Source organism: Amblyomma mixtum, chromosome 9 (genome assembly GCF_055824585.1).
Source record: "Amblyomma mixtum isolate Tamu chromosome 9, ASM5582458v1, whole genome shotgun sequence".
Taxonomy (NCBI): Eukaryota; Metazoa; Arthropoda; class Arachnida; order Ixodida; family Ixodidae; genus Amblyomma; species Amblyomma mixtum.
In genome coordinates this window covers 41,002,260-41,074,348 of record NC_143020.1, presented here as the reverse complement: position 1 = coordinate 41,074,348, position 72,089 = coordinate 41,002,260, and the positions used below count along the sequence as shown (strand labels likewise).

The following is a 72,089-nucleotide window of genomic DNA, read 5'->3' as shown; positions in this document are numbered from 1 at the left end:
TAAATTTTCTGTAAAAAGTGTGTCTCATTCTCAGAGCCATCTACTAAATAATAATGTAAATAAACCGGAGTTAAATGTTTGAGTGCAGTTGTCACTGAAAAAAAACGAGAAATTACAGTATCTACTGACTTGATTTCAACTTCGCGCAAAGTCACATAGGTTCGTTTTGGTATTACATTCTCTTGCTATGCTTAATAATTAGTGTTATCAGTGATTGAAAGACCGTCGACTGGAGCAGGAGCTGAGAAAATTGATTGTAAAGGGAGCCAATAGCAGAGGAGCGAGACACGAAAAAAAAATTCGGTTTGTTCCTTGATAAGATGTGCACCTATTGTAGCCCCGATCTAAACCGGATTCTTTGATGACCAAACCAAATGAGCTATTTTATGCCGAACATCACACAAGAAAAAATTCGGGCTTGTGCACGCTCTTTAGCAGTGGAAGAGGTAGCTATCGCTGAATTTTGTGAATTGATTAGTCCTGACGGAGAACTATGTTTCAAGCACCTGATAATCAAATCAGCTTTTCTTTCTATCGGCCTCACTTTTATTTGCTGAGCTTGAAAAAATTTACTTCAACTATATATTTGTGAATTGCTCTTGTGTTATCGCAATTATCTGCGGATCAGAGTTTTAGACAACAGAATAGCCTAAAATTTCCCTAGTATGCGCATTCTTACGAAGGAGACTATCATGCTAGCGACCAGAATAACAAGATAGTCTGTTGTTGCAATACAGGTTTTTCTACCTAGAGGCAGAAGTAGTGGCAACGTTATACGGACAGAAGGCCAAACTGCTCATTGGCGTGACTAATGGCTTCTGGAAAATACGTGCTATAAGAGTGACTACAGGAGCGCAAAGTTTGTACATTGATAGAAGGTTACTACTGTATTATGCAGTGAGCTGCTCACAATTTCGAAATATTTTCTGTAAATAAATACAGTACAAGTTATTCTACCCAAAACACCGGACGGTTTGTATAAAAATTACTCAAAGTGAAAAAAATTCCTCTTTCTTTGGCGGCTAGAAAAACAAGCATATTTAACATATTACGCTGATCGATGAAAATGTTTTTGTTGTCCATAAAAGAATAGAATGAAAAAAAGTTAAAGAAATTCATTTCCAGAAGATATTGCCTCTGTGGACAGTAGATAATTGATGAGCAGGTGATTAGTTTGGGAAAAACACCGAATTGACATTTAAAAGGTATATAGTGGCATTTTGTTAGAAAGTACTTGATTGCACAAGCGTCCAAACGCTCGAGGCAGCGCTTAACTCACTCATAGTAAAGTTGGTCCTCACCTGTCAAGGGTGCCTTCAACTCCGCTATTGCTGGAACACTAGTGGCGACACGCCCACCGCAAACTTGGACGGTCGATACTGTGACGCAGTAAGAGACGTTGGCGATTAAGTCGACTTCAAGTGACGGCCCTGTTGTCTCGTAGTTTGTGCAGCCGCTCACATAATGCTCTGCGTCGCATGATACGAACATGTCGCAAAGTTTCACTGCATACGAGCCGACGCCTCCGGACACCTTAGCCAGTGGTTTCCATTGAAGTCGAGCTCGTGTTGGCGATATTCTGAGTGTGTTGATATTTGCAGGAGGTTGCGGTCCTGCACCAGTAGGGTAAGGGTATAAAATTTTATTAACAAAAACGCAAAGTTGTCATCTAGAATTAGGCTAAGATAATTTACAGAAGAACTTTGCATATTGTGCACAAAAGACTGCTCCGGAAGTTACAAAGTCTTCCCTGGATTAAGCAAATCTGTCTGTAGAGCGACTATCTAATGTGAACCGGACTATTGTATGCAAAATTTATGCGAATCTTGCTTTCTACTCTCGGGGCTTCTCGCTAATAATTCCATAAAGGCTGGTGGTGATGGCCGAGGACTTTATACCTGAGGATTTTTTTCATTTAGCTAAATTGTGAGACGTAACGCAAGGTGCTTCTCCGAGGCATAGATACAACTTTAAGAAAGCTCAGAAAAAAATCGGTGCTAATGTTAAAACTTTGGTAGACACTAGCGGGAACAATAAATAATGCAATTTTTCATAGGAAAAAGGACACACAACCATAAGTCCAAAAACTGCATGCTAAAACTACAAACGCCTCCAGATAAAAAGAGTCGCCTTGCTGCGAACAAAGCTTTGCGGCTTCACTTCTGACCTCATCGTCAGCATCTGAATACCTCGAAGATAGAAACATCAAAAAGACTCGTTCTCCACAAAGCGCCTCAATGTTACATCTTAGAATTCGGTATTCTGGAAGGTAGCACACGCGAGTATCGCTATCGTTCGAACATTGCGTGTGTGTAGCCTAAGTTGGCAGTGAGCGCCGAGGGGCGCCTGTCATGACTGCGACAGGAAAACCACAGTGAGGGTGCCCGGTCCATGGTTACACCTTAGAATTAGCGTCTAAAACTGTAACCGATGGTACAGTTTTCACATAAGAAGTATTTTGATGCATTGCAAACCTCAGTGTCTCTGTATAGGAAATATTACATGCTTATGGTTTCATCGATGTCATACCTGATCGATTCCCATCCACATCCACTTCCGCTACGTTTTCGTTACTCTAAATAATCAAAACGTATCACTGCTTTGTGCTAGTAGCACGAAAAAAACCTACCTCGGCCTGGTATTAGGATGCCTTGGATTGTGGAACCCGAGGAAGCAAGCTGTGGTGGTCCATTCTTGTAGGTGCGCACTGTGAAGTTGACCGTCATACATGTTTCTATGTGGGTGCAGGTCACTCGTGTCTGGTCGGGATGGAGAATGGTGCCGCTGGCACACGATCCGACGCGGTGCGTTTCATTAGCATCCACGCTTCCAGCTGTGTCAGCAGCGACGTCAATCCAGTAGTGGTCGAAGTCACCTTTGGGCCGCTCCCAAGTTGCGGCAAAGGAGTCGTCTGCAGCAGACACTAACCGCAGGTTTACCACTTCTGGAAGGCCTGTGAAGAGATATGTCCATTTGTTATGTTCATATGATATAGAACTTGGTTTGTTAGGAGTATATAGCTCCGCAATATAATTTATTTTTTCTGAACTTGGAAAAAGATGTACTCTGTGGCACCCTGTGAACTGCAGTGAGCTGTGATTGCCTCGAGTTCGCGTGGTGGTGGGTTCTAATCCGGCTGCTGGCCGCCGGTCATTCATTAGTCTTTCCTGTTGTGTATAGCAGTCGCCTGTCTGGTGCCCGACTTCCCCGGGCGAGTAGCTGGGGTATAGAAATCCCATCACTCTCGACATGAACAGCCACTGCGAAAAAGGTCCCCAGTCAGCTTTGCCGTGCCAAGCGGATTTTGCTGATTCGAGGAAAGATTATCCATTGAGGATGTGGTTGGTAAGTGAAGCTTTTCTATGTATTTCACCGCATAAATGCCGACAGCCGTAAATGAAATCTAAAAAAACAGTGGGTGCCCAGCAGCACAAGGGTTAGAACTAAGCAACTCCCGAACGCGGGGCCGATGGTCTGCTATTTAAGCAATCGTTTCGGTGGCCTAATTGCTCAAGTGTCCAAGAGTTCGAGAGAAGAAAATAATTTGCTATTAGTAAAATTGGACCCTTACCTGTAAAAGGAGCCTTCAGCTCCGCTGCTGCTGGGTGGCTAGTGGTGACACGCTCGCCGCAGACGTGGGCGGTCGTGACTACTACGCAGTAAGAGCTGTTTGAGATGCTGTCAACCTCAAGCGACGTCCCTGTTGTCTCGTAGTTTGTGCAGCTGCTGAGATGTGGCGCTGCGTTGCATGACGCGAACGTACCGCAGACTTTTACCTCATAGAAAGAGAGGCCTCCGTAAACCTCCGCCGGCGGTTCCCACTGAAGTCTAGTCTGTCTGGATGATATCCTGAGCATGTTGATATTCTTCGGAGGATGAGGTGCTGTGCGTATGTTGGAAGTAAAATCAAGTGCTTAATTTTTTATCAATAGAGAATATAGTTATCTTGATAATTTACAGCTGAGGTAATGACTGCAAGAACTTTGCAAAATCGGGCATGAACACCGGCCCGACAATTATGAAAGATTCACTGAAGACAGATACCCTACGGAGACACCGGCATGCTAAAATCACACTACTTGATCAAAATATTTGGTGAAGAGTACCTTTTATTCACGAGCCGTCTTGTTAACATTTTTAGAATCTAGTCGGCTTCACGAAGGCTGACGACATTTACTGCCGAAGCTTTCGCTTGTTTTAACTAGCTTCTGTGACCAGAGCAGGAGCTTTTTTCGAATCACGGGTTCATCTCACGAAAAGCTCCAGCGAGGCTCTATTAAAACGAACCTTTGTTTACGAACTGCAGCGAATATTGAGTACTGAAATCTTTTGACTAAAATTGATATACAACTGTATTTATCTCCTTTCTGCTATACGACTGGAGACAATTCCGGATACAACGAAGCAATTTTTTGTGAACACAATACCAGAGTTTCAATGCTGACTGCGCAGTTTGCATCTGAATGGCTTGAAATAGACGAAATTAAAATTTTCTTGCCCTAAGTCGTACCTCTATATTGCTTCTTGAGAGTTAGAAAAAATAATGTGGCCTATTTTTCTCTTTACAGTGAGGAAGAAACTATTTTTTCTTACACTGGTATCGGACTTTGTGCTGGAAGAAAAAGACGGCTGTTTCTCAAGCGTAATGATGCTTCATCAACTTTTACAATAAACTAATAAATTCTGTGCAGTTCTGGTTTATTCTCGTTACATAAGATATCAAACTGGATTATAGATAGGAGGACGTAGCAAAAAGATAAGCTACCTTGGCCTGGGATTAAGATGCCTTCGAGTGTGGCGCCAGAGGAAGCAAGCGCAGGTGGGCCATTCTTGTAGGTGCGCACTGTGAAGTTGACCGTCGTACATGTTTCTATGTGGCTGCATGTCACTCGTGTCTGGTTGGGATGGAGAATGGTGCCCCTGGCACACGTTCCGACGCGGTGCGTTTCATTAGCATCGAGGCTTCCACCGCTGTCAGCAGCGACGTCAGTCCAGTAGTGATCGAAGTCACCTTCGGGGCGCTCCCAAGTTACGGTGAAGAAGTCGTCTGTAGCAGACACTAACCGCAGGTTTACCACTTCTGGGAGGGCTGCGAAGAGATGTGTTCCATTTTATTATACACCAAACGTTGGCTGAAGAATGGGATAAATGGGATGGATGGGATGGGTGGAATTGATGGAATTGATGGATAAATGGATGGATGGATGGACGGACGGAGGGACGGACGGACGGACGGACAGACGGACGGACGGACGGACGGACGGACAGACGGACGGACGGACGGAAAGACGGATGTTAAAGGTACTGAAATAACTCATCTGTGTTCAATTTTTAAATATTTATTCATTGTCCTTAGAGTAATTGTCTTAGTCCACAATGACTTGTGGTAATGCAGTGCTATGCATGCAATTTCATTTTGCACGTTGCCACATCACTTGTCGGCACGAATGGAACATCGCAGCTGAGAACGACTGCCTTCTTCTCACGGAAGTTACTGCTGATGTGCTCCACTTTCTGGTGTGCTGGTGTGGTTCACGACGTGTACCAGTTCTGAGGCTGGGTAGAAAGAAGACCTTTGCTTTTTTTGGTGAGTTTTTTTCGCCTGCAACTCCTCATACGTGCGACACCCCTTTTGCAACAGTTATTTATATAACCCACCCGCTGCAGTAGCTCTATGCTTCGATGATTCGGGTGGCGCACCCTTGGCTTTATCTTGTTGCACTGTTTCCATAGAGACAAATAGGGAAAGACGCATGTGTGCTGTACGATGTCAGGCCATGCTAATAACCACTGGTGGTACAAACTATAGCCCGCAGCCGTCCACTGAGTGCCCACCCCTTCTACTTTATACTGTCGTCTACCATTCTTATATCGGTGCAGATAAGAAGCCTAGCGGGGAGTTGTTTAAGGCGCGTTTCGTTTCATGAAAAGCAAATCTTTCTTTACTTAAATGGCCTGCTCGGATTTGAGGCCATATTACCGCGTGTGGAAACCTGCGCTGTGTCGATGTGAAATACACGGGGCGGTGATGGAAGGCGAGGCGCGCCCAGCAGGGCTGTTGCGAAGTTTTCACGGCCTTTATTCGTGTCCCCAGCGAAGGCTAATCTGTGAACTAGTCCTGCTGATAAATCGACCTTTTGGGCAGGAAGATTAGTTTAAAAGTGCACCGAAATTCAGCGACAAGGACAAGAAATTGAGAATTTAAAAACTCAGTTTCGATTTTCATTTATGTATTGCATGGCGCCGGCTGCGAATACGAATACCGTTTCACCTGTTTTTCTTGAATTTGCCTGCAATACAACGTCGTTTTGGGCAAGAAGAAACGGAGCATAAGTCGTCCAAAAAAATTCAACGTAAGCCTTCTAATCGCGTGTCTGCAGTTGACAAAAGTTCTTGTGAACTAAAAACTGTGGCGAGTGAAATTTTTTTGTACGCATATATAGAACGCAGGGTAACGCGAGAACACTGGCTCTATTGTTTCGCCAGGCATTAAGTTATCCGTTTCATGTGCTTGTGCTGTTTCCACCGCGTCTTGTTCTAAACGTCTGTACAGGAACCTAAATGCGAAATTATTGTATCTTTTTATAAATACTTAACAGCTTAGAGTGAAAACGACCGCAATAGGAGTTCTTTTTTCTTCAACATGAAGAAGCACATGCTTTCCGAGACTGAGGTAGCATGAAATTGCATTATATTACTTCGCAGTGAGCTTTCAATGGAAAACAAATAGAAAACCGCGAACTCACCGAAATATGCATTCTGCTGTCCGTTAGGCGAAACCTGAAAAATCAATAACGTGTGAATACGTACAGTGTCTACAAACAGTAAAATTTACTCCAAACATAGAAAATGGTTTTTGATTTGTTAGCTTTTGCTTATATACGAAGGCATGAAAAGGAAAAAAATTAAGAGACTTTTACGATCACTTCGGGTATCCGTGGCTCGCATTAGAATGCTATTGGAAGCACTGAAGTCGTCACGATTACCTACAACCCCATTGCGTCTAAAGCAGGGAAAGAAAGCGAGAGATATTGAAGCTTCACTACCGGACCTCGTGCTTCGATCGCCGGGTGCCTAGTTTTGACCTTCAGATAAGTCAGAGGTCAAACCATGAAAAACAGAAAAAGAAATTGAATCTATGTTCATCACTGGGAGTAGAACGCGCGGCTGCGCGTATAGATATCCTTTAAGGGCTCTCAGCGAGATTACTGGGCTTTCGCCGCAGCCAACAGGTCTCGTGTTGTTGTTGTTGGCTTTGTGGCATGGCGCATACCCACGACGGGGAATAGGCAAGGGTTCAATGAAGAGAGCCAACAGATGAAGGTAAATTGGTGCCAAGGTAATGGCTTAACCTTGGGTAAGAATTCTGGATAATCAAGGAGGAAATTACAAATATAAATTAAAAATGAAGTAGAAAAAAAATAAACGGGCGATAAGATTAGAGAATTGAATACATGAAAAATTGCTGAGAGATGTTTTCATTTGCGGAAATTTTGGATACCATTAGCAAAGGAACCTGCCGGTAGCAATTATGTAATTCTGGAGGTATTCGCAAACTCGATGCAATGCAAAACCTCTTGCGCGAACACCGAAGGAGATAAGAAGCGGGACCGACAAAGTGAGCCCGAACCTAGTAATGGGAATTTCTAGATGCGTCCTCTGATGTTCAAACGAGGTAATTCATATTACTTAGTAAAGTTTCGGAGAGCAAGAAACTTAGTTACTGCTGCCATAAGGTCCCGCAAGAAAGAGTATTACTCCCAATTAATTTTGAAAAATGCCCACAGTACGAAAGTCACGTGGCAGATCATTAACTCTGTTATTAAACCCGTAGCAAATCGTTTTATTATGCCTGACATAGAAATCTTGGGGATCTCCATTGAAAATCTAGTTACAACGTTCAATGTATATTTTTCCACTATTGGTGCAAGTATAGGAAATACTTGCCCCTGCACTGAGTACCTCCCTCCTCCGCAAAGCATTGTAGTGACCTTTGCATACCATGATATTACAGTGGATGAGATTTTATATACAGCTAATTATTTTCCATCGAAATTATCTACTGGATGTGATGGCGTTGCCTCTAGTGCGCTGAAGGAATGCATTGATATCTTATGCCAGCCACTTGAAAAAATCTTCAACTTTGCCTTCTATTCCTCCACCTATCCCGATCTGCTTAAGCTAGCTAGAATAGTACCGATTCACAAAAATGGTGACCGTAACCACGTTGAGAATTACCGCCCAATTTCCATTTTAAGCTGCATAAACACACTTTTTGAAAAACTCGTTGCAAAGAGAGTGAAAATATTTCTCGAGAAAGAAACCTTGCTATGCCCGCAACAACACGGCTTTAGACCAAACAGATCAACTGGTACGGCTGTCATATCGCTAACAAACACGATCAACACTTTCCTGAATGATAATAAAATAGTCTTAGGAATTTTTTTGGACATTAAGAAAGCATTTGACACTGTTGATCACGAAATTTTACTGAAAAAGCTGGTGCATTACGGGTTTAGAGGTATTAGTTTAGAATTCTTCAGAAGTTATCTCAATAATCGGCGGCAAATGATCCAACTTAGTGGTGTAAAATCTGACTTTGAAACAGTTACGGTTGGTGTGCCTCAGGGTTCAGTCCTTGGTCCGGAGTTTTTTTACCTTGTATATTAATGACCTGCCGCATTTCACACAACACTTCTCTGTTTTTATGTATGCTGACGACACTGGTCTTCTATGTGCTCATGAATCTACAACGGATCTTATTAGCACCGCAAACCGAGAATTGGAAACTTTGTGCAGCTGGTTTATTTCAAATAAACTTGTTGTAAATGTTAATAAGACAAAATGCATAATATTTAGGGGCTCCAGAAAAACAATACATGAAAACCTGCCTTCCGTGCAATGGCTGGGAACACCTATTGCACTTGTCAATAACATCACTTATCTTGGAATAATTCTAGATGAGAACCTGCACTGGAAGCCATACATTCAGGCGCTTTGTAAAAAGTTAGCTGCAGCATGCTTTGCACTCTACAAATGCCGAGATTATTTTGGTAATGACATACTCAGAACTATTTATTTCTCAATTTTTCAAAGCCAGTTATCATATTGCATTGAATCATGGGGCCACACCTACCAATCTTATTTGGAACCACTTAGGGTCTTGCAAAAAAGGGCAATTCGATTCATTTCACATTCAGGATACAACGCCCACACTGCTCCTCTTTTTAAACAGATGGATATACTGCCACTACAATCATTACTTGAATACAGGACTGTATTGACAATACACACATGCCTTACAGACAATTACCCGTTACACTCATCGCTATTCTGTATCCCACCACTATGCACTCGCAACGCCACTCATAGAAATTTCCTTCTTCCGAAAACAAAAAAATGTCTATGGAGAAAGAAGGATGGCCCATGTTGGTATTAAGCTGTGGAACAAGCTTCCAAGTGAACTCAAACATTGTAAAACTTTTCCTGTGTCACTGAAGAAATATTATAAACAATGAGTGAAGCCACCGTTTTTTTTTGTTTGTTTGTATCTGTTTGTAAAAGAGGCTTGGTGCTCTGAATATTGTTGCTCTATGTACCCATTTATGTCTTTCTAATTTCATGAGCTTTTATATGAATGTAATTAATTTTTGTTATGCCTGCAATTTTCTTTGAAACTGAATTGCATGGATCCCAACTAGCTTCCAGCTAGGGATCCAGATGTTTTAACAAGCATGCCTTGTATGAATGTTGAGAAATAAAAATTCAATCAATCAATCAATCAATCAATCAATCAATCAATCAATCAATCAATCAATCAATCAATCAATCAATCAATCAATCAATCAATCAATCAATCAATCAATCAATCAATCAATCAATCAATCAATCAATCAATCAATCAATCAATCAATCAATCAATCAATCAATCAATCAACCTAAGGCAAGAGAGTTAGAAATGCTTCAGCGTATCTACGTCTCTGCATGACGCGCAAAAGTTTGAGGGACTGAACCACTGATCTCCACTAGGGGAGCTGGATGCCGCATCGGGCGCCCGAAAGTGAAGCCACCGGAAGTAAGTGGCCTTGTCCCGGAAGTCAGCCTTTGGCGTGCATGAAATCGGACCTCCGCACGGTTTTTCAGTTCCAGTTTTGTTTTCCCACTTAGCATTTCGTCTTTTCGTCGTTCTCGTCTTTTTGCATGACAATGCCTACCTGTTGCACCGTCAACTGAGCGAGGAGACCAGCGAAGTCTTCGGGAAAGACGTTTCAAAAATAAGGGACCATTGCATCGCAATGGGACGGCACTAGCAGACGACAGGACGTCGCTACACGCAGCAAGTATGGAGCCTCGTCTACTCGGCTCGGTGTCATCTCGCTTGCCTAGCTTCGCCAACTCTGCTCTTTACTGTGATGCTTGTTCCCACGCTCAAGCCCAAGTTATGCTATCAATGGGGGATAAATATAAGAAAGAATAGGTGGAAACATTCACCAGGCAGCGACCATTTTACCGAATTAAGTTTAGACCGAACCAGAGCGAGGGCTAGGCTACTTGTGAGGTGTCGACGGTGTTCGGTTGGTTCACATTAGCGCCTCCAAAAGGTATGGTACAGCTTTTTTGACGGAGCGTGTCATGTACTGTTTCGCATTGGAGCAAGTTAAGCATGAATGGGCTTGTATTCGTGGTGCTTGGTGCAGTTGACTTCTAACAGCGCTTCTCACGCGCACTGCAGCATTTGTCTTTCTAGTCAGTCGTTCCTCTCGCGCTGCGCCTTTTCTTTGCTGCACGAAAATTTGGTTTTAAGATGACCTAGCCTCATCGTCATTCCACTACTTTTCCTTTACGCTCGGAAGACAAGAACTAGGCAAGAACATAGTGTCTAATGCACGTGCCCCTTTGCCGAGGAAGGGTGAGACCTGCGTGCCTGTTTTCTTCGCTTTCGCAGAAATTACAGGATTCTGCACACAATGCTCACATTTCTCGCGTTCAGCTTGCTTGTTCCTTTCATATAACAGCAGACATTACACGAGAACAATCCAAAAAACTGAGAACGAAAGGGCGAAAGACGCGACTTTTTGCATTGAAATACACAGCAGACACCCGACTTCCGGGACAAGTGCTCCAACTTCCGGTGGCTTCACTCGCTCTCGTCTCGGAAAGCGGGAATGCGGCATCCAGCCACCTAGTGGAGATCAGTGGACTGAACCCGCATCTACATAAGTAAAATTTAAGCGGGTGACCTGCACCTCATGAAAGTCATCGCTACCCCACACTGCCGGCATTTACACACACGAACCTTTCATGAGCACGGGAGATGTTGGTACTCAATGGTAGAGAGCAAGAGATCGTTGCTCATGGCGGTTATATATTGAAAGCGCTGAAAAGGAGGCATTCCGAAAAGGATGAGATTAGAAACTGCACCACAGTCTCGCGCTGTGCATTGGAGAGCGCAGTCTCCATCAACTTCCATCTGCTCCGCGCCGCAATGACTAATGTTTCGAAATCACTGACGAACCTAGTTTGCATGAGATCCGAGTTCGAAGTGAAACCATTAAAAGAAATAAAAAAATGAAAATCAATAGCCATGACTGGGAATCGAACCCGGAGCTTCGCGAACGGATCTCTTTTAAGGGCCGCTCAGCGAAACCACTAGGCTCGCTGGGCCATATTCCCGCATATTACCTAAACCCTTCACGCAACTATGGCAGCGCAAAGGAAGAATGACAAACAAAACCGCTGACTCCATTTTTCATTGTGCAGCCTTCTTCTCCTGTAGGAAATGAACAAATTAGGCCTAATCTGCCTTCTGCACAAATTCCTAATCCTTTAGCGACCCTGACACTGAGAATTCATTGCTGCGCTTTCCTTTCTTGAAATATATAGTTATATTAATGTACCTCCAGTTATCCAGCCTTCGTAATTAAGGCCTTGTACATGCCCCTAATTCTGGATTTCAACTAGGATATTAGCAACTCGTCTTTGTGTCCCGAACCAATCTGTTCCCTTCCGGTCCTTCCATGGCTAGCTGCGATGAGCTTAGTCTGGGTTCAATCATTTTTGTTATCCATCACGATTCTGTCCATAACATGGTATCATTAATCTACAGCTGTTATATGCTTTTAGCTATAGAGATCTTGGAAAACTGCTACCCGCCCCTTCAGAGTTCCTGCAAAATGCTCGTCTTCTAACTGTTTTGGTAAGACGGTTCCGCTCTGCGTGACCATTAGCAATAAGTAGATGTATTCATGTACCATTTCTAATGCGGCTCTGTATATTGCCAACTGTGGTTGCCTTTCGAGACTGGAAAAGTAGTTTTGGCTCCTTCATATTGTTTTTCAGACTCAACCTCCTGCCTTAACCCTTTTGGGCCCTGAACCAAGATTTTCATTTCAGCTCCATGGTCACACTGGAAGGCAGTGTAATCAAGATATAGGAGATTGCAAGGGTATTCTGCATGAGCTTTCATCCCCAACTCTTCCCAATACAGTTATGCGAATACCTTATGTTAACATGCGGTGAATACTCCGGGATTGTCATGCCTTCTTTCCTGACACCAAGTACTGGTATTTCATTACTTTTGCGCTGGAAAGATTACGGTCTGTAGGTGACCGCTATAGATATATCCAACTTCGTTGACGTGTGCTGCTTATATCTCCATCATTGCAGAGGTATCTCTTGAGTTGACTGATTCATTTTAACTTATGAAACTATATATACGGGTTAGTTGTGTTCGCCACATTTCTCTATAACATGATTGGTGGTGCAATACTGCTCAATTATCAGCAAACAAGGGAACAGTGCGGGCTAGTTGTTGGTTCATAGTGAGAATATTGCGCTGATTGAAACATCACGGCACATACACAGAACTGTAGACAGACGAAGCGCGTAAGTTGAAAGTACGCGCTTTTTTCGCTCCTTATGGGTATGTTCCGTGTTTTCTGCAACTGTTAGCTCGGTATCTCCACTACCAAGTAATCCTTTCATTCCCAGAAATAGGTGGCTAATTTTTTTTAGATTAGCGATCACCTTAGTAAACAGCTCTGTAAAGTACCTGTAGTGGGTTTATCGACCTCGAGTATTTAATTAGACCTTCCATTGACAACAAAAGAGCAAGTATAGAAAGCCCTGTACTTCCGCTTAGATCCGACTTGACCGAAGTGTCTGCTCCTTTAGGCTAACTGGAGCACTGCATTTTTCATTTTCCCTTCGCCATTCATTCATTCTGTAACCTAGAAAGTATCTTTGTCTTTTTTCCTGGCAGTGTGGTGTTCCTGGTAATGGACAATGAAGTGATCGTTGTTCGAGAATGTTCCGGCTTGCTACGCACTTAATTTTAAAGCCAAATAATGTTCGCTACTACCACTGCATGAGTAAAAAAAAAACGGAAAGTACCGGTTACGATCAGGTGACTACAGATGTGCTTAAGGACTGTTGGGGCACTGTCATAAAATAACTTACAATCCTGACTACTTAGAAATACCCAAGCCCTCAACAAACACCCAGTTTCTCTCCAGCACTAGACACTTTTTTTTTATTTCAACCAAGAAAGCGCATTCTTGTCGCGGCTAGCTTATTCGTATAGTTTTTTATAAGCAAACATTATGCAAACGCTGGCCAGCTTGCTCGCTATATTCTATATTGCCGCCCAATACGAATAATTAACGAAAGATGGCAATGCTGAAATTTAAATGTAATCGCGAACCAATGCTCCAGCTTTAAACTGAACCAATGTTCTTTTAAATCCTTGGACTTCGACTTGTTGCATTAACCGTAGTTATCACATTTTCGTCGTGCGAACACTATCTCTTGGGGGAGGAGGTTATAATTGTATTTTGTTGTACGATTTGTTTTTGTGGAGCTTAAGATCTCAAAGCGGCTCCGGCTTTGAGGGACGCCGTAGTGAAGGCCTCCGGAAATTTTGATCACCTGGGGTTCTTTATCGTGCACTGACATAGCACAGTACCCGGGCCTCTAGAATTTCGCCTGCATTGAAATTCGACCGCCGTGGCCGGGATCAAACCCGCGCCTTTCGGGTCAGCAGTAGAGCACCATAACCACTGAGCCACCGCGGCGGATTTGGCAATTTTTCAGGGATGAGCGAAGGAACTGCGAGAGCAGACCACGCTAACAGTAGCATTATTTGATGCATTTGTTCATTACCTCATTCTTCATACTTCCGGTCACTGAGCAATACGCCAGTTCTTTTAATGTAGGAGCGAACACAAGTCCACCCATTTTGTTTCAGCGAAATTGATTTTACAGCCCTTTCTTGCACGTTGATGATAAGCTGGAAGCAAAAGCCTACATAGCTACCTAATTGCGTTTAAAAGTTTTCCAGCAGCTACGGTCAGACCCGTGACGTCAGTCCATACCAAAAAGGACTCTGTTAATCCGTTTGAAGTGAATCGCCGTGTAGCTTATATCTGGGATCCGAGCAAGAACGCTTTTGGCGCACCGCAGTTAACTGGCGTATTCAGCCTGCGATCGTTTGTTCTCTTTTTTTTTCTATGGTGATATTTTCAGAAATGTGGATTTTAAGTGATAGTAGTCTCTATGCCATTGATTGCAATTCTTGAATCTACCGACACAGGTAAATTGGAACAGCACTCAGTGCCCATTTAAAGGCAAACTGTAGAAATGTTTGAAAATTTTAGGAACTCCGAAGGGTAAATCCATAAAGTATGGAATTTTATTCTCGCTTATTCTCGTTTACAATAACAGTTCGTTTTTCAGCTAGACATAAGAGGGCGTATTTTTCTCAACATTTTGATTAACAACATGAAACTCGCCTCAGCCACTGAAAAAATATTTGCCACTTGAAAGTTTTTTTCGTAAGCTATCATTAATATCTCTTCTCGTACGGCACCCATCTCTTACTTGTCACTACAGCGTCTAAGCAAGACAGGCTTGCATTTATTTCTATAGTACGAAAACACTAAACATCGCAGCAAGCATTTCAAGCTTGCAATGTCCTAGCATCAGAACTTCAATAGCGTGAAAGCACTTACTATAGTGACTCCGACAAAACACTAGGTCGTACAAAAGTTTAGGTCCTTCACTTCGAAATCACGCGCTTCAGATTTATCCTTATATTCGTCCGCCTCATTAAAGGGAGAATTAAAAGAGGTTTAATAGCCGCAACTGTCTGAAGGCACTTATCTGGAATGAGGGCTATATATCCACAAATATTCCTTGCAGTGTTGTCTACTTTGTAAAATAGAAAACTTATATCGTCTCGAAAACTCATTTTTATAGTTTATCCGAATTTAAAAATGCCTTAGGGGTGGAGGAATAGGGTACGAATTGAACTTTACCCGGAAACAAAAATGCCCTTCGCAAACTTAATGCATAAACATCGAATCATAAATGATTGCTCACCGTACTTATCCGCATAGAGAGGTCATATGCTAAACAAGTGTGAATTGCTCTGCTGAACCAATAATAATTAGCAGCGAAAAAGTGTGCAATCGCATAAGATGCTATTCATTTTTATATGCGTTCGTACACAATCTATATTTTGTCTTCTTTTTCATCGCGGCTCCACTGCAGTCTAGTGTAAAATGAACGACGGCTAACGCGTTCCTCAAATGAAATAGGAATCAAGTCTGCTCACCTTATCGCAGGGCCGAAGAAACAAGAACGTGATGACGGGGCCCATGACAATCAGGGACAAGAATACAAGAATCTTCAGCATCGCCACTGCAATGGATCTCCTTCTTTGAGCATTCCGCTGCTCTCTCAGCTGGGATAAAGTCGATACGCCGTCCGCAGTATCCATCAATTGCACCAGTGCTTCCGTAGAGGAGGAATACTGTACGCCCAGCTGTGGTGTGCCTTCCTCCATTCTCCGGTCGCAGTAATGGAGAAGGCTCACTAACAAATGCTATTTCACGCTCAAAGGTAGTTGCTCTCTACCTAAGATAACATCGACACAGATTTGCGCTAAAAAGAAACGTAGAGGCAAAGCTCTTTACATGCAATGAGCACATCCAAAAAGTTAAACAAAATTGGTGAAAGAGTTAATCGGGCAATGAAATCGCATCGACATCAGCGAAACAAAAAGCGGAGACAACTATTTCGCTACACACACTGTAGAGACAAGCTGACTTCAGCGATACAGTAAACGTAGCTGCCCAGAAAGCTATCGAGCATTTGACCGTTTAAATGTCCTGTCAGTGACAAATATTTAATAATTTAAACTGGATACTTAAAGAGATTTCATAACCCAATTACGCTCATATGTCAAGCGGCCCGGAGTAGAGGGTACATCAGAATTGTGATAGATTAGTAAAGCTGTCCTCTAATGCCGACGTGTTCTGGCCGTATTTTCCTGCCAATATGTGACGCGAATTGCTCGACATTGCGCTCAGGAAATGCAAGAGGAACTGCGTAAGAGGACGGAAGTTAGCGTATCTATCTTTTAAAGCGGAACACGACCGATGACGACACCCGCCGGCGCCACAGTGCTTGAAGACTCACTAGGCCCCATTAGACAGCAACGGAAGCTGGCGACCGGATACAGCGCCTTCTAAATATAAAAAAAAAACAATGAAAAAGAATTCGTTCCCAGTTCGGTCCAGAGCCAGCCGCTATATTAGCGAGCGGTAGTTGCACCAAAGTGCAGAGTATTGAATTTTGAAAAGGTGCATACAGTGAACAAAACACAGATATTATGAAATATATATTAACAAAGAGATCTATGCCTCTTACTTCAACATAACGTATAGCTATTAGAAATGCACGAGTGTAGCAAGACTGATAACAAATCGACTACCTGCTATGCTCGCCAAAGTTAAGGGGCATAATTCTAACAGGAGGTTGGAGACAACACCGTCATGAATATTATACTTTCCATTTGCCAGAAATGTGCCCAGTCAAACAAACAAGAACAATTACAAGAAAGTGCGCTCAGCGAAGCGCTGTCTTTAAATTGAATCTTCGCTTAAGACGCACACATATACACCGTGATTAACAACACGTGATACAAAATTGCCAGCCCGATTACCGCGCAGCTGTTTAGTAATAACAATGGGCGATGAGGGAATTTTCTAAAGCCACGTGCCTCCAGGTAGTTCCACAGCATTTCAAGATATCGTATTCGTTATTCGTGGAGCTCTAGAATAAGGCAAATGCAGCTCTAGAATACGCTAACTAAGACTTTCTTTTATTTCAGATGTCTGTTCATGCCTGACTTTCTTTTCTTTAAGTTCACGAATCCAACCACATCGTCTCCTCAAGGTTCACATTTCGGTGCCATCATACTTTCGTGGACAAAAGATTGCGGGACGCCAACTCTTCGAAAAACGTTCATTGTAGTTCTACCTCACCACCCAATAGGCTGATATTGTTGCCAGAGGAAGGAGCATTTAATCAGCTAATATCTTATTACAACATCAGGCGACTGGCAAGCGAAGTGGAGCAACAATAAACGTTTTTCCAAGAAATCGCGTCCCGCAATCTTCTGTCCCCAGTAGTACCCTTTATTGCGTGCACAACTAGTCAGAACGGTCTTGGCAATGTTGGAAACAGTTTCGCAAAAAAATAACACTTTTCTGCCCACTAATTTGGTAATGGCGCACTTGCGTTGAATGACGGCATTTAACATTCTGCATTACCACAATATCTTTTCGTAATGGCTTCTGAGCAGTATACATCGTGATGCACGAAGCAACTCTATGGTAGAAAAAAAGATTTCTGCTCTGAAAAGAAAAAAGTTTCTTGCTCTTGCAGTCTCTCTCCTTCCTATTTGAAAAAAAATTGTCGAAACTTTCAGCATGGCTGTTGGTGGATTTATAGGACGATGCCGGAGTAACAAAGAGCGACATTTCTGGATTGTTCTAGAAGAGGCGAAAGAACCGGATCCCTGCTGGCTGCATGCAGATGAGCGCATTAACTTCAGGCTGGGTCTTTTCTGGTCCAAATTACTCCTGTAAAATAAACAGCTATATGTTCGAGCACACGAACATCCAGTTTAGCTAATGGAGGCATACAGTTGCAGTGTTTTCTGCAGAAGCAGTCGTGTCATTAGCCAGTCATGACTAACCATTCATGACTAACTAGTCATGACTAGTTGGTCATCATTAGTCATGACAAACCACTCATGACTAACTAGTCATCACTGGTTAATGACCTGTTAGTCATGACTTCTGACTAGTAATGATTAGTGAACTTTCACGTGAGATGTAATGGGTGCAAGGGCGGACAGAGTCATGGCTGCGAGTATGAGCCATTAAAGGCTTTCGCCTTAAAACATGTTGGAGGGCACGAAGTGAACGCTTTCGGGACGATGCCCGCAAACATGCTGCGTGACGGGATGCTTTATTGCGAGCGAACGCATTCCCTGTACCGTAAAGCCCTCGTTGTAATCTTCTCAAATTAAAAACACAATTTTCACACATTCATGTGAGATGTTGTGGTCTATAGCAGAAGGCCTCACTCGCACTTGTGATCTATCGCGGGCAACTGTAGCGTGACCGCAGCATTTGAAGTGAACGCAACAGTTACAAAAAAAAAGAAGGTGGATTAGCAAGTGCCGACCCTCCGCAATGCCGTCTATGTAATCACCAATAGATACTTGGGACCGCACGATTGCTTTTGCAGAAAACAGTGCAACTGTGTTCTTCCATTAGCTAAACTGGAGGTTCACGGGTTCGAAGCATTTAGCCTTTTATTTTACAGCAGTAATTTGAAGCAGGAAATGACCGAGCCTGAAGTTAGTGCGCTCATCTGTCTATGCAGCCAACATGGATTTGGTTCTTTCGCCTCTTCTAAAACAATCCACAAATGTCGCACTTGCTCACGCCGGCATCGCCAATAAATCCGCCCAAAAGTCACGCTAAAAGTTTTGTCAATTTTTCTCAGATAGGAAAAAGAAAGACTGCAAACGCAAGAACCTTTATTCTTTTCATAGCTGGTCCTTTTTCTGTCATAGATTTGCTTCACGCATCACGATATATATTGCCGATCAGCCATTACGAAAAGATATTGCGGCAAGACAGAATGTTATATGAAGTCATTCAACGCAGTGTACCGTTACCAAATTAGTGGGTATAAAAAGTGTTTTTCTTTGCTGACCCTGTTTCCAACATTCCCGAGAGGATTTTAACTAGTTGTGTGCTCAATAAAATGTGTTATCGAGAACAAAAGATTCTGGGGCGTGATTTCTTGGAAAAACGTGAATTCCAGCTAAGATTCGCTACCCAGTCACCTCATATTGTATGAAGGTATTATCTACTTAAATGCTGCTTCCTCTGGTAACAATATAAGCCATGTCATAAATAGTCATGCGATGACTAGTTAGTCATGTCTACTCATTACTGGTTAATAATAACTAATTAGTCATTAACAAGTCATGACTAGTTAGTCATTGCCTATTCGGTCATCAACTAATTAGCCATGAGTAACTAGGGAATAACAGTACAAATTAGTCATTGCTAGTTAGGCTATAACCAATCATGACTACTTAGCGATGAGTCATGTCTAAATACTCATGGCCTATGTCAGGACTAATTGGTCATGATGACTAGCTACTCCAAGTCGCCCCATAGCCACCTCGTGTGTACCTCCGGCCATGCAGCCAAATTTGCGTGTAAAGGATTTCGCCTCGCTCAATTTAGATCGTCAAATTGGCCCCTGATTTTTTTGCCAAATGACTCCCTGTTTATCTGTGACTTAAGTTTAACGCTGAGTCGTTATTCAAATAAGATGTGTGTTCTAATTATTTATTTATTCAGGATAACCTCAACGGTCTTAAGTTAGAGGGTATTACATGATGGGTAAAACACGAATAAATAATAGGAAATACAAAAGGCAAAGAGAAATGGGGATAAAATTCGCAAAATAAAAGTGCAAACAAATCTATAAAAGGAAATACGAATAGATAATTCTAAAAAAGGCACAGACAAGGAAAAGAGGCACGAAATGATCGACAAAAAGCGAAAAAAAGAATTCAAATTAGGTCAGCGATCTAAAACGTCAAGAAGTAATATACATCAAGAGTATTAGGGTGAGGGCAATATGGTTGGGAAGAAAATATATCCTGAATGACAATAGGTGAACGGAACAGTTCTTGGAAATTAGATAAATCAGTTTCATTTGCAATGTGTTAAAGGGATACTGAGGCGGTTTTCGAATCAGCTAATTTTTTATGGTTTTGAAGTAGTGTCATTGCTGATCACGTCTGTGAAATTATTTTTTCGATTATGGCTAAAGCAGTGCCGCAATAACCAATTAAAAACGCTATGTTCAAATCTCCCGCGCCCCGCGCGAGTGTAGGAGAGGAGAACAGCGGAGAGGGAAACCTCGTCCATGTCGGCCAACGTGACGTCACGTTGAGGAGCCGGGGATACTTCGGCGCACCCGAGAGAGCTTTCAGCGCGCGTTGTTTCTAGTGCTGCGTGGGTTGTGACGTACTAAGCGTGTCAGCCGACCTTGAGAATCAGATTCAACTCGAGGTACTACTCTGCGTTCGTGTCCATGAACAAATACGGCCGAGACTGTGTCGTCTTGCACTGTTTTTCGCAAGATCATTAGCTCGCAGCGCAAGCTCGCTGCTGTGACAAAGAATTCAAGCTGACCAAAGCAAGCCTACTCTGCTCGAAGCACTTTCGTAAGAGCGGCTACATGCAGAGCTCGTCCCTAATGTGACCTCTGGAGATTTGTGTCGAAAAGGCGTGGCTGAACCATGACACAGTTCCTTCGATTTTCTCGCGCATGAGATGCGTGTCACCATTCCGAAGGAGCGCCTCTTTTAAAAGTAGGAACATGCTCACTTAGCCCCTAAAGAAACCTTATAGAGGCTTAAGCATGTGTCGCTCTCCTCAGCTTAGGTGATGGCCAGACCACCTGAGGCGTGCTCAGCAAGGCTCGGTTAGTGATTTTATACTCGGTTCGACGTGTCCAAGCAAGCAAGCAACCAGGCAAGCAGAGCAAAGCACAATAAAGCAAAGCAAGCAAGCATCGAAGCTCTTCATATGCGGCATCTCGTTTAATCGTAGCTAAGCGATTAAAATGAAAGCGTTCGACGTTGATTTCGGATGCAAATTTATGAGAGAAATGAATTCCAACCGAGTTTTTGCAAAAAAACACCGCAACCTTACTCGGTTTCTTCATCAAGTTGTGGCAGCGGGCGAGTTGCAGCTGGTTTGGCTTTTAAATACACATATAGTTGGCAACTACTTCACTGAACCTAAACTCCAAATCTATGAAGGGCGAACGTTTCCGAGGCAGCGATTAATATTTTCTGGCATGTGCTGAACGCGCCACGAGTGAAGCAGCAGCCTTGTGCGCGTATTTGGGTTGGTTTCCAGCGCACAATGATTACGTCACTATCCTGTGGTCACATGCCTCGCAGTGCTTGCCCACTGCGCTTCGCTAATTTTGACATCAACTTTGTGCTCCTTCATCGTTTCCTTGAAATACTTTCTTGCCTCAACCTGCAACGCCTGGTACTGAGAACAGGATTTTTTGTACACAGTGCTTTGGGCCTTTTCTTTAGGATGAAGCTCTTCCGGGCGAGCCAGGAGGCGTCCGGTGGTGGTAATTGACTTGAGTATTGTTCGCACCCCTTCCTGTCCGAGAATACGAGCCGAGGTTGTGCTGGCACCTTTTACGCATGGTCTGCATCGCGTCTTTGACGCTGGCGTATGCTTGTGCTATGTGTAGAATTTTTTGCTTGTGTCTTTTTTGGTTTCAGGCGATACGTGGAATGAGCAAACTGTAGTATCCTTTTCTTCGGAGGTCAGTAAAGAAAAATAGTCGCCGTAATCGCTTTTACAACGACACGTAAAGCTGCGATCTGCACTCAACGCAGCGCCGGATCCGCATCGGCAGCTTCTCCAGTCCTCAAAGTGACGTCACGACCTCTCTTGACCAATCACGGGCTGCGGCGCGCCGCGCGGCGTGCCCCGCGGCACAGGCCGCATATTTCGGCTAAAAAAGGCAATTCGCGCTTGTTTTTGCCTTATTTCGATGCGATATTCCAGTTTACAGCATGAAAAACTATAGGACGCCGCTGCCAGCCTGATTTTCAAAAAAAGTGCTTCAGTCTCCCTTTAAAGTAAGCCATTTCGGTCTTTGATATTGCGAGGAATGGATGATCTCTCAAAATGACAAGTACGAGAGATGGCGCGTTTAAATTTGCATGGATGTTCATGATGAAGAAGAATGGCAGTCGCTGGCCCCCCAAAAAATTCCCGCGAAGATGTGGATGAATATAAAACTTAAGCGAAGTGTACAGCGTGCTATCTTTATTCGTTAAATAGCACAAAGGTCTAGCCATATCATCCTGATATTATTCCTGTTACCGGACTTCACTACATCACCGCGGAAATTCTCACCAAGAAACCAAGCGCTATGCACTTCATCTTATTAAAGTGAGGTGAGATGTGGTGATCTACTGGCTTATGTTTTGGGTGGAAAAAGCATAAATTTCATTTGGTTAACATTCAATCCACTTTGATTAAAAAAAGCCAGATCAATAACTTATTAAGCCCGACATTTGATTCCTGTTTAAGTGTTTGTGGTTTAGGGCTTGAAAAGAACAAATTTGCGTCATCGGCATACAACACAATATTAGTAGTTAAAGGAATGTTAACACTGTCATTGATATATATAATGAACACAAGGGGTCAGTAGAATTTAGGATCTATTCGCTTCTTCAAAGGTTTCCAATCCCTTCCTCTAGTGAGTTCGGCGTTAAAGAAGACCAGGATGCGTGTTTGTAAATGACGATGATAGAAAAACATATATTTACAGCATATATGTACAGAAAATAAAACTGGAAGAAGCAGGAATGAGTTTACAAAAAGAACAAACTTTGCGCTACTTTACTCCTCGACCTCGCAGGTTACAGCCTAAGTAGCACTGTATTACATACTAAGCATGGGGCTCCAGCTTAGGCTGGACTCCATTCGTTCATTACAATCTTTATACCCTCAAATAACAAAGAAATATGGGCGGTCATTTTCAGTCGCCCGCCCCGAGATTCAATCCTCCAATCAAACATATTATGCCAAGTGGAATCTACCCCGTGAACTGGGTTCAGCCTGAAACCCAGGGATCTCGCTATGAGAAGAAGCCAAATAAAAAAAATATGACACCACTCACTCTTCGGTAAGGGCATCCACATCCTCTCTCATCGGGGCTCTTCTTCCAATTTGTCTCAAGCACACCGCCGCCCCCCTCTCCACTCGTGTTGCAAGTCAAGTTCTTGACGCTGATGTGTACCCACCCGTCATCAGTGCGTGTCGTCCGTAAGCAACGCGAGAGGAAGGGAAAGGGCCACAAAGCCGATACAGCACAGGCGGCGAGAAGCTCGGATAAGAGTGATAATATGAGCGGGCGGATAAGAGTGAGAAACGGATGTTGTTCCACGCATCGCCAAAAAAACGCTGTAATCGTCTTTTCTTGGGCGATCTCTGCCGGCTCAGCAAACCAGGCAAGGAATCGTTCCTGTTTTCCCACACATTGGGTGAGGATGTAAAAGATACGACGTAATTGGCTTAACCGGCGCTCCTAATCACCCTCCTTGAAAGACGCCTCCATAAGACACCGCGGCAGTGAAGGCAAGTGTGGGTCATCGGGTGCCTCTCCGAAGATAGCCCACGGCGTAAGGGGACCCGTGAAGATAGCGGCGGTGCGTGAAAAGACCATGTCCAACTCCCCATCTGCACTGTGTTTGGGGGGGGGGCTCTAATTTGTAATGGAAATCCGCTTCCGCGAGTGCAGGGGTCCTGTAAAGAGTTCCGGCTGGCAATGAGTGGCGGCCTTACAGGGTCCTAAAACAGAACCTTGGGGAACACCAAAGTTTACTAAACAGAGTTCAGATTTTATGGCATGTATTTTTGTGTATGGCCTGTGTGCATTTAATTAATTCTCAAATTGTGTATTGACAATTGGACGAATTTGGTATATCTCTAATTTTTTCTAAGCAATATTAAATGACCAGCCGAATTAAAAGACTTGCAAAAATATACAAATGTTCCAACAGAGAAAAGCCTATTTTCAGAATTTTGAATTAAACCATTTTCGATGTCTAATAGTGCTGTTTGGGTATATTTACCTTGCTGTTCACTAATTACGGCTGTTCACAAATTAAATTTTTAGCTTGAAGGAAGCTGTTTGCTCGCTAGAAAAGTATACGCCCAGCTACTTTCGAGAACAATGGCAGCACTGAAATGGGGCGACAATTATTCAAGTCATTTTTCTTTGCCCCTTTGAAGTGCACTGTAACAAACGCAACTTTGAGTTTGTCAGGAAAAAATCCTGTGAGCAACATTGTGTTACAGATATGTGCGAAAGGGACAGCGATAATACTAACAACACACTAAATTGGAAAAACGACTATTTCGCCATCACAGGGAAAATAACTGGTCCTAAGAGCATTTATGATGCATTCGACTTCATCTATTGAAATAGGCAACAAAAATATGTAATCATTACTACTCGAAAGCATGTAAGAGTCTCCCGTTCTTGTTGCATAAGAATGAACAGCCCCGTGATGAGCTCCAGCAACTATGAACTGATCGTTAAATTTATTGGCTAGTGAAACCGCAGTGTAATTAACTCCATTATTTCTTACTTCGCCAGAAAGATCCTTCTTTTTATTCGCTATAACTGAATTGATATCGTGCAAAATCAATTTAGAGTTGCGCTAGACTGCCGAAAGCTTGTTTATATAGACTTGGCTTTTTTTAAATCCGTATTTAGATTGTTTCGGAAGTTCTTAAACTGAATTAAATCCCCCGGGTTTCTTGTTTTTAGAAAATGAGAAAACACTTAATTCTTTTTCGATTCATTTCAGGAGAGCTGTTGTTATCCATTCCTTCCTGGCCTTTCTATGCATCTATATAGCCATCATGGGGAAGGCTGCATCGTAAATGTTTTAGTAGTTTTTCAGTAAATGATTTGTGCGCTCGTGACGCGTCTGTTTCTTGATTCACTTAAGCTAAACTAGTAGTCGACATCAAATTACAAAATCGTTCAATATTATTATCCTCACAAATTCTCCGCAAGCGAACAAGACCATAACGGTTCTTTTTCGCTGAAAAATTGAGAACATGCGCAGATGATCACTGATCCCTGATAAAAAAGATCCTAATGTAGTTCTAATTAGCGGGATATTATTGAAACATAGATCACTTAATGTGTCGGACTGCTTTGATATGCGCAAGGCTAAATCATTGGTATTCTCATAACTGTTAGCAATATTTTAGGGGCAACTAGACGCGGCTTGGCGTCTATATCTTGAGTAGTTCGGTTCGGGACAACTTCACTACTCGCTTAATGGGAACATCTGTAATTGCACTCTCATAAATGAATTATTCACCAACTTCTCAGTGCAAAACATGATAAGTTTCTAAGGCATCTGTAAATTCACTATGCGCGTGCCACCTCCTCGACCATCGCTGTACATTGTGCGCAGGTGTTTCATGTGTGCCCCGTGATGACGCTACGGCTGCCCGACGGAAGTTCACCGGAAACGTACTCCGCTGCTCGCTTAAGTAGGGTATCTGTAGTTCGCCCAGCTGCCTTTCACCAAACCTTTAAAGAACAACACTTTAACGTTAATACAGGATTACCCCCCTCCCACAAAAAAAAAATGCATACACACAACTAGGTGCGAGAACAAGCCGCGCTGGCGCAAAACCGGGGGGCAGCACGAAAAGAAAAATTGCGAGGAGACTTTGGCAACTAAAGAGTTGAGAGGCAAAAGCCGAGGAGTCTTTGCCGTGACGACATCCACTCGATTTTACGTCACACCGTTCCGTTGGCTCCATCGATGCCCCAGTTATGCATCTTTCGTAGATCTTAAGTGTTAAGTACGCTTACGTACACATTTTCTCGTCTAATTTGGCACAAATACGACGTTTTCCCCACCGTCCTGTGACAATTTTCATTACGCCATGAATCTTATGGTGGATGGGACGTCACACCGTTCTCGTGGCTATATCGACGGCCGACATATTTAGACGCAATTTCGATATTTTTGCCTGCAGTTAAATAAACTAATTATTCTACAGTCATCAAACTTGGCTTCTGGGTTCATTTTTTCCTCCCCTATCTGAAGCTCCACTTTTTTAGTCCCCGAGTTAAACGCTTGTGACACGCTTTGTAAACGGACAACATTATCAGCCATTAAAGGCTTTCGCCTTAAATTTGCGCCAAACAAGGCGCCACACGACCCGGGCGACCGGGTAGAAAACGTGGTGCTGCAGTCTCTGTCTCACCACAATGGGGCCCAAATCTTTGGGCCCAATGACCCACGCTGCTAGCAGCTCTTCCGTCGGAAGGACGCCCCCACGTCGCCTCCACTCGAAGTCACGGAATCCGGAGGGGAGCGAGCTCACGGCCCACGCTCTCCATTTTCGCACAACGGTGAGCCTCTGGTGATCGGGGCTGAGCTCGCGCACGCGATCAACTCGCCTACGCGCAAGGCTGACGTTTCGGCGAAGTCGAGGTCTGTGAGGTCAGCTCCTAGGCTGAGCTTAAAGCCAGCGGCCGCACGATAGAAGGCGAGCGGTTGCTCGGTCTGGGGGCGTTTGTGCCGACCTAGGGCGAACGCTCGGCGAGCTGTGCTCAGCCCGCAGAACAGCATCGAATGTCGCAGGTAGGACGTATCAGAGACAAGTGCTCCTACCCACTTGGCGCTGAGCGCCCGAGCCACTGTGGCCACACATGGCAGCCCGAGGCATCCTCGGGGCTCGGGGCGGTGCTGTAGGCGCCGAGCAAAGAGCGCCGTACCACTGTCCCAGATGAATGCACAAACGAGGGACGCAAGGCGACCCGCTGCTCGGCATGGTAAGGCAGCAACTACTGCTACATTAAAAACATTGCCGACGATTACGTTTCTTCCTAATGCGAAATTTGAGCGCAGCACATCAGCTGTTTCAGCTTTTCGATAGATTGAGAAAGGAAGAAAAAACGTATTACACTAGGGCTATTTCCTGCGTTTTGGGCCGTCTTCGAGACCTTCTCTGTTGAAGTCGTCCACCTGTAATCAATGGTCGGCTGCCCTCAGCGCAGGACTCAGCTGCCCAGTTGAGCCTGTGCTAGACCTTGCTGGTCTTCACAGCGGTCGCTGGACAGCAGACTCTCCTATTGCTCCGAAACCCGGGCTTTGTATTTTCGCGACCACGTCTCTGTTTTGGCAGGCCTATGTGATATGATAGAGAGTGAGTTTTTCGTCGCACCAGGGACATTTGTCCGCGTATATCGTAGGGTGTATTTTGATTAGTATGTGAAGGTTTGGGTGAGAGCCTGTCTGCAATTGTCTCCAAGTGACAGCTTCCTCTCTGCTGATAGATTTGCGCGGCGGGGAATATCGCATTTTTCTGCCTCTATAGTTTTATAGTATGGCCGAGTATTCCCTGGGTGCTGGCGCGAGTTCCTCGGTCTCGTCGGATGCTCAGAAAGTAATGCATCACCGAGCTATCCTGCCGGCCTCCTAGACCCTGCCACCCTTGTGTGCCTCGGTACCCACACAATTTTCTGTTTAATCTTTCCGTTTCCTTCTTCGTGGTTTTAAATTCCGTCGCTCGCTTCGAGGAGTATTCGGAGTGCGTGAGGACCTATCCTACCATTCATGTAATTTCGGCACACTATTTGAGAGTCCGTGAGTATTGCGAGTGAAAGCCCGGTTCTGTGGCACTCCGCCACCGCTAGAGAAACGGCTACTTCCTCGGCCTCTGCAGCTGTGCAGTCTCGCAGAGACACGCTGGTCATTTCGCGTAGAGAGGAAACGACCACCACCGCCACAGCGATTGTGGCGTCTCCTCCTTTCCAAGACACGTCTACATACACTTTCGCGTCTTGAGGAGCGTATGTTTTTTCGATGAATTCGGCCCTCGCTTCTCTTCTGCCTCGATGGAGGTTAGGATCCATGTTTCTTGGTACTGGCGCTACCTTGCCGGACTTGCGAAGCTCGTCGGGGATCGTTTCCGTTCTGGCCATTTCTCGCATCTGCTCGCGCTATCTGAGCCTCTGTAGGAACTCTCTTTCAGTTGTTGTCTGCAACAGCCTCAGTTTTCTCGGCTCAAGCTGCGCCTCTTGAGCTCCTAAAAGTTGTTATGTAATCCCAGTGCAATGAATTTTTCAGAATACATGTTGCGCAGTAGTCGGAGCGCTGTCTTATATGCTTTTTGTAGCAGGGAATCCGCTTGTTGTATTTCGCTTTGGTTGAGGCAATGGTAGGGTAGGCTTAGCACCCTACCAGTGCTACGGTAACTATTACGGCCAACCACCACGTTTCTGAGTAGTTTTAGTGTGTCCTCTTCACGCATGCCGTGTCGCCTGTTGGTGATGCGGGTGATCACGCGTGCGACTGGTAGCGTTGTTGATAGATTGGGGCAAACAATTTGATCAAGACATGTGTGTACGTTATTTTTTACACATATTCCTTCCTCAAGAAACACTCCCCTAGCATTTCTTGACTGTCATGAAGAAACCTTTGTGGTCGGTGGTGGTGGTGGTGAAAAACATTTATAGTGCAATAAATTTTTACAGAGAGCTGATTGGGGTAGGCCCTATTGGCCCTTTCACCTATCAATACTAGGTGGAGCCCCTATTCCGGGGCCCCATTGGCAAGCAACACCGCCCGCCTCCGGTGAACCAAGACCTTTTGGGTCTTTAGGTCCAGACAGCCGAGCAGGGCCGCCTCCCAGTCCTCTCTGGTGGCGATGGGGTTGGGGGGGGGATAGATTGGTTTGACTGAGACGCCCAAACCATGTGGAAGGTGTCAGCGACCTCCCCACAGAACTGGCACGTGCCATCAAAGGATGTGTTGAAATTTTTAAGGTTGGTTGGTTTATGGGGTTTAACGTCCCAAAGCGACTAAGGCTATGAGAGACGCCGTAGTGGAGGGCTCCGGAAATTTCGACCACCTGGGGTTCTTTAACGTGCACTGACATCGCACAGTACACGGGCCTCTAGAAATTTTTAAGTACCGCCGGGCACAGTACAGTGTTAGTAAGAATTTGGATGAGGAGGCGCTCGTCAGCGTGATCCAGTCCCTTACAAGGGGCCGGGTAGCGGCGGTGCTCCTAATTGTAGTAATCTGTGATGTGTTTGAATGTAAGGGCCAGATTGTCTGATTGAGACGGAGAATAAGCGCGATTCAGGCGTCCACTGACACGGGAAGCCAGTTATGCACATTTCCTTTCCTTAAATTGAAATTGTCGTTTTTATTCCATGTAAAACGGCGCAATAGCTGCGTGTCCCTCCAGATTTATGCACGTGGCGAAATTTCTTAGCGCATGCGCAGTACGAGCGCGCGAAGCGAGGCAAACCAGCTGTGCGTAGTGACGTCACTTGCTCCTCGCGCATGCGCAGTATGATTGAGCAAGAGAGCATGCAAAACGGCGAGACTGCAGCCAATGTAGCTCAGGCTACAAAAGCAAAGGCGCAGGCTCTAGCTTTAGAGCGAAGCTCTTTGGCGCCCGTTTCTGTGTTTCGCCGTGTCGCCGTCGTCCGTTTTAACCAGCAGTGGACACCTTAGTCGCGCTTTAAGCTGCGAAACCAATGGAGTGGGACCTTGGAAAGCAGAGGGTAAAATGGGTAAATTGGTTTTTGAGTCAAGGAAATGGCGCACTATCTGTCTCACACATCTCGGTGGACACCTGAACCAGAGGGAATGCGCATAATTGCACTCTTGGAAGAATGGATACCTCAATCGTGCTTTAAGCTACGTGGCGGCAGTGACAGATGTGCGCTGAATTCGTTGGCATTGACAACGCTGTGCCAGAAACGCGTCGCTGAAGACATAGACCTTCGGCGTTCGGTGTGTTGATTGGCGCTGGCGTCGGGAACGTTTTACACTCCGGTCATTTTAAGGAAAGGAAGTGCGCATAACTGCCGCCCTGGGACAGTGGACGCCTGAATCGCGCTTATTCTCCGACCACAAACACATGAGAGGGAGATGTGGGCCAGCCGTATGTGCTAGCACTGACAACGAAGAGCGAACTCTCGTGTTCAATCATTAACTGCCACCTGCCAGGGTGGCAGGGGGTGTGGGGACTTTAATGTAGATATAAAGACAAACAAACAGGAAACCAACAGGGTTCTCTTTCTCTTTCTTTTTCACTCTCACTTCATCCCTTCCTCTACAAACGGATGACGGGTGTCCACCGAGATATATGAGGCAGTTGCTGCGCAATTTCCTTTCCTCAAGTACACTTTTAATTTTGTTTATTACGGGTTTTTTCTTTCTTCTTTCACTCTGACATCCTCCCTTCCTATAGAAACGGATGACCGATGCCCACCGAGATATATGAGACAGTTACTGCACAACTTCCTTTCATCAAATACACTTTTCATTTTATTCATTACGGACCTTCTTCTTGCACTCTCACTTCCTCTCTTCCTCTACTAACGGGTGACGGGTGTCCGCCAAGATATGTGAGACAGTTACTACGTAATTTCCTTCTAGGTTGATTGTGGCATGCAGCTGCATCGTCTCTAGTGACGGGGCTGGTGCATCAGCTTTATGGCTTAATTGCTTGATAACAATAAGAATTCGTGATTCCTTTTTCTGAAAGGTGCCGTTCAAAATTGCGGTTAGGTTAGACAGTCCCACCTTGAGGTAAATAAAACAACTTTGAAGAGAGCGGAAAAGAGTGCGTTGAAAGCTGCCATGCTCGATTGATCGGTCGAGAATTGTTTAGAGCGGCGATTTTGAGAGCGAAACACAGCGGTTCTCAACTTATTTTCGGATTTCTGTGGTCGCGTTGTTTAAAAGCAGGGCATAACAGCAGGGCATTGCATTTGATAGATGCTTTAGACTTTAAATTGCTGTTAAATATTCAGGGATTTGCCGGAGGGCGATACCTGCATTCTGGATACTTTACAGATAACAGAACACAATTACAGAAGGTGAAAATGCATAAATCTCTTTCCATCACCTCCTGATATGGGTTACTTTCTAGGCGGCATTAAGAGTTGCTTTTTAGACTTCTGAAACTATTCGTTCAGAAATCAAAATCATAGCTTGGGAAGCATAGCCAGGAAGCTGTTTTCATAAATCGTTCATAAATCACTCTTTGAACCGCGCGAAAAAGCCTAATGACGGTTTTATTGTGAGAAACTTGAAATTGTTCTTGAGGTGGCGGCAAATGGCGAATTTAACTTTACGCCTCTAGTCACTTCTCATCGGTATGCATGAAATGGGATTACAAGCAAAATGTGGAAACCAGATATGTTCTGGGGCAGCGGTGACCACTGGAACCCCCAACCTCCCATCATTTCTCAAATTCCGGGTACTTATATGTCCAGAAGGAAGTCAATGCCTACGATGGTGTGGTTCTGCCGGTGGTGTGGACCGATATCTGGTGGTTTACAAGAGTTGCAGTGCGGTGGCCGTGCTGGCGATACAGAGCAGTATGCAGCAGAAGACAGAAGCCGAGCATCCCATCAGGCATAGGAGAAAGACGCGCAAATACAAGGAAACAAGCTTTGTTAGAAGAGGGGTCTGGAGAGTGGAGGATGGTGAGTGAAGGACGGGCTTTGCAGTGCCCACAGCACGAAGTTTCATTTGGCACGGTGCTTACCTAAATACACTATGCTTGCCGGCAACCTAAGGGCGCAGGTGGAGACATCTTTTCCCGTATGCATAATCAGGTTGCAGATGCTACACTTGGCTGAGCTGGTGAGGCGTAATCCGAATAAGCAACAAAGCACAGCAACTGCGCGTCCTGGGGCCGTGACTGTAGTCGAGGTGACTCCAGTTCTGGTAAAAGGTCCTAGGAGGGCAAAGACGAGATGTTTATAATCTGAGGTACTGACAGAGCTGCTAATCGAAAGTCTCCGGCGTCCGCACAGAACAGCTTTCGAGCGAGTACAGCGGGACCACGACAGCAGGAGGTTTTGGTTAGCTTGGTGAAAGGCGCGATATCAATTAGAAGTTTACACGGCTTGCAAAGCTTCCCGTTGGTGACGTAGAGCCGAGTGTTGTGCGGTTGAGGCGAGGAGCAGCGGAGCACTCGAGACGTTGTTTTTTTTAGCTGGGGCGGTTCATTAGGGTTGTCAGCCGGGCTTGGAAACTGGCTAAACACACATGTAGGCCCCGATAGTGCCTCGAGCATCTCTGTCTTTGGTGAGGGGAAGTAGCTAGGACCGGATGGCTGAAGGGCTGGTAATAATTAAGCTGAAAGCGCGGTCTCAGAGCAGTCCGTGTTACAGCGTGAGGACTATAGCTATGTCCGTAATTGCTCGAGACAGAAGCCCTAAGTTCGCTTTATGGTGTGCTACCTGTAGGCGATAGTACGAAGCGCTACAAGAGGCTGGAAGGCCACAAAGCAGCAAGTATTTTGTTTAATCTTTGATTTTGTACGCCCTTTAGAAAAACGAGGCTTCAAGCTTTGATAGCTACGTTTCCAGACCATTTTGTAGAAGGCGGGATGCGGCATTACAAGCTCAGGCTCTGGCCAGGCCTACAATTATCATGGGAGAAACGGTGTTCTGCTCAATGCTTATTGACTGGACAGTGGACGGCAGTCTAGTGCCACCAGGATGCATTGCGTGCCCATTGCCGAGGCGAATAAGGTCGGTCGAGGTGGAGGCAGCCATGCTCGTGGTCGGAAAGGTAGATTGAAGCGACTTTTTCTAACCGAGTGAAAAATCCTCTCAGTGGAAAGGCAACGAGAAAAAAGCCCCCGTTTTATTGGGTTGCGAAATGAGACATTTAATGCCACAATCGTCCTGTTTGGTTTGGCGCATGGTTTAGTTTGGCGCCAGAGTCGATCCGGCGCGCACCTCATCCATGGTGAGGCTGAGCAACCGAGCGCCAGCGAAGCAGCTGTTACAACCCCTCCAGTCACGTGGTACAGCAGCGGCGTGGCTCCGAGCCAGCGCAGCTGCGGCGGCCCTCCGCAGCGTGTCACTTGGTATGACGCCACTTGCCACACCTCCGCTCCGCTAGTTAGAGGTCAAACGCGCACCAAACTTGACCTTGCTGTTGTAATGGGAAGAGTCGATTCGTTTTTAAACGAAAAGTTCAAGGGCTGCTAAGGTGGTACCAAACGCAGATACCATTTGGTGAGTACTCAGGGTACAAGCGCGGGTTGTCTTCTGCTTTTATACCACTGCACTAGAATTAGGGCAACGGGTAAGTTCTAGTGGATGTTCTCTCGTGAGTGCACATGACTACACGGGTACGGTAACCTGTCGTGGGATATGGCTCTTGGAGACGGGGGGGGGGGGAGGAGGGGTCGGAGTGGCAGGGAATAGGTCAAGGGTAGGCGTGTGCTGCTCTTGAAGTCGCAATCACATGTGCTACCTTGGGTCACTCACTGCCGTTCACACATGTACAAGCGGCACGAGTTCCGCGTAGAGGGTGAAAAGGAGATAAATGCGAGTTATAGAGACAGTAGGGTGATTGCCTAGTTGGGCAGCAGTGCCCATCTTGAGACAGTCACTAACGTTTCCTGCTTTTTGCAGCTAAGAAATCCGGTATTTCGCCGACCAAAGTTCGCGGGATCAGTTGCTCGCCTAGCCGGACACGTCGCAGATCTGAGTCACCGGCCTGAGGGATCGCGGACCTATCGGTGGCTTCTGCGCCTGCCCCAACTGCTGACCCGCCACTTGAATTACCGTTAAATAGCTGCAGCACGACGTACAGGACCCTCATTTGGCAACAGTAAACATCTTGACACAGTCACTAACGTTTCCTTCACTTTGCAGGTAAGCTCAATCTTTCTAGGCACTGTGTGCGTGGTTTTGCATGTTTCGTACTGCTGCCGAATAGTTAACCGTCTGCAGGTATTTCTTTGTACAATCGTAAACACTCTTATCTAGAGAGTAGTGTATTTCCGTTGGTGTTTCCAAGTGTGCTTCGTTTATTTCGTTCTCTTTCGACGTCTGCTGTGAACCATGACTATCGACGTTAGTAAATTTCGTGATGAATTGAGAAAAGAACTTACGAAAGAGAGTGCGGCATTGCGAGGCATTCTTGAACGTGACTTGAGGAAGAAGCTGCGAGAAGTTTCGCAGAGTATAGACTACTGTAGCAAGCAATACGATGACATGGTCACTGAGTGGGCAGCGCTGAAGGAAGAAAACAAATCCTTAAGGGCTGAAAATGCTCCGTTGTCCTCTGACCGCGATGCGCTTCAAAAACAAGTTGTGACTATGAACTAAGGCTCAAGAGCTTGGAACAGTATTCCAGGAACCGAAACGTAGAGATCACCGGCCTGCCGGTACCCGAGAAGGAAAACTTTCCAGAGGATATTGAGAGGATCTGTGAACTTTTTGAAAGTACTTGTAACATCCGACGACATTGAAGTGTGCCACCATGTGCCTACTAAAAATTGTCCGTGCCAGAACATAGTGCACCAGTTTCAGAAACGCTCAAAACGAGACGCCTTCCTTGAAAAAGCCAGAAAACAAAGAATTACCACAAGCGATCTTGGCCACCCTGACGAAGATGCAAATCATGTTTATATAAATGAGCACTTGGCACGTCACTCAAGAAGCTGATAGGACTCACTGTTGCTCGTAAGAAAGATAAGCAATGGAAGTTTCCGTGCGCGAGGAATGGCCGCATATTTGCTGAGCCGGATGTAACTTCGTCAGTTGTCCGGATGGATTGTGTCATTCTGTGCGCAGTAAAGAGAATGAAATAATCGCATTTCTTAGCTTGTTGGATTTTGAGCTTGTCATAATCTTTTTCACCGAGACCTGGTACCGAACTGATCATGAAGCCCTTATCATGCCGCACTATAACTCATACACACTAAACCGCCTAAATAAAAAGTGCGGTGGAGTAATCATAGCTGCAATGAATCCTTTCGGCGTTCAGTTCTTCCTGACTTTATGAAATCATGTGAAGATTTTGAAATACTTTCTCTGAAGGCTGAACAGAGCATTTTTTCTCTTTTGTAGACCTCCATGTGGCAGCGCCCAAACTTTCTTTCGTTCCTTGACATTTTTTTAACATCGATAACAGAAAAGAGACTTTACTTCCTTGGCAGTAACATCACAATAGACTTTCTGCACCCTCAACTCAGCAGCGTCAAATAAATAACCTGCTAGAGTGTAATGGTTTAACTATAATGCCATTATTGACCCAGCGCGCTGTCCACATCGACCGCAACTTCAATAGATGCATTCATCACAAATTTGCATTAGAAGCAATCATATCTGGCATTATCTCTGGCCAAGTTAAAGATCACCTACGAATTTTTTACTTCATAGGTAGTCGTGCAACAAAGTCCAATAAAGCTACTCAGCAACAGCGACAGTTAGTGAATAAGGATAGTTTGACACACTTTCGGTCTAGACTTGAGCAAATGTACTGCAGCCCAGTTTATCATGTTACAGATCCTGATAAAGCTAATGGTCTATTTGTAAGCATCATAAAATCGGTGTATCGGTGTATATTGAATGCTTCCCATACTGGAGCACCAGAAAATCAAAAAGTGCTCATAACCCATGGATAAACAAAGAATTTTTAAAGATGATAAAACACAAAAGCTACCTCTATAACTTTTTCCTAAGGAATAGACACACTGACGAATTTCTTATATTTAAGGCGTACAGACACAAGGTGACATCTCTACTTCGTCAGGCAAAGAAGGAATACTTCCATAGTGTATTCAACAAGGATGCACTGAAACAACAACTTAACAACAACTTAATAACTTGTAAGAACTTGTAATAACTTGTAATATTTTTACAACCTGTAACAACTTAATACCGCCATTAATCCATCCAAAAGCATTAACGAATTGGAAGTCATAATAGATGACGAGACGTTATCAGGAAGAAGGCGGGCTGATTCTTTTAAAAATTTATTTGTGTCTGTTGCGCATACCATTCATGACCCTACTTGCGTGAGCTATCTTGGTTAGTCAAACTCGTTTACCGCTTTCCTGGCTCCAACCAACCAAAACGAGATCAAGCGATGCTTTAATAGCCTCAAAAATAGGATGCCGAAAGACCTGGATGGTTTCCAGTTCCAAGCGTTCAAACATGTAATTCATGTCCTTTGTGCTCTCTTGGACCATGTTTTTAACTGCTGTTTCTCCCAGGCCATCTTTCCTAGTAGCATACAAACTGCGAGGATCATTGTAACTCATAAAGGAGGGGATGCTAACATTTCTTTCAATTACCGTCCGATATGTACACTCCCTTTATTTTCCAAATGTTTAGAAAAGCTACTAAATACCCGGACTCTAGGTTTTTGCGAGAAGCATAAGCTGATCACACCCAGTCAGAGGAAATCCTCTTTCTAGGCACTCTAGGCATTTCTGTAAATTTTTCGAAGGCGTTCTTTTTTGTTAATAACGAAAACTTATTACTAAATATTCAGGGGTGCCCTTTGGCTCTCTAAAGTGCTGTAAGGCGAAAGCGTTTCCTGGCGCACTGTTTGTTTCTATTTAGTTTTTTTTTCATGTTTTTCACTTTATTTTTGTTTTTTCCTTATTTCTATTGTTTTTATTTTTCTTCATTGATTTTAATTTTTATTGCTTTTATCTTAATTATGAAACCCTTGCATTCACTAGATGCGCCTTTATTCATGCTCAAAACTTGAACCTTCGTGGTGGAGTGGTAGCGTCTCCGCTTGAGATGACAAAGACCCTGGTTCGATTCGTAGCCTCGACGCAGTTTCTTTTTAAGTAGTGACGCCAAAACGAGGACAAATCTGCCGACACGGCTGCCGACACGGCTACTAACGACAGTATCAGGCATTATAGGCATTCGCCCTAAAACTAGGCAGACATGGTTTTCCAAGTTGTTTTTGTAGCATAATAATTCATATTTAGAGCCCCGTTTTCAACAGGTTGTTGTCATTGATAACACTCTATCTGACCCCAAGAGTGTTTATGCCGTTGCACCCCAGGGTAGCTTACTCGGACCGCTACTTTTTTAATGTCTACATTAATGACATTGTAAGCATGGAACCTAACAAAACTTTTGTAATCTACGCTGAAGACACCACTCTATTTTTCAGAGCACCATGTGTATCGCGACTGGAAGTATATGCTATGAGGTGCATAGGTTCGCTGCACCACTGGTCACTTTCTAATTTGCTTAATATAAATACAAGCAAATCAAAAGCGGTGATTTTTAAACCCCACAATAAGTCAGTTTCTGAGTTAACGTTATCAATCGCTTCGCCAAAAATACACGTCCCCTCTTATGTTATAAGCCTTGTTGTCACATTTTACGACAACTTATCATGGGATCTTCATCTTGATATTACAGCTGCCAAAATTTATAGAGTAATAATCATCCTGTCCAACTTTCGGTGGTACTTTCCAGAATGCATACAAGAACTTTTTTACGACTCTTTGTTCACCAGTCTTATAACTTATTGTTTTTTAATCTGGGGTACAATCACTGTCTCCAGTACTACAAAACTCCATGTACTAGAGAAAAAAGCAGTTCGTGCTATTAAGAACATCGCAAATTATGCACACGTCAAACCTCTCCTTGAGGCCTTACAATGCGTCGTGATTAACGAAGCTCACTCTTCCCTATTAAATGTCACTTCAGGTGTGCCGCAAGGCAGTATAATCGGACCGGTTTTACTTAATATTTACATAAATGATATAGTAAACACCAGCACCCTTGCATCTTACATCATTTATGCAGACGACACAATCATTTTTTCCCAGTCGGCCAGTATCGAAGAACTCACTGATTTCGCAAATTTTGCACTTGAAAAATTCTCTCAATGGACTCAAATAAATAGTTTACAAATTAACGTTGCTGAAACGAGAGCCATATTATTTACTCCTGTACAGAAGGTTATTAGTTGGGATATCGGCATAAAACTCGGTTCCGAACAAATAAAAGTTGTTAAAGAAATAAAAACATTGGTTGTGACGTTCAATCAACATCTAAATTGGAATGCCCACGTGGAAATCGTGGCGGGAAACCTGGCAAGAGCTTGTGGCGTAATGTGTAAGTTTAGAACGATGCTTCCGACTAAAATTAAGTTAATTCCTTATAATTCAATTTTCGCTCCCCATATTAACTACTGCAGTCTTGTATGGACGGACACAACTCAATCCAACCTTACCAAATTAATGCTATTACAAAAGAAAGCAATTCGTCATGTAGCAAATGCCTCATATGACGCCAATACAAGAGAACTTTTTGCTTCCTTTGATGTACTCCCCATATACCACCTACATAATCTTAACCTTCTTATGAAGTACAAACACAGTGTTCAAACTAACAACGGAGCTTTCCTCAACTTATGTAATTTACATCGACCTCTAGAAGTGCCCTACATATTCAGAAACAGAGAATACTGGTCTATACCCTCTTCCCGCACTAATCAGGGTCGGCACATGCTACAGTACCACATGCCTACATATTTGAATTTCCTACAAAATAAAGATATAGATATACATAACCTTAGCAAATATAAGTGGCAGAAACACCTTTTTCTTGAAGACATATGGGTTTAATTGTTTCTCCGACACAAATTGCTTTTGTACTGCGGATGTATTGCATCTTTTTGTCATCGTCTATTTTCCTGCTTCTATTATGTGAACTTGTGTACACCCGATTGCATTTGGCCCTTTGGAGCTGCTGACGCGATTTTTTTGTTTTCCTGCTAGATATGTTTCTTTCATTTTCTGTGAGTTGAATTGTAATCTTAATATGTATAAATAGTCTGCGACGAGTTAACACAGATACGTGTTCATTTCTAACATAAAAACTATTTCCGATACAGCACCTGTCTTACTGTACATCCCTTTGCATACTTTTTTATCGATATATATATATATATATATATATATATATATATATATATATATATATATATATATATATGTATATATATGTATTAACGTGACAGTCTGTTGGCCTTGTCAATTAGGGGTGGGAGCCTCGTCAAGCTACTGCGTTTGTAGCTTTTTGCTCCTACCCTAGCATTTCTTTTCTGTTCTTCAGGACAAAAAATGCTGAATAAAGTTGATAAAGTTGATTGCACAGTCGGCGAAATCTTTAGGTGGCGTGCGTGACGGCCGCTTCTTCTGTGCTCCTGTAACTTATGACGGAGCAAACTTGCGAAAATATCAAATTTAAGCACAGGCTCACTAAGCCCGTGTTAAATATTGAGCTTTCCGCAAGTTTTATTCGTCGCAAAGCGCAGGAGCTCAGAAAAAGCGGCCGTCAAGCACGCCAGCCAAAGATTTGGCCGGCTGTACCTACTGTGGAACTGTACTCTGTCTTGCTGCGCAAAAAGTGCACACCAAATATTAATCAAAGATTTGCATTTCTCGCTGATTTGTCTAATCTAATATGCAGAGAAGGCCTCTATGATACGTGCATTGGAGACAATTGGTATTTGCGCGAACGAGAACTACGGCAGACAAATCATCATCATCATCAGCCTGACTACACCTACTGCAGGGCAAAGGCCTCTCCCATCTCTCTCCAATTAACCCTGTCCTTTGCCAGTTGCGGGCGGCCACTGTATCCCCGCAAACTTCTTAATCTCATCCGCCCACCTAATTTTCGGCCGCCCTCTACTACGTTTGTCTTCTCTTGGAATCCACTCCGTTCTTGCCTCCGTTACATGCCCTGCCCAAGCCCATTTCTTCCTCTTGATTTCAACTAGAATATCATTAACCCGTGTTTGTTCCCTCACCCACTCCACCCTCTTCCGATCTCTTAACGTTACACCTATCATTTTTCTTTCCATAGCTCGCTGCGTTGTCCTTAACTTAAGCTGAACCCTCTTTGCTAGCCTCCACGTTTCTGCCCCATAGGCGAGTACCGGTAGGATACAGCTGTTGTATACTTTTCTCGTGAGGGATATTGGCAAACTGCCATTCATGTTCTGAGAGAACCTGCCATATGCGCTCCACCCCATTCTTATTCTTCTAGCTATTTCCCTCTCATGATCCGGATCTGCGGTCACTACCTGCCCTAAGTAGAAATATTCTCTTACTACTTCCAGCACCTCGCTACCAACTGCGAATTGCAGTTCCCTTGCTAGGTTGTTGAACATTACTTTGGTTTTCTGCATGTTAATTTTTAGCCCCACCGTTCTGCTATGGCTGTCTAACTCATTGATCATACTTTGTAGTTCTTGTTCTGAGTGGCTTTGCAAGGCAATGTTATCAGCGAATCGCAAATTACTCAGGTATTCTCCATTAAATCTTATCCCCAACTCTTCCCATTTCAGGCCCCGGAATACCTCCTGTAAGCAGGCGGTGAAGAGCATTGGCGAGATCCTGTCTCCGTGCCTGACACCTTTCCTTATTGGAATTTTATTGCTGACTTTATGGAGAACTATAGTAGGTGTGCAATCGTTAGAAATATCTTCCAATATATTCACATAACACTCTTCCACACCCTGATTCCGCAATGCCTGCGTGACAGCTGAGGTTTCCACTGAGTCGAATGCTTTCTCGTAATCAATGAAGGCTATATGTAGGGGTTGTGTATATTCTGCGCATTTCTCTATCACCTGATCGATCGTGTGGATGTGGCAGACAATTACTGTCCTATATATGCCATTCACCTTAAACCATTTTGATGAACAGTAAATTGAGAACAGTAAAAACATATCGTTTCTTTCTTTACTGTACTAACTCAGCCTGCTGTCGTGCCTTCCACCTTGACATGAATAATTTATGGTTGTGTCCGTATTGATGCTCTGAACATGTTTATTTCCATGCAATGTGCTCAGCATATAATTATGTCACAGGCATACCATGTACTCTGCAGTTGTGTAATTGTGGGTTTTTGTGCACAATGAAGCTGCTGTAGCGGGCGGGGACCATCGTCGAGCCTATATAGGCTCTTTGTACTCGCTCCTCACATCCTTGATGTGAAATAAAATCTGATTGATTGATTGGTTTATAGGGTGTGGATGAAGTCCAGAGAGCATGGCTTCGAGAAAGTAGCAACAGAGTGTTCTATTGCCGGAGGCGCTTTTGGATGCAGCTCCTTATTTATGCTTTGTGGCTTTTGTGTTCCAATTTACTTTCGTCTGTGTTCGTGTTTCATCTTCTATCTTTAAGCCGATATCGCACAATCAGCCCTTGGATAAGAAAACTATTCAATGCAGGATGTTTGGCTTAATGAGTACGTCCATCGTACGAAGAAGCTTTCGCGAATCTGGATTTGTGCCGTGAAGTGATCTCAAGGGGGGGCAGAAACAGGTTGAACTACCATTCGCAATGAAATGACGCTCTGCGATTTCGGATCAATAATTGCGTTGGTTTATCTGAAGAGACGGCAGTACCAAAAGGACAGGGGCGCAAAGAAGGTGGCAATGACGGCGCTGCACTTCCAGCCAAATTCATTGTAATTGCGAACTGTGTGTTCATTGTGACTGAATGCGAATATACACTCAGCTAAAGCTGTGGTCATTACCATGAGGATACGGATGGCCACGACCCGACAAATGTAAATATGGGTGCAGCCATTCACACTAAAGGCTCTTGGAAGCTCATTTCCGTCTTTGTCGTCTTATCTCCGTACCTGTTCTTTTCGCACTGCGGTCTCTTCAAACATGTACCAGCACGCCCAATCCGCCACATTATTCAAGGTTTAGCTCATTGTTAGAATTTATTTTGTTATCCTTAAGGGGAGATATAAATGAATGAATGCGTCTAATAAACCAAACAAACTTCTCTATTTTCTAGATACGTCCGCTGCCAGTGTGCTGGGCTATACTTTAAGTCGCATAAGAGTGGTCACTGCGTAGTTACTGTGTCACCGGTTTCGCAGTTCGAGAAATAATAACCTCGTCAAAGCAGTCATCTTTTTTTGCAGTGTTACGGTGTTCTCCATGCGAATACTGTATCGCTGATGAATGACTATCTTAAGAAAGTGTGGCGCTTTTAAGATTAGCTTCTCGATTTCTGTGAGCATGTGATCGCAGGTGACAGTTGCCGAGTTAGCTATTTGAAAGCATATATTGCTACATAACTGCCCCATAAAATAGTTAGAGCGCATCTGATATATTTTCTTTATTCCACATTTTATCTGCAGAGTCAACGACAACGTGATGCCGAATGCTTTTAACACTGCATTAAGAAAAACAAACAAGCTTCACCGGAATGTTTTGACATGGAAGGAATCACTGGGTATCGATAATGAGCTGCATTCGCTGATTACTTAAGATATAGGGAAAACAGTTCCTTCCGTAAATTATCTCGCGTATAGGACTCTCTGCTACTTACTCGAGTCCGTAATATACTCGCGACTGAGAAAGAAACTCTGGTGGAGTAATCTGAGTTCTGAAGGTCCGTATTATTAAGCCTAAGTTATGAACTCCGTCGTTTTGTAACTGCAAAATGTAAACCAGTATTTAATCAACGCGCTAAGTTGAACGGCCAGGCCATTCTTTCTCTCTAAATATCGTGCTCACAGGATTTCTACTAAATTAGCGAAAATTAAAACGAAATTGAAAGCAATGAGAAATTTCATTCTATTGATTTAGGCCTGCATTGAAACAAGAAGATGTCATGATTGGAACAAGCGGTTTTGCAAAAGCGCTCCGTGCTAGAATATCTTGCGTTCAAGTCTACCAGACGAGTTCCGGACGGAACGTCCGGTTGCTGCACTGACATCCTGCGCGATAATAAAACGGTTCTTCATCTCCGCCAGCGTCTCCTCAGCGATCAGCCTTTATGTGACAAGAAACTCCTTCGTCTGGAATTTTCCACGCCATATTTCTATTCCTAACACTTGTCTCTTGCCAGGCTCCTCTCCTCTCTAGCAGTACTAGAAAAGTGGAGTTCAAGACACTAAACAGAGAAACGCTGTTCTACAAGCGGAAACGACATCTCGAGGCCAGCTTCGGAAGTGTGCAACATTTTATTCCGCGGCCAAGAGGACACGACTCCACCAAAACCAGTGAGGCGCTTCTCCAAGTTTCATACGGTTGCTTTTAGATTTATTCGCCGTGACCCGTATGCTTAGACATCACCGCACACGCTTCAGATGTTCCTTAGAAAAGGAGAGCTGGCACTGCTTTGTCACTATCATTGCTATGTGTTTCCAGTAAGCAACAGGAATATTATGAATGTTGTCGAAGGGTGCTCTGAACGACACGCTTAACTGTCTCCGCTGTACCGATAGGGAATGTAAAGCAAACTCGGAGATCGATAAACCCAGTGCTTGCCTTTGCAAAGATTTTGGAAAACGCCAGCCTAGAACGAAGCAGAGAATTTTAAATCTTTGCAGCTCGCAATGGAAAAGGAGAATCCGACGATGGATCCGGAGCCACCCTACGTGGAATACATCTCAGCTGACGCCTCTGTGAGATTGCTCAACGACGTAGAAGCAATGTCGCCTGGACCCCCGTCGCAATCGGCACGGAAGCCACGCAGTAGCCGCTGCAGTCCGATGGTGTTGCTGAAGATCATTTTTCCGACTTTTCTTATTCTTATGTTTGTCACATTGACCGTACACTTGCTTCGCACCATTAAAAAGGTAAGTTCATTTTCAGTTGACTCATCTCACGCTCTGCATTTGAAAGTCATGTTTTTATTTTTAATGTGTGAAGTAGTTTGAGGTGCAGCGGGGAAAAACCTCAAAAAATTTATCCTTACTAAAAATCAATTGCATAACGTGTTTGTAGACATATTCGTATTTCTTCAACTACAAAATATGCAGTCATTTCTTAGGGAATTAGATTCAACCATTCAACAGCGTAACATCTACTCAGAAAGGAACTCTGATCACCGCTTTTAAGTGAATGGCGGTACAGCCTAGCATTTGGGATCAGCATCCAAGGGACTGTGTCGGTTAACACAGCATACATCCGAAATCAGCCGGTGGTAACGGCATCTGTACTTCATGTTTTGGCCTTTTCAAGGTCATAAAGGCTCTGTTTTCAATTAATGTAGCGTCTATATCATTAGCATGCGGCACTCTCTCGATGCAGAGTAGTTGTTTAATAAAACTATTAAGTAATAAAACTGGTACTCTGTTTTCTACACGACATTATTCGCGAAACCATAGCGCACATATTCTGTATGTATTGCGGATGCCATGTGTGTGTGTGTATGTATGTGTGCGTGTGTGGTTCTCGAGCTTTTGTGATCCTCGTTCACTGTGGCGAGAAATACAGGTGGGTCAGACCATTTTTTATGCTGTGCGGGCCCTAATACTGGGTCCGCGAAGAAGCCAGAGAGAGATTTTATACTAAGGTCCTCCTCCTTAGGCTTCGCAATAAAATCGGACCAACTGCTTTATTACTTTACTCAGTACTCGAAGCCGTACAGCATAGATAATGCCTGTGACCTACGACGCAGCGAACGTGTTAAAAAATATGAGGCACATCTAGCGTTTCGAGATATCGTAAAGCCTAGTGCAATTTTTCTATTTATTTTTGCTCGCTTTTTATTGCACAGAGAAATATTAAGGTAAATTTATTTAGTGCTTTCGAAAAGCATAACATAAAACACGGCCGCATGCTGCCGCAGGCATCTGAACAAACAACCTTCATATGTACACTATGATCCCCAAATGAATCCGATACAGCGACAGCTCTCTCGGCCTCCACTTAAGGCTTATCTTTTACCCCGAACCAAACCATACCGGAAAACGTTGAAGTTCACGTTGTACCAATGCTGAGAAGTATAACATTTTTGAAAGGGTCGTAATGGGCCACGCTTCAACCTTCTATGCTTCCTGTGGTGTCTCGAGCAATGTAGTAGAGACTCGACATTATGTTATCGTAAGTTAGGGCCTGTATTCCCTTAACATAGCTGTACGTGGCCTGTGGGAGACGCCGTACTAGATGGTTCAGTATTATATATCATGTGCGGTGTTGTTGAACAAGTACTTTCCCTTGTTTCAGGTTGAAGCTGATGCAAGTATCGGTGAGTTGAGTTTGCTTAACACTGTAGTACGCATTGTTGCGAGCCCAGTCGTAACGCACATGAAACCGCAGACACAATAGCGCTTAATTCATTCGTCTCGTGGTGATGTAATCGTTAAAAATAAAACGAAAGAAAGAGAAGATGGAGACCGAAATGTTGCATGAAGTAACAATACAAAGAAAAGGTCTTCATCGTGTGCATTCGTCAAATGTGCGCATTAAATACAAGCAGAGAAGTAGCGTACATTCTGGGCCGGCTCATAGATGGCGGTAGCCCCACTTGAGTGCCCGCCCGCTCCTTTGGCTGCTGCATCGACCGGCTGCCTTCTTCGCCGGCTTTTGTTCTTCCGGAAAGGAAGTGCGCTCGGGTTACCTGCCTCCGTCCATTGCTTAAAGTATGGCGTCCATCAGTAGCCTCCATTCGAGTTACAGATACGCGCGGCCTCAGATCCTGAGTTCGGCGATGTATGTTTCCGCTCCGTTCAGCGGCTGAAGCAGCTGTCGTCAAGCTCGCCACGACCCAGGCCCTCAGAATTACCCAATCTTTTTACAGCAAGTTCACGGCAATGGAAGCTTTCTTAAGGCTTGGGCTCGTAGCTTTCTTCGAATACAGCCCTTGAGCGGAGGAACCTAACTCACCAAGCAGGCCGAACATCTTGCATACCGTTACGGGTGCGAAAATATGCAATACGACCTCTAATAACATTCAGGTATCTTGTCTGGTGTAGAAGAAGTTCATTGGTTCTCCAGGTTTATGCTTCCAGCAGGCGTTGCAGGTTGTGAAGTGTTAGCGTATGTAGAGGAATCTAAAATATCCTCATGGTGTCTACATGATTCATAATAACACCATGGAACCACTAGCGCACGGTCATCATACAGCCCGAAATAGCTCTTCCGGAGGGCTACCTACGAACCTAAAAACTTCAACGCTTTTGAGCCAGGATGGCTAATTGGGAAGATGCTGTTCGTGACAGCTAGCTATCAACCTAAGAGGGCGACAAACAGTGAGGATCACGACGAATCTACGTATATGTCTTTGTTTGATGTTACTATCGGTGGGAAAAGTGATCGCTTATGAAACGAAATCGTTTGCTAAGAAGCTTTGTCTCGTCTTTTTCAAGTTTTTATGAAGGATCGGGCTTTCGAGAAGGAGGCATGGCGCTCTGAAATTACTGCCACTTAGCGCTAGTTTTGTTTGAAGATATTGACGACCTTGAATATTGATTCACAGAACTTTCAGATTGTGGCCCAGGATTCGTTATCTACACGCACTACATTATCTCACAGACTGACGTTCTTTAGTCTTTCTTTTCATTAGATGCTGCATTTACAAACCAAGCAGTACGCAAAATTAACTTCATCTCATTATTTTTTTCTCTTAAAGGCCCGGACGTATTACATGAGGAAGGAAGGTCAAGATTTTAATGACAAGATTATATCAAAACAGGGAAAAAATAACTGGATAAAAGAGAACAATAATAAAAAACAGTATGTAACAGTTGAATGATCTAGTGGTGGTTATACATTGCTAAGTGGAATGCACGGGATCGAAACAAAAAAATTATACATGCAGCACTCAATCAATACCAGAAAAATACAGTGCAAAAGGCATGACATCAAAAAGAATTTACAACAAACACCTGTTCAAAGTGCCGAAGTGAATATCGCGGAAACGTATTGCCCTCTTGAAGAAAGGTCGTTTAGTTTCTCCCGAAATGATTTTCGGTTAGCGCATGATGCGATGGAGTTGGGTAGGCCATTCCATAGTGCTGTCGCGTCCGTAAAAAATGAACACTTTAGTGCTAAGGTGTGACAGTTGATGCGTGCAATGCTATGTTCATGGCTTGGGCGGCTAGAAGTCCTGTCCGGAGGGTCTCAATTTAACGTTTTTTTGCTTGAGCGGTCAGATCTGGTGACCGACTGCACTGTGAGACATTTGTAATTTTTTTACTTCACTGAATTTGTGCATTTATTGTTAGTATGCGCTCAACACGAGTAAATAGCCCCAAATAGTATTTGGTACGTCGTCTCATCAGTCGTTGAAAGGCCGTATACTTCTCAAAAATAAACATCAGACAGCCCTTTACACGCCTTCAAAAGATCGCCTTAAATTGCTTATTAATTTTATGGCTTGAAAGTGTTACCTAAGGAAGCAATAGGTGATCTTTGATTGAAAAATTCAATAAAAATATACGGGTTATACAAGTGCCATAATGCATAATCTGTAAGTAGCAATATCATACAGTTCTTGACAACATAAAAAAGGAGTAATGAATTTAAAATGCTCTTTATACAGCGCACCTGATCCCACAACTAAAGGTTTCAAGTTCTATTTTGCTAAAGGTGGCAAAAACAACTTTTCCAGCCATCTCTCAACCGGCTGGTGCCTTTCTAAAAGATTTGTATAGCTTCTTTTCCATAGAATAAGAGTGTTTTTATTCTTTGTATAGATGTTAGAAATGCGCAGTGAATAAACTCACGTTTCTATCACAGTATACATGCACGTTACATTTAAAGAAAGACGATGGAGCAATTCAGCACAGTCTAAAAAAGCAGAAGTGGCATACACGAAAAGCGGAATTTTTGGCTCTTGGAATGGCCCTGCACAAAATTCCGTGTCATGTATCTCACGTTATCATCCTGGCTGATTGTTTGTCAGTTTTAGTCTCCCTTGAAACTTCCCAAAAATATTTTTTGTGCCGCTTCCTGCGATTTTTTGTCCCGTCCACTTTAAAGGAGGTCCGTTTTGTCTGGGTTCCTGGTCATGCAGGCATTCATTCCAACGAGGTGGCTGATTATTCAGCAAGGTCAGCTCTTGACGGGCCAGTAACGCATCCCGTCCCGAATTTCAGTCTGCTGGCGATCTCCAGGTTTCAGCGGTTCCAACACATATCAGCCAGGTTACGCGATCCCCTACTAAATACTGCTGATTATCAACACTTAGCGTATAAATGGAACGTCCGTTCGTGTAAAACCAGGCAGTGTGAGGTATCAATGACGCGACTGTGGTGCAGGATTCCCAGTTTAAATTTATACCTATGCAGATGTGGGTGGTCTCCAACAAACCTATGTGACTCATGCGGGGTCGTTGAATGTGTGGACCATTTCCTCCTCTGCTGTCCAAAGTTCGCACTTCAGGGAAAGAATTACCTGGAGGTCCCTCTCTCCAGGTTAGGGCTCCCGTTATCTATGCCAGTGTTGTTATCGTTCGGAGCGAGCGCCAAAGGATTTGCTTTGAGTTCAATTTGTGGGAATCTACATGATTACATAATCGCAACTGGTAGGTTCATTTGCTAACTCCTTTAAAAGTCTCGGAGTTTTTTTTGTTTTTTAATTATTATTATTCTCGCCAAAATGTTCTTTGTTATTTCACTTCAAATATTCTTCTGTCGTTTTTCATGAATACATTTTTCAAAATTCACGTTTAATCCTATGAAAATTTTCTTGTGTATACCACTACACCTTGGCCAATCCCCCCACGTGGGTATGTGCTATTATAAAGAGGTGAAGAAGAAGAAGAAAAGCGAGAACTGCAAGAACAGTTAATCGGGCACAAAATATGCGTTTGATAATGTAAATTGTTAGCTTCTTGCTTGAAATGAGAGCTCCAGGATCTACATAATTAAGGTAATAGCAATCTTTGTGAGTATTGAGCTAAACCGAACAATTATAAGTGCAGAGTGGCGAGTCCGGGCTCCTCGTAAAGAGCCCGCATGAGAAAAACTCATGTTTAGTATACGCCGCGAGGAGGGTTTTGTGTTTTTACGCTTGAAGCAGATTAAAATGGCATCATTGTTGTCTATTTTAGTCGCGAATATTGTTAGCTGCATTCATTTGAAAGAGCTTGAAGGGGAGGATACATGACACCGGCTTTTAGTATTATTGCGCTGCTCACCTCATCACAACTGAAATTGTTTGCAGCACTTCCCGAAGCATCCAACTTGACTCTGATAGCCGTGGAGGCAGGTTCTTTCACTGTGACCTGGGAGAAACCGGAGGGCTATTTTGACAACTACTGGATCGAGGTCACCAGGCGCCAGGGTCTAGAAAGCTCAGTGCGCCATTCCGTCGGTTCCTGCTACAGCGGCAGAATCCTGCCCCCGGACGAGACTCGCGTCACATGCGACCAACTCGAAGCTTGCACCACTGTGAACTTTACCATCGGGACTCACTTCGATGCGAAACCATTGCGTACATCCATGGGCGTCGTTCTCCGAGACATCTTGATTCCTGGAAACGGTAAATATCAGTTGTGACACCGCTATCGGGTTTAATTATTTAGTTTCTTGACTTAATATCGAAGCAAATCTTTTAGAACTCTAAAAGCAGCTGAGATCAAAGCGTAAAGCCAGTATTCAGTTTAACTAGTAATTTAAATGTTTATATCAATGAGTGGGATCCAACGCTACAGAAATGGATAAAAATACTTTTAGAGAAGATCAAATGTTTTCCTCTAGGCTTAATTGGTACTAGCCTATAACATTAATACTAAGGTAGAAGTAGTGTGCGTTGAAGGCAGAGAGATCCGAAACTTGACAGGTGCCCTACAAAACATCTTGTGCAATTTGCGCCAGTGCAGCCATGACCAGATCGTCTGTCAGCTAGTCCAGGGCCTGGCAGGCGGCCACGTTGATTAGCAGGGTTGTGAGACATAAAGCGTATACTAATAATGTACGGGGCCCATTTTCCTTCCCTGCTGTAACTATGTAGTTCCCATCAAGGATGAGCAAATAATTTTGACGACCAGGCTGCACTGGTTAAAGGCTCCTATTGTCATGGTCAGACTGTGTATATCATAGATGCCATGTGTGGGTGAGTGTAATCGATGGCGTTGACCATGCTCATAATGGCGGCTTTCAGGTTATTTGCGGATAAGAGCACCAGTTCGATTAACGACAAAGAAGTTGAATAAAGAGCTAGTTACTCATTGCCATCGACCCAAGCTCAGCAATACGGCTACAAAAAAAAAAAGTATAGCTTTCCTTTGCAGCCGTGTGGTTGCGGCTGGGTGGATTTCGATACATAATTACTCCTTTATCACAAACCTACTGCACTTTCGGTGGTTCCCCTAAATACTTTACCACCACCCTTCCCACTTCGAGTTTTAATCAATTCGCTCTTGCTGTATCATAAGATTGCCGTCCTGGTTAGTTCAATTGGTACAGCGACTGTTCCGGTGAAGCGGTGGTACGGAGTTTGAACTCCGGATATGACGAATTTTTCTCTAACTGCTTCGTTTCTGAGAAAGCCCTTAACTTTCCTTTGTAGTCGTACGGCTGCGCTTTGGTGGATGCCGATCAGTAATTACTCCCTAATCACAAATCTACTCCACGTTCGGAAGAAAGTACAAAAACCGAAAGAATAAACCAACCTCCTTCGAAAGGCCTAGTTGTATATTCGGCCTCTCTCTGGCGAGGATGCAGCACTTCGCTCACAACAATTCTTTGGAATAGTGAAAGGTATGGTGGTGTTTTTTTTGGTTATATTCAACCTAAAACTGCGCCTCGACAAACATCACATAGCGTTAGGGAGTCCCGCATAAGCTTATTGTGGCATCAACATGTTCCCACGCCACGCTCATGGTTCAACAGACGCCATTGAAGGAGGATGGCGAATAGTTACCACCAGCTATTGCATTTGGCGTGAATTTATATTTGGCGTGCACGGCGGCGCATTTTTGGTATAATGTAAATGGGACCGCCACTCCAGCAGTCGCTCTCGCACCTTACGGCTTACCAGCCCAGCTTAGTAGTCACTGCCGACGTGTGAATGTTTCGTTTTTTGTCTGCAAATACTATTTGTATGACTGCATAATAGTGCTTGCTCGGGTATAGAAGGACACTCAGATCTCTCAAGAAATGTCGCAAAAAATAATGTGGTGGCAGAGAAGACGTTCTCTGAAGGCTTGGGGAATGGAAATTTTAAGTGGAAGACATGATTTTCGAACTACTATTCAGAGCGTATTTTTTTATGGGCCATGCAACCGTTGCGTGAGAACTAGCGGAAACAGAGTTGTAGGATTAATGGGATGCGGCATGTCATATAGGCAATCCAACAGACTATATGAACGTTCCACAGCTTGTGACATCGTTGTATTGAACATACCGCACCTCACTGTTACCATTATGAGACAAGTCCGTGCTGTTGGCTCGGTGAACCACACTTCTTTACCTTGGCCTTCACTTGGCCGTTTGGGACTGAGCAGAAGTCTCAAAACTGGACGGTCCATTAGCGCTTAGCGACTAATATATTTGTATGGTTTGTCGAGTTGCTTGAAGAAGGGAACTTCACAATCTGGGAGTAACTGAGTTACAGGCGTGTTATTTTGTGGTAAGCAGGCGGACGCTATCTTTAACAACTTCTTACCTTTTCTTTGATCAGAACCAAGCTCCCCACGGGCCATTACAATACACCCGGAACTATCTCCCGGTCGAATAACATGGCTGCCCCCGACTATGTGGAGCGGCGTCCTCGATGGCTACCAAGTGAAAGTCTGCAGCTCCGTTTACCCATGCCATGGGGACCAATATGGCAGCTCTTGCACCGAGTACAATACGTCTGAAACCTGGCAAGAATTTGAAAGCACTATCAATACCACGTACTGCATCTTTGTGACGGCTATCGCCCGCTGCGGAAGCCATCGCCTGGAGAGCCAGCAAGCTTCTACGAGTGTTCGAATGCCAGCAGTTTGTAAGTTAACAATTTCTGCTTAAAGATTTTTACCAAAATCTACGTGCTTCAAACTCTGCTTTATAGTTACTCAAAGCCGCCTCACTTTGCGGACTGTTAATGCACTGCACTGCTCTTGGAGAACTGTCTTTGTTCTCTGATCATTCGTTTAGCTCTCATATTTACGAACGCTGAGGAGGATAGCATAGCAAAGCTTTCAGTGAGAAGTCTGTTACTTAAAAAAAGCAGCACCGTGCTGGCGACAAGCGCGGAAACACTGCTACTGGACTGCAGCATGGTAAGATACCTCGGAAAGCAACCACACTACACGTGGCGGCTGTGGTTCAATGTACCTATACTGTAACACCTACGATTTTGCAAGAAAGCGTTATTACCAACGTGGCTTTGAAAATGATGGCCGCCGAAGTTTGTTTTGTGTATGCGAGCTGCAGTACGCTATATCTGAGAATCAGAGCGCCGACATGATAGTTTAAGGGACAAAAAGCTTGTGCGAGGTTTTTGGGATGCTATCTTTGCGCTTATCTGACACTGGAAAACGCCTGAACCAAAGAAGCCTTTAACATGCGCGAACTTGGGGTTACGAGAGGGGATATAAAAGGTGATAAAACATATCGCGCCCCCTCTCTATGGTAAAAGAACAGTTATCCCGCGAAATGTTAAAGCAGCGATCACTTATTCTTTTTTTTAGTTTAGCAGCCAACTCTCAGCTGCCCATATCGTAGGCTCGCCTTGGTTGCCAATATCAGCTTTCTATCACAAAATCTTCGCGGTGATTGATTTGTACTGATCAGTATGAAGAATAGTTGTGAGCTGCTTTTGCGTTTGAGCTGTTATTTACAGTGCGAGTATTTTAATGTTTCGAATAACATATTTAAATTATTTCTCTCGTGGCCTTGCGGAGCACTACTCGGTATGATATTTGAAAAACTGAGAAGCGCTTTCACATGAAAGTGCTTAGTGGTGTTGTTCAGGTTCTTTGTGTGTCCCATCCCAGTGGTTAGCGAGTTCCCACCTAGGCGTTGTGCCACAAGCCAATGCTTAGCTTATGCTCGCTTCCATTAGCGCAAAGCAATGGGACATCCCGCCAGGAACAAAAAAAGAGAAAGACTTAGGACCAATTCAAAGCGGGAAAGCGGCTAGTGAGGATCAAGCAAGAGCAAAACTTTTGAAGGACGAAGGGGAGATTGTGCTGGAAAAAGCCACCACCTTGTAAAACATTGGTTCTGAAGAACCCTAACAAAATCGGAATTCTTAAGAAAAGAGACCTCAAGGACTTGAAATATCCACCAGTAAGCTTACTGGATATTTCCTACAAGGTATTTACCAAGGAAATTGCTAATAGAACCAGCACAACCTTGCACTTCAATCAGCCAAATGATTAGGCAGGGTTTTGTAAAGTTTTTTTTTTTAGGTTTAACGTCTCAAAGTGACTCAGGCCTGCTCGATAATAGACCATACTCACGGTATCAATCAGCTGATAGAGAAATGCGCAGACTGTGGCCAACAGCTACACATATGCTTCATAAGTTACGAGAAAACATTTCACTTAGTGGAAGGCTCCGCAGTCATGCAGTCATCGCGGAGTGAGTCTGTAGCAGTCTTACGTGAAATTACTGGAAGTTGTCTAAAACAACTCCCAGCTACCCTAGTCTCAGTAAATTCAGCAAGAAAATTTCAATAAAGGACGATGTCAGGCAGGGAGACATGGTCTCGCCATTGCTATTCACCGCCTGTTTACAGGAAGTATTCCTAGGCCTGCAGTGGGAAGAATTGGCGATAATAATTACTGAACAATACCTAAGGAATTTCGGTTTCGCTGATGGCATTGCCTTCTTATGTCACTCAGGACATGAACAGCTCAGCACGGCCAAAGAGGCATGCAGAGCGGAACAATGGGTCTAAATATTATCACACAGAAAACCAAAGTAATGTTAGATAGTCCCGCAAGAAAACAGCTGTTCACAATTGGCAGCGAAGTGTTTGAAGCCGTAAAGGAAAACGGCTATTTACGACAGGTAGTAACATCTGATCCAGGTGATAAAAGGGAAATAACCAGAATAAGAATGTGGTGGAGAACATATGGCAGGTTCCCTCATATCATAAATGGAACTTGCCAATATTTCTCAGTAGAAAAGTGAACAGCTGCATCTTAGCGGAACTCACTTATGGGGCACAAACGTGTAGTCAAGTCTAGGACAACGCAGCGAGCTATGGAAATTATATGTGCAACGTTGAGAGAGCGGAAGCGGGCAAAGTGGATCAGGGAAAAAACGTGGGTTAACGACATCTTATTCGAAATGAAAAGAAAATAAATGCTCTTGGGCAGGGCATGTAATGCGAAGGGACGATAACCGCTGGTCCTTAAGGGAAACGGAGTGGATTCGAAGAGAAGGCAAGCATAGCAGGGGGATGCAGAATGTTATGCAGACGGATGAGGTTGAGAAGTTTCCAGGAATACGGTGTCCGAAGCTAGCAAAGGACAGAGTTAATTGAAGAGACGGGGACGAAGTCTTTGCCCTGGAGTGGACGTAGGCAGGCTGATGATGACGATGATGGTCGTCAATGTATTAGTTGGCACGTGCAATTATGAAGGCAAAGCTGTTTTAATGGCAACAAATCTTACGTCGTCTGGAAAGTAGCACAGAGTAATTCTGCTTTGAATATCTGCATTAACGTAATGAGCTCAAACGGATAACTACTGCAGCTCCACCCGACGTGACGAACTTGGCCTTGAAAGAAGTTGGCTACGACTCTTTCACCGTCACTTGGAATTACCCGAATGTCTATTTCGACTACTATGTGGTCGAGGTCCTTGATCCCGGGCAGCTCATCACAGGGTCCTGCCGCTCGGGCACCATCCTTCCAAGCAACAAGACTAGCGTCACCTGTGATCGCCTAGAGCCCTGCAGAAAGGTATCCTTCAAGATTCGCACACACATCATCGGGCCGCCTGCACGCACTTCAGCTGGTGTCACGTACGAAGGAATACTCGTCAGAGGCGGAGGTAGGACTTTGTATTTTAAGCATGAAAACTGCAAACGACAGAACTATTGCTCTTCCCTCTGTGAAAGCGGAAATGAAAAAAATGGATTGTACGCTCGCTAACGTGTACCATGAACGTGAGAACTCCTTGTGGAAGGCGATTGCAGATCTTGAAGACTGTCGCATATCACTGAAAAGCTAATAGCATATAAAGCGGATCAATAGGAATCTTTATATGAGGACTACAGGAAAACCAGCGTATAGTATGTGCTATTCCGTAAATTTCTACAACGTGCTATTTTTGAACAAAAACAAAATATGGACTCTAAACGTTTATTAATATATAAATGTATTCACAAAGCTTATTCTCCCTGGAAGCTTATTTCCCACGCGGATTTTTGGAGGCGTAAATGACACCGGATAAATTGTGCAAAGTTAGCACGGCAAACCAATTAAAGCGTATGAGCATTGTGCATAGCAGAATGTACAAAGTTGTTTAAGTTGGTTCGCAGCAAAAGTTACGCACCACACTCCCCAAGTAAATGTTCCCAAGCTTTTTAAACCGACGTCCTTCTCCTTGACTAGAAGCCCTACTTCGAGTTTTTTATAGAAGATGGCTATTTTGCTCTTTTTGTTTCGTTCTGGAACGTAAGGAAATAATTAATTACTAGTTTGAAGACTTATTAAGCATTAGCTTCAAAACAAGAAGTGCAGTTTGTTGGGTAGTTCTACTTCGTCTCCTAAAACAGAGCACTCAAATGTTTACAAGAAACCGTTTAGTTAAAATTTTTTATCCCCCACCCCACGTTTCTCTTTTTCTCTTGCTGTCCCTTGCCTTTGGCTTGCGCTGTATATCATCATGCAGAACCAGCTAGCCCGTCAAAACGATTTTGTAAGTCAAAAGAAGTCTGTGTCCTTGTTAAAATTCTTTGCACGCGAAATATCGCCTACGGGAGCCACATCACTACCCGCGATGTGGATGTTCTTTTATGCGTAGCATATTGCAATCACTCAGTTCAGCTCTTGGGCGCGGCCGGGCAGCCACCAAACCACGTGACGTGACGTCACGTCACGTGGTGACGTGCATCACCAAACCACTTAAGAAAAATAAAAAAGAAAGAAAATAAAAAAAGAAGAAAAAAGAAGAAAAAGAAAAGAACGAAAAAAAAGGACGGCTGAGCATGGTGGCGGTTGCCACCACCCCGCTTCAAAGGGGGCGCTCCCATCCATCCATCCATCCATCCATCCATCCATCCGTCCGTCCGTCCGTCCGTCCGTCCGTCCGTCCGTCCGTCCGTCCATCCATCCATCCATCCATCCATCCATCCATCCATCCATCCATCCATCCATCCATCCATCCATCCATCCATCCATCCATCCATCCATCCATCCATCCATCCATCCATCCATCCATCCATCCATCCATCCATCCAACCATCCATCCATCCGTCCATCCGTCCATCCATCCGTCCATCCGTCCATCCGTCCATCCGTCCATCCGTCCATCCGTCCGTCCGTCCGTCACGGAGGAAAAGCTGCTGAGAAAATCGACTGCCGCCAAGCAATACCTCGCGCAAAAACACCCCGCCATATGCAACGCATTCTTGGCTTAACCAAGCTAAGCCTGGGCATCTTTTTTTTTAAATTGTTTATAGTTGGAAATATATCACAGGGCTTGAGCATACTTTCTTACTAAACTACGGCCAGTGAAAACTTGTGGCTTTGAATCCTGCACTCGGAGGCCGCTGTTTATACTCCGGGCGTTCCTTCTCTTTGCTCTGAGGTCTTGATCGGTTCTTCACGTATGCAATAAGCTTTAAGGAAGCCAGGGTGTTCATATCTTGCCTGTGTTTTCTTTCTTTTACTCGTAGGTCAATGGAACAAAGCGTTCGCATGGAGAGCTGACCATGCCACGGCGAAAATCTGGCCGGCGGAGTCGACTTCCAAGACTTGTCTCACCGAATGCAAAGGCAGCTGTCACGATCCAGAGAGCCATTACCGTAATGTCACATGCCATATCTCTAGGGGCCGTCTTTCCAGTGCAGATGTTGACGGACTTCGCTCAGGCACTAATTACAGCTGTTACCTAGAGCTGATCTACGAAACCAGCAGCTCGATGATACCAACGACCTTGGATGTTTCGTTCAGCACTGAGTGTGAGTATCTATGCTGGCAAATACTAGCAACATTAGGAGAACTTGAGCAGAGAAAAACATAGAAAAACATAACAACATAGAAAAAACATATTGTGTATGAAGCACAAAAACGACTCCACACTGACGAAGGAAGAATGAAACACTAGCTTCCGGTCGTGTCTGCGTTGCTACATATGTGCGCCGTGGTTTGAAGCCCTTCATCTTCTACAAGATAAGCACCAACTTGGGCCTCAACATGTTTTATTTCTCTTACTCCTACGACCATTTCATTCTAAGCTTTTTTCCTTTGCATATGTGCCGAATTACATCGCGAATATCTCTTATTGGTGGCCGTTGTAAACGTAAAAATTACTTAAAATGATGGTCGCTCCCATAATAGAATTGGCAGTATGACCTCGTATTTTTGAACCGGATGGCCTCATTTGTGACTCAGACGAATTAACTGCGATCACTAATCACAGCGTGACTAAAATTTTTACACTCTTCCGAGTCAAAATCTCTTAAGGACAAAATTTTGAGACGGTGTTATCAACGATTTTACGCTGTTTTTACAATGGAACTACAAGATAGAACAGATTGTTGTTATCGGTCTTCAATAGGCGCGGTTATCTTTCGCGCGTTTTGCTGAAGAAGACGATGCAGGACTTTTACAGGTGTTTCCACCATGGATATTCCTCTATTTGGTAACAACTGTGACCCCCCCCCCATACTAATTATCTATTCATATGCTGTGGTTCATTCTGAAGTTCCGTCAGACTGTTTCATGCATAGGTTTTGTGAGAGACACCTAAGCTACTGAGGACCCGTAACCTGCTCACCACACGAAACTGATTTATGCGAGTGTGAAGATTATGGGGTAAGCTAGCAGGGGAGCAGAATTTCCAGCACCGCAGTGCTCAGATCTCTTAAATGGTGGTGGTGAGGGAAAACTGGCTGTTACTTGGCCGCGGAAGATTAACTTGTTAATCTAAGAATCTAGCAAAAATGGCGTCTGCAAACGTCATGGAAAGGAGCAAAAAACCTATACAGCGTGTACATGCACCAGCGAACGCTGTAAGGTTTGTATAGCATGATACAGCGTAGACGCTGCTAGTTTTTTGTTTTCACGTAGATTCCGAGACCGTTTTTGCGCATTCTTTATGTTAAAGGAGTCTAATTCTAGCACTTTTTTGGGAGCAGCGCATTCCGTGCGCAGTTAAGTGCTACGAAAGTGGTACTTGTTGCTGTTAGTTGAAGAGTCACAATGTGGCTTTCCTACCTTGTGGAACGCTGTTTTACTTCGTAAAGCGCTGTATATACAGCTGGCTCACTTATTACATCACATCCCAATTGTCAAAATTAGGCACGTGAGATAGACAGATCAATCAGATTTAGAGGAGCGCTCAGCGAGGCCTCTGCGAGAAGACACGTTGTCGCCGTTTTGTTTCCAACCCGTATAATCTTTCCAATTAACGCTTTCCGCGGACGTAAGTGGTGTTTCCAGTAAGCGTCAATTGTGTTGGACGAATCTGTGCCCATTCAGAGTGTGGAAATGTTGACATTCTTTTTTTCGGTCAGAAACCTGTGTAAGGATTCAGCGCTAGGGCTCATACCCGTTGCCATACCAAACAGAAAAGAAGAAGAGAAAAAAAGAGTACATCGGCGGATGACGAGATGTGGAAAAGTGACTTCATTGTGTGTACACGTAGTTTTTCGGTAAAATATATTGCTCTGTCGACGACGGGTGCTGCTCGTTCTAAGGTGTCAGCAAAGAACAAGGGTGTGGGATGTGCGGGTTGGTTAGAATAAGGTTTTTTGCGCGGTACGCTTACTAAACACCTTCCTTTCTCTGCAGCCAATTGGTGGCTTCGGTAGGCATCCTGGGTGAAGTTGTGTTGAACGACATTGTTTTTTGATGCGAAAGCAATGCTACGCTAGTCACCTAGCCATATCGCGGAGCCGAGGAAAGGCCATACTGCGCATGGGCGAGGAGCAGTGACGTCACACGGCGCACAGCTGGTACGCCGCCGTCGTCGCTGCGCGGGTGTCTGAGAGGTGTCGCCGCCCCACTCGCCAGTTGCGGGTGCGCAGTAGCGGCGCATAGCTAGCGTGCCGGGGCCGCTGCCGCTGCCGCGCGCTCTCCATCGCCTCTCTCTCTCTCCCCTCGTTGCTTTCGCAATCCTCCAGGTTTAACCAGAGTTAAAACACTGTCAATTTTTTCGCTTTGCTAACGTTGAAAGCCCCACTTAACTGCCATTAAAAGCAAGTAGTGTGCTACTCCGAGCTTTAGATGACTTCAGCGGTGCCGGAGTATACTTCGTTGAAAACTCCTTCGTAATACCTTGCCCGCACGCCCTTTGGAAACAGGTTTTTTTTAATGCAAAGCACTACTAGTGTTATTACAGTAAAATGTACCGGGATGTGTTTGTGTGTACTCGCAGATTGTACACAAGATCTCATCGATGGCTGCAAAAGTGGGCGACATCATCAAGCGGCCGTAGGATGCAAAAAGCAAGCCGAACTCGACCAATTCAGACAACCATATGCATGTTCGATCTTCTATATACACCTTCTATTGGCTGGCCTCAATGTGGCGTTAATTTTTCCCACTACATTCGGAAGAAAATTGTCAGGAACTGTTTGTCGTACAGCTTTACGGGTGGTTTCATAGATTTATGGCTGTGTATAGCTTACATGTGCAGGTCAATTTGGAGGCTAGGTAGTTAATAAGAACGGTAAACTGGGCTAGTTGGTAGGAATTCATACTGAAAACTGCGCAAAAAACGAAGACACAGAACGAGAAGGCATGACACGGGCGCTACAAGAATTTGAGCCGAAGACATAATCTCATTCATTCGTATGCTTTCCCAGACTGTTGAGGTGTCCAGCGAGGTGCCAGACAGTTTATGCGCATTTTCTCTCCTCAACAGTGAACTTTCGTACCAAAACTTTGGTGCAACCGTTCGTCGTAGGCCTTTGTGGGTGGTGTCATACGATTTCTTCTTGCGTAAGGCATTCAACTATTAGGTTGGAGGCTAGCTCGCGACAGGTATTCGGACCATATGTCCGAGTGTCTCGCTCATTTTTTTTTTTATTTTCCACAACATGAGACAAACTGAACAGAGGCAGTTGGTGAGGCTCCACGGTAGCCACTGTTTTGGCAAGAGGACTTGTCTTCTCCGAGGCAAGTGCGGTTACCATTCGAAGGGGGTAACTAGATCCTTTACTCGTATAGAGAAAGACCACTGACCGATATGCGTGTGTGTTGTTAGAGAGGACGGCAAGCTTCTTGAAGATGCGTTCTCCATACTGCCGTTCATTTCATTCAAGTGCTTCACTTCTCTAACATCCCTCTGCTAGTATCGAATACCCTATTCAAACTGTGCAAATTATAACCGTACTTGTCCAGACGAAGATAAATCCTCTTTTTTAAAATTTTGGCTAACCGACTGAAGCAGCCTCTCCACCGTCCCTATTTTTGTTTCGCGTTAAATGAGTTTCAAGGTTCAAGATTCAAGCTTTATTTCCACTCAGGTACGTCGCTGAGGAGAAGAGAAAGAAAGCCTCAATTGCGGCTTGACAAAGCTCCAAACCCCTTTGTTGCTTCAGTAGCACTTGGGTGGGAAAAAAGGAAAGAAAAAAAACAGAAAAGAAAAGAAAGAAAAACACAATGCCCAGCACTTTTGGCTCCTTGCAATACACAAACTATAGGGCCAGGCACAAACGAACTAATTACAAATGATTCGTAAGGAAACAACATCAAATCGTGGATGAAAGCAAAAGCATTTCGCAAACTACGTTGTATACACACGCAAAAAAAAACCCACTAAAGGAACAGATTTCATATGTAGTTCACCGTTACAGAGCACATGGCAGCATTAGTGTACCTAAACATGTTCAGTAGAGAAGGAAGGAGGTATCGTAAAGTCTGCAGACCGCAATTAATTCTCGGACGCGGTACGTGGCAGTGTTCATGGTGTCTTGTTATCCGGGGCATTTAGTTGACGCTCGGATTTGTCATATTCAACAAATGATTGGCCTGATCGTGTAGCTGTGATTTATAAATGTGTAAAAGCCGAAACTTGTGTAGAACTTTTAGTGGCATAATCCTGTGCCTGGGAAATAATGATTCTGTAGGAGATAAATAATATACATTAGCTGCAGCTGTAAGGGCATGTTTTTGTAAAGACAAAGGTTTCTGAATATTAGTGTATGTAGTGTTACCCCACACCAAATGGCAATATCTGGCATGTGACTTGTAGAGAGCATGGTACAGAATAATCTTTACTTTAGTAGGAAGCATCCACTGGCGTCTGGTGATTATTCCTACAGCTCGAGCTAATTTAATTCGTATCAAATCTATATGGTTATCCCAGCACATATGCTCATTGAAAAGAACTCCTAACATTGACTATTTCAATTCGGTTACCACCTAAGACTAAGCTCGCACAATAGGAGACCTGCACATTTTTTGCTCTAAAAAACACAGCCTCAGTCTTCTTCGTGTTGATGGGCAATGCATTTCTACGAGACCAGCGGTAAAGCTTCTCCAGTACTTCATTGGCCCACTGAACTAAACTGTTAACATCATTTCCCGAAAAGAAAAGACTGATGTATTCTGCGTAAATAACAAAATCCACTCCACTGTCTACTTGTACTATATCGTTTATGTATATATTGAATAATAAAGGGCCGAGAATACTTCCATACGGGACACCATGATATATTTCTGTGCATTTTGAGCTGCAATCTCTGAATGAAACGTATTTGTAACGATCACTCAAATAACTATTAATTAAATGCAGTGCTGTGCCCCTAATACCATAAATTGAAAGTTTTTCGATAAGAGTAAGTTGGTTAATTCTGTCGAAAGCTTTCAAGAAATCAATGAATATCCCTGAAGTTAATTCTTCTGTCTTCAATGTTGTTGAGAATCACTTCTTTTTGACGCAGAAGTGCAAGTTCTGTAGAGCATTTATGCCTGAACCCAAACTGTAGCGGTGTGATTACATTAAATCGTTCAAAAAATTAGAAAGTCTAGCGTATATTATGTTTTCTAGCCCCTCTGAAAATACAGGTAAAAGTGGTATTGGTCTATAGTTACTCATGTCGTCTCTTGGGCTCCCTTTGTGTAAAACAATAAGCTTAGGTTTTTTCATTCCTGCCGGAAACATGCCAGAGTTCAGTGAAAGATTATAGATGTGAGTTAGAAGTGGGCAAATAATATCGAGTAGTGAAATAATGCGCTTCAATTTAAGGTATTGCTCTATTTAAGGCGTCCAAACACCTCCATGATCTCACTATTATTGCAGCATTGCATAAAAATAGTATTACTAATGTGTTTGTTGATATACGATAGCGCCTCAGGGTCATAAGCACTGTCTACTAGCCCCGAAAAGTCTTCATTAAATTTATTAGCAAGGACATAATCAGCATATTGGGCACCGTGGATGGTAACTGCATCTAGTGGATTTGACGAATTTCGCTTTAAAAGCAAGTTCATCTTCTTCGACACGTGGTTCTGGTTTCTAGCACCATCAAATACGTTGAGATGACACGCGTTTCTGGTTGTCTTTAAAGCAGAGTAAAGTTTGTTTCGGTACAATTTAAAACGAGAAAAATCTTCTGCATTACGTGTTTGGAGGAATTTGTTAATCAACTTGCCTTTTTTGATATCATTTTAAGTAGTGTAGGTGTGATCCACGGCTCCCCAGCTCGCTTAGGTATGTTACGAGGCTTATACGGGAAACATTTTTTGTATACCGATGTAAAAAGGGTTATAAAAGTGTTGAACGCTTCATCCACAGTCATGTGCGTGTGTTTTCCGCCAGTCACAGCTTGAAATGTCGCGCCGAAATATATCTAGTGTTGTTTGATTAATCTGCTGTACCCTAGTTTTTTGGAATGGTATTTTTGTATTGTGTCTTGTTTTAATGTTACACCTGATGTATACTGGCAAGTGGTCATTTAAGCAGCTCTCTATAACTCCTCCGGACACAGTCTCATCAGTGTAATTAGTGAAAATGAGATCTAAAATTGTTGCCGTAGTTTTTGTTATTCATGTTGCCAAATTTATCACATTAATGAGCATATATGATTCCAAAAGAACCATTAATCGTGGCTTCCTGGACGTAGTTACACGCATATCAATATTTAGGTTACCGCCGAGAAACAAGGTTTACTTATTTAGGTGACAAGAGCAAAAAATACTTTTTAGATACTCAAAAAGTTTTCAAAAGAGTCACATGGAGGGCGGTAAATCACAGGCAACAAGAGGTTGCCACTACACACCGATAATACCTCGTAATCGGGGGCACTGACAGTAAGTTCATCAAGCCTCTCGGGTTGTACATTGTCCTGCACGAACACACGCACACCACCTCCTCGTCTATCTAGTTGGTTTAAAAAGTATGGTTTGTAGTGAGTTTAACTGAAATAATAGCAAGGTTCAGAGATCCAGGTTTCAGTTAACATAACAGCAGTAAAGCTGAAGGGAAATTCATTCAAAAATAGTTGCAGAATGTCCTTATCACGGGATGACTGAACGTTAAGGTGAAGCAGCGAAAAAGTTGAATTAATGAACCACTTGTTAACATCACTTGATGTGGCGTAGGTTTCCGCCATGTTGGATCAAGAAACAATTTCAAAAAGAGCAAACACTTTTACGAAAAGTTCTGCAAGTCATTATCAAAACGAATGACAACTGCAGAATCATCATCTGCCTTCCTTACAAGCACTATGTTTCTGCAGTGTCAGGCATATTGATAACCATTAGTCTCAGCGCATTTCTTTGTGACAAACAGCAGCTCTCTGTTAGCATTAGTCAAGTTCTCCGTTACCGACACATTTCATTTAAACTTTCTGATCTCCTTTTGTTTTTCAAGCCATTGTTCTGTCAGTTGTCTAGACGTGAATTCTACGATTATCCCAGGAGCATTTTCTGGTTTGCAAGGAAGCCGGTGTATGGCGGTTACATCATTTGAAGTCAGATCCGGAAGGTTAACAGACTGAGCTATGTCATTTACCTTAGAGAGCAGGTTTTCCTGTTCTGTTTTGGGTATCCCATGAAAAACTAAATTTTGGCGCCTGCTCCTCCACTCCAGCTCACTGAGAGCAAGCTTTAGCTGTTGCACATCCTCCTCTATCCCACCTGCTTTAAAAGCAGTAACCCTCTTACTGATGCCCTTTATGCCAGCATCCTGTCTTGCCATTGCAAGCAGTACCTCATCGTATTTTTCCGACATCATTGTTAGAGTGTTTTCAATATCGGACACCTTTTCTGGGAGGCTGTCTATTATGTCCAGGCGCTCGTGAATAGCAGTGAGTATAGCATGAATGTCAAGGTGCTCTTTTTCTTTACTTCCCGCCCCTATTAAACGCAAAGAGTAGCAGTACCCACACTTGCATGCTTCAAGAAAAGCCTCCGTCTTTCCCTTCGCAGCCGCTTCCGATATCGCAGAGCACTTCCCAAGATGAAACCCTTTTTCAAATTGCCGCCGCGGTGGCTCAGTGGCTATGGTGCTCGGCTGCTGGCCCGAAAGACGTGGGTTCGATCCCGGCTGCGGCGGCTGAATTTCTTTGGAGGAGAAATTCGAGGCCCGTGTACTGTGCGATGTCAGTGCACGTTAAAGAACCCAAGGTGGTCGAAATTTCCGGAGCCCTCCACTACGGCGTCTCTCATAGCCTTAGTCGCTTTGGGACGTTAAACCCCATAAACAAACCAACCAACCTTTTTCAAATTCCGAGCACTTCATAGTTGTACAACTTCTAGGTGGCACTTTCAAGCACGCACCACACGTACCCTGGTTAGGCATAGTATAGACATAGTCCTTCAATTGAAGGACTCTGGTATAGAGAAGGCAACCAAGCAATTACGATTAAAAAGAAACAGTGATAGCAAGCGCGATACTCAACACTTTCAGCAGCGGCGCTGGCAGACTTTTATCTCGAGACTGATGCAAAAAAGAAGAAAAAATGCTCCAACCTGTAACGAGTCGCAAATTAGAGCCCGCTCAGCGTTCCGCCATCCCCGCGGTCGAAGTGTTTTGCAGCACAATTAAAGTAAGATCACTTTATTCGGAACAAGTTTTATGTTCCCCGCTTGTGCCACTGCAGTAAGTGTGGGCTTCCATTCGCAAACCGTTTTTCTTCTCGCCAAGAGGTCGCCTGGAGGGCTGCTATGTTTGCACTGAATGCCGCGCTTTGTATTAAAGAGAGGCAAAATAAGAAACTTCCCTCCTCAAAAGTTCTAGGCCACCAAAGCACACGAACAGTGAGGCTTGATGAGAACTAATCTGTTTTAAAACATTTAAGGTTGGATACCGAGCGCTTTGCCGCGGTTCTCTATAGTATATTCAAATAAAAAATACGGTTCTGAGTATCAAAAAAACGTACAGTATGATAACATATATTTTTACAGTTGTTGTCCACTGTATAATCACTTATAGTCCGGCGGCATAATAATGTTTGATAGTTATATTTATTTTGTTTAGGGTCTGTATTTTTCAACGAACTGAAAACATAGGTCGGGAGGAGCTTTTAGTTCAACAGGATACCTTCAACGCGGATCTATACAGCTTTCTTAGTTAGACAACCGAAAGAATCTTTGAATTTCGTGTATGTGGAAGGTTGTTCCGCGCAGAACTTTGTATATAAATGAAACACTGCTCCACGCATTTAAATGACTTCTCTGCCAGTAATAGAAGTATGCTGTTTGTTTTTCCGCCGAAAGCCTGTGTTTTGTAAGGATGTCTTATGTATTGTGTAAAAAATATTGAATGTGTGTTCTATTATGTGATGCTCTTCTTGGTTTTTGTAGCCAGTGGTGCCGCCTGTCATCCGGGTGGCGTGGCCTCGTCAGGCAAAGTATGCCTTTTGCCACGTCACCCTGGACAACCTCTTCGTTGTCTTAAATAAATTCTGAATGAATGAATGAAAACTGATTTTTCAAATAAAACATATTTCATCTCGCCCTTTGGTTTCAGGTACTAGCTAAAAACTGTGCGTAACCAAGTTTAGTGCCCACTTAAGTGTAATATACGTATAATGGTGAAATAGCAGAGAGGTACGTTTAAAAATTAACATGCGGTAAACCCAAGTAATGTTCAACAGTCTCGCGAGAGACAGCAATTGGTAACGAGGTGCAGGAATTGGTAAGGGAGCATGTCTACTTTGGCCAGGTGGTGACCGCTGATCCGGGTCATGAGAGGGAAGTAACCAGACGACTGAGAATGGGGCGGAGCGCATAGCGCATGTTCCCTCAGATCATAAACTGCATTTATAATTATCCCTCAAGAAAAAAGTATCCAATAGGTGTTCACGGGTACTCATCTACGGGGCGAAAAAGTGGGCGCTGAAGTAAGTTCAATTTAAGTTAAGGACAACGCGGAGAGAAAAATGATAGGTGTAACGTTAAGAGACCGGAAGTGGGCAGAGTCGGGGAGGGAACAAACGCGGGTGAATTACATCCTAGTCTAAATGAAGAGGAAGAAATTAGCGTGGGGCAGGGCATGTAATACGAAGACAAGGCAACCTCTGGTCTTTAAGGGTAACGGAGTGGATTCCAAAAGAAGTCTAGCGTAGCAGGGGGCGGCAGAAAGTTAGGTGGGCTAATGAGAGCAAAAAGCTTGCTGGGGTATGGTGGCCGCAGCTGGCAAAGGATAAGGCAATTGGAGACACATTGGAGAGGCCTTTTCTCTGCACTGGGCGTAGTCAGGCTGATGATGATTGTGATAATGTACTTGCCTCGACATCGAGACTCAAAGTGCTCATGAATGACAAGAAACCTTTTGTAACATTGGTTCTCTTCATGTGCAGCCACACGTGCTTTGTCGATTTGGCGCGCTGATTAGCTTCATTGTTAAAGCAAGAGCTTGTCAGGGCCAGCGTTCTTAGCATCGGTATCGGTGTTGTCGGCGTTGTGAGCGAAAAATCTCGATCATGGCTCTGGCAGGTGGTTCCCGAGAGAAACCTATGAGGCAGGTTGGCCGAGTAGATCACATGGCTTTGCGGTGTCGTCAAAGCCTACCCACCGGATGGAAGCTAAATTATATATCTTTATTTCGGGAAGAGCAACCTTGGCCGCACAGCGCCCACCACTGGGATCCCCTGGCATCGCAAAGCACTTGCGCATCTCTTAACCGCTGCACCACCTGCATGAGGGGTATGAGGGCTCCCAGGGATCTACGAGTGCAATGCAGGGAATGACCTTCTGAATATATAGGAATTAGCTCATTAAGCTATCGCATCACACCTTTGAAGTGAAGCATGTGTGCTCACTTCATTTTTTAGAGCGCAGCTCTTTCGCGTCCGTTCCTGGGTTTCGCGTCGTCGTCGTCGTCGGCGTTGTCGGCGGCGTCGGCCTCGTAACCAGCTCCGCCCCCCTTTCATCCGCAGCTGGGGTTGACTCACTATCGGCGTCAGCGGCATCAGTCAGTCGCTGCTATCTCTTCCCTCCTCCCTTTATCGTGTTGTCCGCTTGCTGCGCGCGCTTCTGCCCCCATCGTTTGCCGCTGGGTGTACACGCCGCCCCCCTCCCCCCTCTTCCTGCGAGTCTCCGGTTGTCAAAGCGCCGGCTCGAACTTAATTCCTTTCTTCGCTCCTCCTCCAATGCAACCCCTGTGCGGTGGCAATCAGAGAGCCAGATCGGTGGCGGCGGATCTGTATATGTGCACCGCCCGAGCCGAAATTGCCGCTGCCGTTCGCCACTGCGAAATTATCTGCCAGTTCTTTCTGAGCCATGAGCGAGACGACCGATGGAAGTCCTCCGTCTGCTAAAAAAAAATTCTGTGATAGCGCATACATGTGTTGCTCGATTTATTTGCCTCAATCTATCGAAAAGGTGAAACAGCTTATTTGCTGCGCTCAAATTTCGCGTTAGGAAGTAACGTAATCGTCGGTAATTTTTTACGTTCATTTTGCTATTGGAGTACCTTGTGAGGTTTTGCCCTGCATACAAGTCCTTCACTGCGTTTCATGTCCTACGTCTCTTCGTAGAAACGGCGCCTACCGTTGCGGTCTTCAAGGAGTCCGACCTGACCACGGGGAAGTCGATGCAAGCAGTCGGGGTCCTGTCTGGCCTCAGACATCTTCGTAAAGAAACAATAAACCTACGCCAGGAAATGAGTCCTCCTGGTGTACTTGCACTTTTTTGTATCCAGACCACTTGACAAAGGCTCCGTTGAATCTCTTCATCCCTCACCGAATTACACTCACTTCACATAGAAGGCAGCCCCCAAATATTACAACCATCCTGCTCTAAAAGCGGTCACCTTTAAAAGGAAAATTTTTTGTAACCTTATCTCTCCCTGTGAATCTTTGCAGCCCCGGCAACTTTAGTCTTTAATGCGGAGCATTTTAGCAATCAAAATGCACTCAGCTTAAAATTACGCATCACATGCTCTCAGCGAGCTAGGTGTGTACTGACTTAAATATCTGTAAGCAATACTTTGCTAGACATATTCTATTCAGATTCTCTCGAAGTTGGCTTTGGTCGGTACCGTCAGCGATCAGGTGCCTAATAATTTGTGAGACTTAATTAAGAGCCAGACACAAAGCTGCGGTTGCAGAAAGGGCTCAAGTTTCCAGACAATGACGGACTGTGCGGTGTCTGCCATTGGTTCCGACTCGCTGCTATGGCAATTTGCAGTCGCAGTTGCGGATAATATAGAAATGAAAGTGGAAAGGCTTGCAGCTCCAACACTGAGACTGCAGCGCTAACGCATCACTAATAAACCAATTGGGTCGATCGTGCAAGAAAAAGCTTGTGGTGAATGAGTGGGAGGAAGAAGGGGAAAATTGCGATTCTTACAGGCATGGCGTAAAGCTGGCTGAAGTTTTCGCCTGAACTTGTTGTAAATGTGCTTCCCACAGATACTGTGTTGGTCAAGATTAAACATTTGCGATTCGTCACTCAGTTCCTCTCACTTCCTGATATGAAAAAATCGTTACTGCCTGCTGTGTATGATATTCGCAAATGTAGTCATGGCCTGAATGGTTGTGCTAGGGGCCATGCCACTTCACAAGTCAGGCAAGCACTTCTAGCGCTGCAACTAATACGCTTCTAAATGATTCGCACGAAACGGCTAACAGTTGCCTGCTACAAAAGCGAAGGAAAACTTGAAAATGTTAAATGGTGAGGTGCCAATCGCACAATTTGAATTCCACACAGTTTTATAATGACGGGCTTTTTCTTCACATCTACGTCAAATAAAATACCCTGCGTCGTACCGCCGTCCAGAAGACTTTGAGTTCCAATATATTTTCATTTTGCTTCAAAAAAAAATCGTGACACATAAAAAACATGAAAAAACATGAGAGAGAAGAAAAAAAAGGAAGTTATAAAAAACGACTGTCTATTCGCGGTGTCAGCTCAAATGCGAATCAGATGCGCTAGCAGTTCGGTTTTCAATTCGACTCCGGTGTTCAGATCCAGTGTTCACGGGTCAAGTTCTTTTTATAGCGATGATGGATTTATGTTCATATATGCGGAATCGGTCATTCTATAAATTCATAGGTCACCTGCAGTCTTCCTACCACATCATGCAGGTGGCGGAATCGGGGGGACTTGGGTAGCTTGTCTCCGGTTACGATCCAGGTTGCTCTTCGCGAGCAGTCTCTCACGATTAACTGATCTCGACCCTGACACGGTAGACAAGCTGCTCACCTGCCCACCTTCCTAAGTCATGGGCAGCTGAGCAGCATGCCACAAAACCGCCTTCAGATGAATAGACAGAACAACAGAGGAACACGCAATGGCTAAATGCGGTAAGGACCACGGTAAGTGCTGCCTACGGCTGGGGCTTAGCTTTCCAGTGAAGACTTCCTGTTAAGCAAAGGCATAGCTTTTGTAAGCCGGTCCAGGGCTTTTTGCTCCGACTCCGGACTCGTGTACTATATTGCGAAGCGACGAAGTCTGTAATGGAATGTGCTTAAAAGACGTGACAATGCTCTTTGAAACGTTCATCGCTGCTCGTTGTAATGATTAACGAGTGGGTGTTAGGAATGCCTCATTGTGTTTAATAACGCTCGCAGGTCTGAAGCCGGCCTCGAGAATGAAAACTTGCAGATCCTTGGGTCACACTGCGCTGCCGGTACAGCGACACGTGGGCTGCAAAGGGCGGCGTAGGGGAGTACACTGTGCTCATTTAGACTACTACTTCTCATTTGATGTGCGCTGACATTGCATAGCAGGAGGCTGTTCTAGATTTGGGGAATTAACAGTTGAAGTTAGTCACTTTACAGTTGATCAATCTCTTCCAGTATTTTCTCTAGGAGGCCATTTGCTGATTAAGCACCACTTTTATTAATTCTTCTGTACAAAGAATGTCTTCTCTCTCAGGTAGATTCTTACGTACAAATTAAAAACCTTAACGGGCACATGGCAGTTAAGGCCGAGATAAATGGAGCGTTTTTACCGCTGCAAGTCGTCGATTTTCGCCCGACGGCGCACACTCGACTCCCGCCTTCGAGAAAAACGCCCGACACAGCCGATCTGGACTAGCCAAATGTTGACGCGCGGCGTACGGTGAGACCGGAAGCGGCGGCTGAAGCGAGCCAATAGCACCGCAGTAACCTGCTCTTCTGGCTTGGCTGCCTCTGCCTGCCGCCGTCAACATAGCCGCCACGGGCGACGAGCTGTGCAGTGATTTTGGCACGGAAAGGTTATTGTCCTGAAAATAAACGCTTCATCAGACATGAGATATGGCTCTTTTTGGAGAACATTGCCGAATCTTGAATCGGAATTCCTGCGTTTCCTACCTGAAGCGAATATATCGAAGATAACAGCAGCCGCTGGTGTCCGCGGCTGAGCTGGCGTCCAAAGGTACGCGACGGCGTGCATTCGAGACGCAAGTCTTTCTAGACACTTACGCACGCATGCTAAACTTTGTATAGTGGTGTCGAAGTGAAACCTTTCGTAATTTTAACAGAATGTACAGCGCCACTGCTCTCAAAGACCTCCTTGCTCAGTGGTATTTGCCACTTGTTGATCACATTTACTTCCGCGTCGGGGGATACGAGGCGGCGCGCCGCCGCTTCTATGCTCCGTGTATCACCAGCCATGCGTCGCGCAGCCGCGACGTTTTCCGCCACGCGAATATCGCCGGAGAAAACGTCGCATGTATCCCAGGCTTTATAGAAAAGCAATAGAATGTAGTGTTTATTTCCAACTTCTAGTCGATCTTCCAACCATGCTGTCGCATCGTAAATGTTTGCAAACCTAACTTTTATAGATACTAGCACGAAATTTAGTACCACTGTAGTACGTGTTTCGTGTGTGTACGGCTGTTTGCTTACGAACTCCAATTTCGGCAAATGGTTTCTGCCATTTGAACATGGTGGTGTTTCCGCACAGCCCTGTTAACGGTACCAAAGCCAGTCTAGTATCTTTATACAAACAATGGGTTCGCCGATGGTAACCTGTTGGTCATCTATTGAGTAGATCATTGATTTTTAGTGTTGTTGCTAAGTGAAAAGCCTTATTAGAAACTTGCAGTATATTTTTGACCAACTGCAGTGCTTTTAATCAACTGAGGTGTAAGAAATTGTCTCTGTCACCAATCAATAATCTGAGTAGCGTCCCACGTCCAAGTACCAATCATTGCAAGGGTGTCTCGGCGCATGGGTAATACACTGTAAGTATTCCTATTGGTGTGTGGATCACACAAGCGAAGCCCAATGAGCGGCTGCTTGTGAGATACATAAGAAAGCCAACACTCACTGAAACCAAGGACATCTTAGGAGAATGTTTTTGTTTTAATTTATTAATGACTGAAGCAGTGGAGGCCCTATGCCGACAAAAAAAAATAACAGGTACAGATCTCTAAGAGCAGGGTTTGAATGCGCTTGCATACAGTTGCTTGGCCATTTTAGAACCACTACAAACAGCTTTTATTCGCCATTGGAAGCACCTTCCTTAATTCACTCCTGCTGAACCACTGCCACCACCGTCTCGTTAACATTGGATTATTGATTTTGTGTTGCTTTTATTCGCAACCGCAGCGAGTTAGCCTTGTACATGTTTTGGGCGAGGCCGATGCGACAGTCCGACGCGAGGAGGTTTTTAAGGCGAGCGAGGGGTAGCTTGCCGTGAAAGCGAAGGAGGCGGAGTTTGTATACATCATCCACCTGATCTTTGCTAACGCCACATGGGATGACTTCATGGGAAGTTCCGCCGCCACTGCTGCTGCCTTTGGCGCGCAGACTATATGAACCTCTATCCAACGCGTAACATTACAGTTCTGGCTATGAGTTTCCGCACTCGCATTCCACGAGAAATACCACGGTGCGAATTCGACGGAATTCGACAGGAATTTTTCCTGTATGTACAGCAGGATGGCAACGCACAAGTCGCTGAAATTGCTCGCCGCGGCCTGCTAAGACCACGCATTAAAACGTTCAGTGAGGCTGACGGTCGTCCAGTGATTGCGCGACGAGACTGGAGAGGAAGAAGATTTCAGCGAACAAGAGGCAAACAGGAAGGGATA

General features: G+C 44.2%; 2 protein-coding genes across 2 annotated transcripts in view; one reads left to right on the top strand and one right to left on the bottom strand.

Annotated features, from left to right (window-relative positions):
• Nucleotides 1–16,318, bottom strand: part of LOC149328829 (uncharacterized) — a 19,873-nt gene extending 3,555 nt beyond the window's left edge. The window contains exons 1-6 of the mRNA XM_089559782.1: nucleotides 15,614–16,318; nucleotides 6,747–6,780; nucleotides 4,766–5,089; nucleotides 3,572–3,883; nucleotides 2,630–2,953; nucleotides 1,302–1,613 (exon numbers count right to left, since the gene is read on the bottom strand). Coding sequence (XP_089415908.1) covers nucleotides 1,302–1,613; nucleotides 2,630–2,953; nucleotides 3,572–3,883; nucleotides 4,766–5,089; nucleotides 6,747–6,780; nucleotides 15,614–15,844 — 1,537 coding nt within the window. The 5' untranslated portion in view covers nucleotides 15,845–16,318. The remainder of the gene's footprint in view (nucleotides 1–1,301; nucleotides 1,614–2,629; nucleotides 2,954–3,571; nucleotides 3,884–4,765; nucleotides 5,090–6,746; nucleotides 6,781–15,613) is intronic.
• Nucleotides 16,319–43,153: 26,835 nt separating this feature from the next.
• Nucleotides 43,154–59,105, top strand: LOC149328828 (uncharacterized). The gene is made up of 7 exons (XM_089559106.1): nucleotides 43,154–43,404; nucleotides 44,777–44,798; nucleotides 48,719–49,036; nucleotides 51,179–51,487; nucleotides 54,192–54,400; nucleotides 56,341–56,469; nucleotides 59,046–59,105. The coding sequence occupies exons 1-7, from the start codon at nucleotides 43,162–43,164 to the stop codon at nucleotides 59,103–59,105; spliced, it is 1,290 nt and encodes a 429-aa protein (XP_089415232.1). The 5' UTR covers nucleotides 43,154–43,161.
• Nucleotides 59,106–72,089: the final 12,984 nt, after the last annotated feature.

Excerpts from the sequence above, each read along its gene's own strand:
- LOC149328828 (XM_089559106.1), top strand. The coding sequence starts at position 43,162 with ATGGAAAAGGAGAATCCGACGATGGATCCGGAGCCACCCTACGTGGAA. Across the intron at positions 43,405-44,776 it reads TGCTTCGCACCATTAAAAAG|GTTGAAGCTGATGCAAGTAT; the intron begins GTAAGTTCATTT and ends CCCTTGTTTCAG. Across the intron at positions 54,401-56,340 it reads GCCTAGAGCCCTGCAGAAAG|GTCAATGGAACAAAGCGTTC; the intron begins GTATCCTTCAAG and ends TTTTACTCGTAG.